At 40.2% G+C, this 72,089-nt stretch overlaps 2 protein-coding genes across 6 annotated transcripts in view; one reads left to right on the top strand and one right to left on the bottom strand.

The window, feature by feature from the left end:
* Positions 1 to 10,387: 10,387 nt before the first annotated feature.
* Positions 10,388 to 37,992, bottom strand: RNF182 (ring finger protein 182). 5 transcript variants are annotated; one of them, XM_079302837.1, is made up of 5 exons: positions 37,858 to 37,992; positions 17,652 to 17,732; positions 13,770 to 13,838; positions 12,597 to 12,691; positions 10,388 to 12,239 (listed from the first exon to the last, which is right to left on the bottom strand). In XM_079302837.1, the coding sequence occupies exon 5, from the start codon at positions 12,029 to 12,031 to the stop codon at positions 11,294 to 11,296; it is 738 nt and encodes a 245-aa protein (XP_079158963.1). In that variant the 5' UTR covers positions 12,032 to 12,239; positions 12,597 to 12,691; positions 13,770 to 13,838; positions 17,652 to 17,732; positions 37,858 to 37,992; the 3' UTR covers positions 10,388 to 11,293. The 5 variants fall into 5 exon arrangements, with proteins under 5 accessions (XP_079158963.1, XP_079158960.1, XP_079158961.1 ...); XM_079302834.1 differs by lacking the exon at positions 37,858 to 37,992 and adding an exon at positions 32,150 to 32,280; XM_079302835.1 differs by lacking the exons at positions 12,597 to 12,691; positions 37,858 to 37,992 and adding an exon at positions 32,150 to 32,280.
* Positions 37,993 to 61,945: 23,953 nt separating this feature from the next.
* The window catches only part of CD83 (CD83 molecule), a 13,484-nt gene continuing 3,340 nt past the window's right edge, over positions 61,946 to 72,089 (top strand). Inside the window, exons 1-4 of the mRNA XM_079301351.1 lie at positions 61,946 to 62,126; positions 62,255 to 62,385; positions 71,638 to 71,854; positions 71,968 to 72,071. Of these exons, the coding sequence (XP_079157477.1) occupies positions 62,084 to 62,126; positions 62,255 to 62,385; positions 71,638 to 71,854; positions 71,968 to 72,071 (495 nt within the window). The 5' untranslated portion in view covers positions 61,946 to 62,083. The remainder of the gene's footprint in view (positions 62,127 to 62,254; positions 62,386 to 71,637; positions 71,855 to 71,967; positions 72,072 to 72,089) is intronic.

The following is a 72,089-nucleotide window of genomic DNA, read 5'->3' on the forward strand; positions in this document are numbered from 1 at the left end:
CTTGTTGAAGTAGTCATCCTATAGAAAGGGCTGGTAGCTCTTGTCCTCCAGAAACTGGTAGGTAAGGGTGGCCTTGGTGTTCCAAATCTCAGTTTTTTTCTAGGTAGGAAAGGCTTGGCTCCTCCCCCTGGGAGGATCTCACAATGGGATGATGTGATTTTATCAGTCATGCAGAGGGACTCGATGGCCCATTAACAGGAGATATCTTCCTGGAGGAAGGGTGGGTCGTGGGAAAGATGAAGAACATTGCCTCATCTGGTTTTTAACAGATGGCCCATTAGCAGAGGATATCTCCACAGAGATAAGAATCATTGCCCTGCCTGGTTTCAGCAGATGGTGATAGAACACATACTTTTGGGTATATCTTTACATTGTAACCTAAGACACTCTCCACTAGTAACCATTCTCATTTCAGATAAATTTGCTCCAATCCTATACAACCTTAAGGACACCCAGCAGCGAGGCAGGGGCAGCAGAGAGCTGGGAGAGGGACAGGCAAGGGGAATTATGGTGCTGGCATCTGGAAGAGGAGGAGCTGTGAGTGCTCAGTGCCAGGTGTGTGCAGGCCATGGGGACTGGATGGGAAGAGGTGCTGGCTTTGCCAATGCCCAGGTACAGCTTTAATGGCTGTGCAGTGTAGAAGAGGATAAAACTGTGCAGGCAATGCAAGTCTCTACTGCAGCACCAGTGCAGGGCACTGCAGCAGGGCAGGTGCTTCATGCAACACAAGCCATTAGTGCCAGGTAATCACACACAATGCTGGGAATGAAATGCACCATCTTTCTTTTTGTTAAAGGGCTGCTTCCCTTGCTGCTGTGTAAAGATACCAACAAGGCTCTTCCTCCCAGTTCTCCCTTTGAAGCCAACTCAGTTTGCTCTGCAGGATTTCCTGGAGGTGTGTGGCACCACATAGTTCAGCTGTATCTCCTTGGGGAAGGAGACAGCCATGGTTCACGTTTCAGACAAGTAGGCACAGCTGGCAGGTAACATCCTTCAAGAAGCATCTTGAAATGCCGTCATTGTTCAAGGTCTGGGAGTCACAGTCTTCCCAGCCCTCCCCACCCCTTGTTACCATAGGGATAGACAACCAGGTGATGCTGAGGTGCAGTCCCTTGCTCCTGCCAGAGGCTTAGTCCCAGGTCAAAACACCAATGCCTCCAGTAACCATCAGATGATTTGTCTTTCACACAATGTGTCAATGGCAAGAGGAACAGGTTTGCATCCTTTTGCGATGCACAGGCAGCTACTGATATTTTCTGTGTTTGAGGAGGGAGAGAGCTGACTTTTAGCCTTAACGTATCAATAATATTGGTCTAAACTTCATTTACTTTCCTCTTTGGAGCAATGATGACTAAGTGCTAAAAATTAAGTCTGGATATTTAACAATGCTGCCTATTTTCCCTTTTTTTTTTTTTTTTTAATGCTACTTTTATGAGTACTGTTCAACCAAGTAACAAAGAACTTGCAAGTGAAGATCACATTCTCACTCATTTGTTTATGTACTGTACTGGATTTTCTAAACCAATGCATAAAGTTTTGTCAAGAAAAACCAGGAGAAATATATGAAATTCTGGGATGGTAAAAATGAAGTTGAAAAGAAATTTCATGTTTGAATTTACCATGGACCAAAGCAAATGCCTACATTTTAATCTGAGCTTTTATTTCTACACTAGAAATAGGGATAGACTGCACACCTCCACCTTTTTCCAAGGATGGGTTACTTTCAGCTCAGAGTGTGTTTGGCCTACAATTCAGGGTTCAAATATCTGCAAGCTTAGAGGCTCATGAGATCTGGATATCAGAATGCTGATCAGTTCTGGGCCATCCCTTAGCTTAACAGAGATAAAGGAAGGAAAGCATGGCAGGGAAGGTTTTGCAATTTAAAAAATAAAGCATCACTGCATGAGTTTTATATCTAGCCATCACTAAACCAAAGTCTCATCCGTTCAAAATGCAAATTACACCAGAGGCCACATACTGGCTAATGTGAATAAATCTTCCTATTCTACCCACTTCTACAAGATCACATACTGCACCCCTGTGAGTTGCACTCCTTTACGGTCTAGCTGCACCTGAAACCAGCAGAGTTACACGACACAATTACTCCTTGCAGTCCTGCTAAAAGAAGGAATAATTCATGCCAGGGAGTGTGTGTGCAGCAGCTCCATTTTCCTGTGCACGTGTGTGCAAATCACATCTGTGTCCCCTGCAGCCATGCTCCACTGACACCTCTCTGACAACACAAGGGGAAACCTGCAGCTGGCAGCTCCAAAAGCAACAACACTGGTGGACTCAGGCTTTAGAGGTGCCTGGATAAAGGTTTCCAGGCAGGAACATCCTTCTCCAAATGAGGAATCAGCCCTGTGTTTTTAATCACAGTCAGTTGGCAAGGGCAGAAAATGTAGGACTCCAATGCAAAATACATGCTGCAAATTACTTTCTGGATGCTAGCTGGAATGCTCCCTCATACATGCTGTCATCTTATTTTAAAAATACATGGTTGAGTGATCATCCAGAAATTTGTCTAGCTTTCATTTAGTTTTTTTGCAGTCTTCCTTTGCACAAAACATTTTACATACTTGTGCAGTAAACAAAAATATTTTGTCTATTTGGTTAAAACACTGTGAAATACTATCACATACTCACCTCCAGTCTATTTTTTAAACTGTTCCAATGAATAACAGGAATAAAATCTGAAAGACCTTCAAACCCCGACATTAAGAAATATGCTTATCATGACAAATCTTTACTGAAAAATTAAAGTTTTATTGAGTGAAACAATTGCTTTTACATGAGTACTTCATTATTTCAGATAGGAAGGGTTATATTTTTGCCATTTGCTACCATGACACAATTTCCTTGTCTGCAAGATGATGGTAGATTTCATTGTTCCACTCATGAAACAAACACAAACAAAAAGAAGTTCCCAGACCATGACTTTTCCTCATCTAAAATAGACAGTTATAAAAAGGGAAAGCTATAGCAGCCAAACCCCTCTCATAAAACTCATTACATTTGGTAAACCTCAATTTAATCTGGAAATTAAAACCTACGGATTCTTGGTGAAAAAGTAAAAAGTAAAGCAATATATGATTAAAACCTCCTTTTTTTCATGTTTGTTGGATTGAGAATTTCACTCTACAATGTGCCCATAATTCACAGGAGCATACACACACATTCTTCACATTCTACCTGTCTTTGTGCGTTATTTCTGCAATCTCCTGTAGAAGATGTACAGCTGTTTGCCCTCTCCACCAAGCCCTATTGCATGATCCAGCCTTTTTCTCAGTTTACTTATTCTTTAAAAAGTCCCACCTCCCCCCCTACATTTTCAGCACCTACTTGTGAAAATTCATTAACTATCTGCATGATTCATGCAGCTTCTCTGATCTGGTTTTATTATTGTGTTTAATTACTAAAGCAAACAAGAAAGTCATCAGAGATTTGCAGCTGACCCTGGAAGTGCCCTAAAAAGTTTCAGCCTCAGAATTTAATTCTTTGCTTAGAGAAAATAAGTTCTATCTAGTTTTAATGCAATAATAATGTTTCCTTAGAGTCACTCAGTTTTCCTAACTAGGAGATGGGACACTGACATAAAGAGCATCAGCATGAAGACCTCCAGGGGCTGCAAAGAGCCTTCTGTGAGGCCCAGGACAGCAAGATCCTGAGGTCCCTGCTTATATCTGGTAGGACATCTGAAGGAAAAGATCCCAAACTTTTGGCCTACTAGGCAATATGAAGAACCCAATGTAATGGGCTTACTGTCTAAACAGCATAATTATTAATAATTTTATCTGAGAGCACCTTATTTTCTTGGAATGAAGAAAGAAGGACATGAAAAAGGTCTTAAGGAAGTAAAAGATTCAGTAAAAGGTGTTTAAAAGAAAAATGTATTTTTGCAATTTAAAAAGCTCTTGGCTGTAGTTTGGGATGGAAGCAGCAAGTGGGTGAGGTAGGTGCCACCACTGTGGCAGAGGAAGATGATAAGTGGCTGCTCAGTCCAGCAATGTCAGGCCACGTGCTTAATAGAGCTAAATTCCATACAGTCTATGCCAAGTTTAAACTAAATGTTCTCTGAAATCTACTGTCTCCTGCACCCATGTGCACCAGACAATTTAAAGAGATATTAGAATGCATAGGATAAATACCTGTTAGTGAGTTTATCAGTGCACATCCATGTAATATATAAACTAACAATAATCAAGTGTAACACCTCAGATGTGCTGTCAGGACCAATAAAAATGACAAAGTGATTTACATGGCTGTAGGAGTACAGTCTTATATGGTCACATGGCTTATCAACAAATGGCACTAATCAGAATCTATTTCTAAATGCTCATCTAAATCCCATCTCAAAGTAAAAAAGAAGAAGTAGAAATGGTGGCTGGCAGTGAGCATGGAAAGCCTGCTGCCTAAGGAGGGATCAAATAGACTAGGATGTTCAGCTTGGACAAAAGGCAGCTGAGGAGAGGAATGAGGGGCAAAACCATGACATTAACATCTCCAAGAATAGATGAAGTTTTGAGTGTGCCATCATACCTCAGAACTGCTTTCCTTATTGGAATAAGTAGGGCAGATGTAACAAGAATCTCGGGGGTTTTTAAGACAAGCAGACCTTTTCCATCAAGTATAGAATTAAATTGTGGTACTCTATGCTGTGGGAATTTATAGGTCCCAAGACTACAAGTGGGTTAAACATTTAAAGGAATTCAAAGGAATCCAAAGAAGTCTGTAGGAAAGGATCAAACCCACAGACACAACCTCCATCTCAAGACATCTCCAAACTGCATATTGCCATGCATCAGGAGGTATATGAGGAGCTCTACATCCATGTGGGCTGTTCATATACCTTTTTTCTGTGAATCTGCTACAGCTCTGAGGTTAGAGAGACCCAGCAAACCTCCCACCTGGCCCAGGGTTAGCATAAAGCATAGCCCCGCTTTTTTAAAGTAGCTTTTGAATTCAAAACCACATAAAATCTAGCTGTCCACCTAGGATTTCCTGAGTCACACTGCTCCTTCTTGTCCTTTGACTGAGGCAGAGGATTATCTAATATGTTGTAATTAAATCAGAAATGCAGTTGCTGTTGTCAAGACATGAGTCATTTTTTCATGCACAGATCTGATTCCAGTGACACAGTTGCAAAGGCATCTTTTCAAACTCTGTAACGCTGGATTAATTTTTTCTTCTGAGCTAAGCTGTCAGCAAAAACTGCTTAGCAGTGAGTGGCAATCAATCCAGCCTTGTCTCTCAACAAGTTAAAGAGTTTTGACATAGTGTGGTTCTCATCTAGAGGTTTGCTTATGAAAAGAAAATTCAAATGCTTTTTGAAAGCGTACTTTTAATAAAATCATCCACTTTTAGAAAGAAAAGCTCTATCCAAAGAAGTAGGCTCTTTGCCTAAGCACCTCTTGAAATTTCAGTAATATTGCCATGCATGCACTTGGGAAGATGCATTTCTTCAATTTCACTCGACATTCTTGACATTTTTCACTCCCTAATGCAGAAAGCAGTGTCAGCCAGGACTTGCCAAGAAATATACTCACTGGTACACTGTACACCATCTCTGTGAACTATTAGCTGTTCAGCTACTGCTTGCTTATCTCTTTTGTTACTTGAACAACAGGATTATGAATTATTCAGCGACAGTATGAAATGGATAAATATTATACATTTCCCAGATTTCATAAAAGTTAAATAGTGAGCATAGAAGAAAGAGACTACATTATGTAGAAGAAAAAAAAATGGGATCAGTATGGGGCAAGTATTTCCTAACAAAGAAGCCTATTAAATGGCTGAAAAGTCCCTTGTGGGAAGAGGTGGAGGCCTCATCACTTTAGATATTTAAAACCAAACTAGACAAAGCATTCATCTCTACAGCAGCAGAGGAAATGGATAAAATTACTTATTAGGCTTCTTCCTATCAATCTCTGATTTCTACAATTTAATACATTTTTAAAAATGCAAACCACTTTTGTATAGCAAAAGGCAAAAACCCAAAAAAATTAGTTTTCTAGTTGTAGTGTTGCCTAGCACAATGAAATTTGATTTAAAATTAAATTTATGCTAGCAATCCAGACTGCAAGATGACTTCTCTTTGTTTAAGGTCTAACACTGAAAGCTTTGCTACTGTCACACAGGTCTCTAAAAAGATGATTTACTGTCCCCAGACTGGGGATTTATTCTTTGTGCCAGAACTCCATGTGAACTGTGATGGTTCAACTTTGACAGAGGTGGCAGGTACAAAAGGAAGAATGGTGCTTTACAGAAAAGTAGTGGAGTACAGGGTCTGTGCCTAAGGGACACTTATCAACTCCCTTAGGAACATCTAGCACTAAATATTTACTGATGCCACTCAAAGGATGACATCTAGTCTGCTAGTATGACAGTAAAAAGACTCTCAGACTCTTTCTATCACTTTGAATATCTTAAAATTATTTCAAAATTCTCAGTTCTTCTTCCCCACATTTTTTCTTTTTCTATTTTTTTTTTTAATCCTTGAAGGCGCTACTCTATTTAAAATAAACTGAACTGTCTTGCTTTGTAGAAATAAACATGAAGAAATGGAAAAAGTCCCAAACCTGAGAAACCTCAGGACTGTCAAAATGTTTAAGAGTGTAACACTGTGGATCTTTCACTCCACTCATCATCCATGCAGGAAGATGAAATCATGATGTAGAGCCCCTGTACAAGAAATCAGGATGCACAGATGAAGTGAACTGTCCCAGAGGTAATGCAGGAGTGGGTGTTGAACCATGGTGGCCCTCAGGCTTGGGACATCCTCTCTAATTTTGAACTAGTCACTGCAAGGCAGGATATAGCCACATGTTTTCCTTGCTTTGACATCAAAACTGTTTTAACAACATGCTGCTGTTTACCCCCTGTTCACTCTTGCATCCTGGTTGCAATTTGCCTTATTTTCAGTATTAGCCTTGCTGTGCTGGACTAGGCTGCAAACTCAGTGTAGTAGAAGAGATAGCTTCATTTCAAAACACTCTTTATCCATAGTTTCATGTAGACTTATTTCATAAGAGTGGGCAGAAAAGTAAGAGGAATAGTGACTTTAATCTACCACTAGAACTGGTTAAAATTAAGAAAAACAATGGCCCTGTATCCAATAACAAAGAACTCCCTCAAAAACATCATCCACCTTCCTGTGAACCTCTTCAGTTCCACTTCCTCAGGTTGAAGTGTGGCCACTTAGGTGGAAAGCTGTGTTTTCCTGTTCTGTGCTTGTCTATCTGGCTGTGTGCTGCATTGCTCCACAGAACCAGAGAATTCTCTGAGTTAGAAGGGACCCTTCAGGATCATCAAGTCCAACTTTTAAGTGAATGGTCCATGCAGGGATTGAAACCATGACCTTGGCATTATCAGCACTATGTGCTGACCACTTATCTGTATATCTTCAGGTCATCCAGTCTGTTTGGAAGAGTCTGTTTTGGGGTACACTGTAAAATACTGGCAACCCTGAAGTTTGCCAATAATGTTATCAGGACAAGGGTTTGCCTATTTTAAATTTTATATTAGCATAAATAGTTTTGTGGGCCTATAATCAATATAACAGGACCTACCAAAGCTCACAATGCAGCTAAATCAAAGACATCAGCCTTTCCTTTGACCAGTCCTGTAGATTTAAATAGTTAATATAACAATGGGAGTGTGCCAAATCTAAGCATCTGTTTAAATTAGAATGACATTCAATACTTTGCCTTTTGGAAAGTAAATGTACTCAACTGTAATAACAGTAATATAACAGTAGTGAATTAATTTAATTACCAAATGAATTTTAAACCCCAGAAGGGTCAGTATGAAAACATTAAGCTGTTTGCAGCAGTTCTACTCCGAAACATTTATTGAAAACACAGCCCCTTTGCCCCAGCATAGACAAAACCCACTCTCTGCTTTGCTCAGCTTCCCAGTCAGCCCAGCCCCAGCCCCATGTCCTATGTAAGTCCCCAGAGTCTCTGTTAACTCTCCCAGAGTTAACCCACACTCTTAATTGCCCTTTGGGCTCTGGGCTCAAGCCACACCTACAGAGCTTCATCCCTCACCAAGTCCTGCTCACAGGATGGTCCAGCTCAGCACATCCTTCCCAAGCTGTGCCCAGCAGCTGCTCCTGAATCATCCTGCCCCAGCCCTCAGGGGATACCATGATACCATAGTGTAAAGGAGCAGCTGGTGGGGATACTGCATCCATAGGATAAGCAGGAATTAAAAACAAAACAAAAAAAATCTCATTTGGCCTCAATTAATCCTGTAGTAATGAATTTCTAGCACTTTGTATTTGGTTGAGTCACGTCTGGGCATAGCAGGAATAAATCCCACTAAAAGAGAATTGCCTTGGTGTGCAGGCATCATTTTACAACCCCAGGAGCCATTATTTTCCAAGGAGAGAAAAACAGTCAGAGAAAAGGAAGGAAAAGCAGACAGAGAAGTATGCAAGTCCTGATTTTAGCCCCATTTACATCGATTTCAGCACAGTTATTCCACTGCAGAGAACACAAGAGTTTTCAGTTCAAAGTCCAAAGGATGGTAGAGAATAAATATAAGGAAAGAGAAAGATCTGAAGTTCTTCTAGTCTCAGTCACACAGCAAAAATTCTTCTCCACAAATAATTGAGATTTATCTCCCAGCAATTCTCAATGGCCATATTGTAAGTCATATAGGTATTTTATGACCCCAAAGCTGCAATAGCATGCTCTGGCTGAGTGGCAGCATGGCTGTAACAATCAATATGCTTTTGCACGCTTGCATCTTTGAGTGGGTTTGTATTGCAGCCCAGCCTGAAATAAAAACATAAATCTAATGCGCTGGCAGCCTGCAGAGAAATATAACAACAGGTGCATTAATTTGTGCTGTGATGTCTAACTGATAGCACTGTAATTTTGCTACAGTGATTTTGGTACAGTGCTACAGTGTAATTAGGCTCTGTTTTAAAACAAAGTATAAAATACCTGGTGCTGGAGCTAAGATAATCAGCTGAAAATCAAAAGGAAAAGACAACAGGTAGCAGAACATGTTGTGCAGAAGTAATTAATATATATCACACATTTGCAAAACCTATATACTCTGTTAGTCAGCCCTTTATTAGAGACACTATATTCAGACAAATTGAACAAATCCTAAAACATATAAACCCCTAACACTACAAACACATCTTTCCAAAAGTTATGAAGTTCTATAAAACCACATAGGTTTCTGTTTGTCTTTCTTTTTGACATGATTGTTGCTGGATACTTAAAATTTTTGAGTTCATAGATGAGTCAAACCTTGACTGGAGATGATTCCTCTTCTAACTACATGTGCTTTACCACAAACATTAAAAACAATTACTTAGAAGTAGTATTTTCTAGGAATTCTGAAAATATTTTAGGTATAATTATTGTCATTACAGAAAAGTCTGAAACATTTCCTTTAATCATTCAACACATAGCTCCATAACTCCATACACTTGAAAACTATAATTTCGCTGTAAGTTTTCTTCTTACATATGTGTCTATATGTACATACACACACATATATATGCACTATTAAAAAAATGAGTGTCAAGAAAAGCAGGACCTTTACATTTCCACATTTTGTCAGTTTGCAATAGGAGTAAAACTTCAGACACCACCTGTGCCATCTACAAAAATTGAACCAGCTTAACTTCAAATCCTCTTGACAGGCTCTGCTTTTCCCAATGTCATTTTTTCATTCTTACTAAAGTCAGTTTGCTCTAAGAGTATATTGTTAGCCCATACACTCAATTTTCATGCAACAAACCCTTCTCCCTTTTACACTGCCCTGAAATGACTAAATCTTGTGCCAGACCCAAAAACCAGGCTTGCACTGCTCAACTCCACCCTGCTGTGCACAAGAAAACCAGTTTGCAGTTGTGGTGTTGCTAGACCTAGTTATAGACGTGAACATTAAATATTACTTATCTTTGTGTTCTTCCAGTAGCTCAAAAAGCAGTCTAAACCATGCAACATACAAGCAAGCCTTACAGGGCCTGGTTCTATTTATGGAATGGTAAAGTATCAGTAATTCCTCTGAGCTCCACTAATGGAGACATGCTAATTGCCACATCTAGATTGCCATCAACTCACAGTGGTGACAGGGGGAGTTCAGAGTATTAAACATTTTGAAGGACTATGCCTTAAACAGAAACCTTCCCAAAGTCACAGTATCTCCTTACAATGCTCATTCTGTGAACTCAGAACAAAAACAAACATACAAACAAACAAACAAAACTCCAAACCCAAAAAAAGCCAAATAAACAAAACCCCAGTTAATGATTTCAGATCTTTTTTCTTAAATTTGCATTAGTGATTGAAGATCTGTTTCCTAATGGTTGGAAATAAAAGTCTGTCTTGAGAGCTAAAGCCACATAAGCCAAATTCTCCAGCACAGCTACCACAGGGTACATGTGCATGAGGTTGGTCATCCATTAGGAAGGACTGTGGCTTGGAAATGTCACTAGTTGTGGTGGGAGGGAGGGTAAGCATAACAGAACATAGCTAGAGAAATCTGCAGACTCTGAACCCTCAAAGGGAAGCCTAAGGTGTGTACACTGAAATAAGTGCACCTTGAGAACAGCAAACACGTGGCTGGGTCCCCAGAAGTACTCATTAGCAGGAAAATTTCACAGTGAGCTGCAACTGTATGACAAGAAAAAAATGGGCTTCTCTTTGGGGAAAGTGTTCTGGAGACAAGTTTTCAACATTCAAAAAATATGTTGGCCTCCCACGAGCATTTTTTAGCCTAACAAGAACTAAAAAAATTGGTAGTTTGTTTTATTCTTCTTATAATATTAACTAATAGAGTGATTTAATTTACTATAAATGATGATGGATTATAAATAACAGATATTTCAGAGCATGAGATGCTTTGGGTGAAGAGATGCAGTACTTGCATCTGGAAGGTATCTGCTACAATAATTTCTTCTTGGGTGAATCCTGCAGCTTGAACTGACTTGATCAAGCCTATACAAAGCAAATTCCTACTCATTTGAGCAGTGGCAGCAGCAGCAGTGGCAGGCACCCAGTTTGGTGATTTTGCTTTATCCTTTTCTAAAATTCAGCCCTTCAAAATAAAAATGTAATTTTTAGTTTCAATTCTTAGTTCAAAAAAAGCTCAGGGTGAGGGGGGTCAAATTCAGTTGGAAAAAAAGGGACCATGTAACTAGGGCCACTGCTTCCATTTAGGGGGATGGACAATAAGAATAAATAAGAATACAAAGAATACAAAACCAGGATAAATCAACTATGCTACACGTCTGGTAATACACCTTATTTTACTGTATTTGTTATCAAGATGACATGCAGTCTAGAACTTCATGGCAAACACACTGGCAAAAGCCATAAATCATGAGAATAACAAGGCTCGAAGGAACAAGGCTTACAAAGACAACCCCAAGGGTGACTTTCTTGGATACCAGTAAATAAATCCCTAAAGGCAAGGAGCTAAAGTACAGCAACCCTAGCAACCACACTAGCACCCGGATCGAGGTCTGGAAGAGCAAAGATGTGCAGTTCCACACTGTCCAGTTGTGGGACACAGTTGCAACAGAGTCAAAACTTGTAGGCCTGTAAAATTCCACCACGGGGGTAGAGTTCAGAGTCTGGGGATTCTCTCTTTGTACTTCCATGATGGTTATAACCAGGCAATTGGAAGAGGTGTGAGAGGGGCTAACCAGGGACGCCAGCCTTTTGGGAGTCAGCAGCAGTTCTGTTGGGTTGTCTGGTAGGCACTTCTTTCCCTTTCCCCCACAAGCTAAATTCAGAAGGATGTTGTTGTCATCAGGAAGACTACTAACCTCATCGTCTGGCAGGCACGTCTCAAACCTGCAGAAGGGGCACACTATGACTCCCTGAGGGGAGTCACCAAAGTCTATGATCTTGCACAGGCATTTGGCACACACTCGGTGGCAGCACTCCAGCACCTTGGGTTTTCTCTGTCGCAGGTTGTAGCGGTTGTAGCAGATCTTGCACTCCAGCTCATCTGAGCTCTGGGTCTCCACGGACTCCTCTGGGAGCTGAGTGGTCATTTCTTCAGGTGGTTCTTAGACTTGTGGAAGAGAGAAGTCAAGGGATGAAGAGGTCACTCAGTCTTATTTTAGAACATTTTCCTATCACACATCTCAAACAGAAAAAGAGGAGATGACATCATCGAAAAGCATCAGTAGACATCATCCATTTTCATCTTCTGCTGGGGATTGTGCACGGCATGTCCTTTACTCTGAGCCAGGCATCCATCTGGAAAAGCCAAAATGGAATTTTTGTTGAAAGCAAAGGCAAAAACAGGAAAGAAAAGGGAAAGGGAGAGAGGAAAATGGAGAGGGAAAACTTTAGCAAATTAAATACACAAGTTCTACTTTTTATAAGCTCAGCTTCGTTTGCTATAACTACCTCTAAGGTAGCTTTTTTCTGTGGTATACCAGGCCTATATAACAGTCATGTGATGAAACTTAGCATCACACTGCATGTATTTATTTTAGAGTTGAAACTCTTAGTGGCTTAGCCCACGAAGTTCTCAGCAGAAGCTGCAGTCTAATCACTGATCTATGACCATTTCTTTAAACTCTGGTATTCCAAGGAAATGAGACTTGACACCTGGAGCTTTTGGTCTTTCATGATAACTTGTGAATCTGCTGTCCAGTTTCAAACAAATTAGTAGAGGGGCCACAGTACTGAAGATAATTGAGTTGCTAAAAAGAAATGAACACTGGTTATTGAGTAGAGGAGAGATATTTATAATAACTACCATTTATCCTGGGTGGTCAGCACACCCCAACCTCTGCTCTGAATTGGCAGCATGCTGCCTGCTCAGCCAGAGAGGAGGGCAACCCAGGGGGAAGCTGGTGATACTCCAGGGAAATAAAAAAAATTGGAGGAGTGCAATGGGTATGAAAGAGGTCCAGGGTTATTGCAAAGAGTTATGCGGGTACTTAGGTAAAATCTGGATTAGGCTTTGTTAATTTTTCTATTTGTGGAGTAGCACATTTCATCTTCTCCACCCAGCTGCTGGACCTACCACTACAAAAATAAGTGTTCTTTAGCTTGCAGCAAATGTCTCCTTCAGTATGTGGCTGCTGGGGTGAAGGCTAATGTGTCTTCCAAGGGCATTCACCAGATACTCTGGTTTTTGAGGGTGTCACGGCTGTGGCAGCTGTTTCACACCTCAGCTAAGGAGAGGGCTGTGGCACACTTGCCCTGCTGCACTGTCACTCTGTGCAGTGGTTTGCCACCAGACACATCTGCCTCACTTAAACAAATGTCTTGTCATATTTTGTAACATGACTTGAGGAAACTGTGCATGTACTATAAACAAAGCATTAACTACGAGTATGTGCTCTGGGGATCAATATTCACCAGCTTTTACAAACCAGCTCTTATCTGCCAGAAGGTAAAAAACTTCTTCCAGATTTAGGCACCTGCTTGCTCTTAGAAATGAGGGCAGAACTGCATTTTGCAGGTTTTCAAATTCATGCCTTCACTGCTGGAGTAGCAAGGAATTGGCCACAGTCAAATGATGGGCAAAGTCAGCACTTCTGTCCAGCTGCCTCTTGCATTATCAATAAGTATCAGGCACACTGATTATGAAAAAGTGGCCTATTTCAAGAAACTTATTTCTTGACTATTTGTTTTAGTAAATACGTGACTTCCTTCCCTTTCCATTTGGAAGTTATTTCTCACTCCTAGCATTCAGATTTCTGTTCTTGTTTTTTGAGGACAAGGCAGGGAGCAACTGTTAAGCAATGTGCTCCTTCTGTCAATACATTTTACCTGCCAACCATCAGTGAAGTCTCTTTCATGGGCTTCTTGTTGTTACTGTGCATTAAGTATTTTCCATTCCTGCATATCCAGCAGAAGATGGAGAAGTATGAGAGAGGAAGATATATAACTTCTACAAGCAACAAGCAATATAGTTTATAAAACTCACCTCCAGAATTTTAAAACAAAGATGAAACATCAGACAATGTGGTAATGAAAAAAACATGACAACATAGTGAAAAATCCCACACATATTTCTCTAAGAATTGTCACAGATGTGGCTTCCTTCCCATTCAATTGCTTCAGTGACTCCTTTCCTGTCTCTTCCAATTTATGCCTTTAGTGCTCTAAAGGTTTTCATCTCTGTTTTACTGTTGTTTTTATTATTTGTACTGTGGATATATTTGTGGCATGTTGCATCAGGCAAAGCAAACTTAAGACCATCCACAATTTTCAAAGTGTACAAGCTATACATCTTCCAAGACACAAAAAGGACATCTTTTACAGAACTTACAATTTATTCTTTATCCTTCTTTACACTGTGTGCTTCCTTATTAATTTCTACTCTTTCATTCCAAATACCATCTTCTAGATGCCTTTAAGGTTGATATAAATGTCACGAGATGCTAACTTTCCAAAGGATGAACAAACCACAAAATGGACCCAAAAATGTGAAATGCCAGCCTACAGAAAGGTAAAGAATTGCTGTAAAATTAAGAAGCCAAACAAAAAATGACAGTTTTGGACTTTCACATCTTGGCCATCATTCACCTTCTGTACCTGAGGTGAACTAGGATCACTAACAATGTTCTGTTAGTAATCTGCTGGTAAATGTTGTCCTACAACATAAAACTAGATTCCTGATTAATCAAAAATCTTCTAAAATATGTGCCTACTTCTCATGGAAAATTATTAATAATTACTAATAATTAAAAATAATCATGACCTTTCTCTGGAAATGTCCAACTCAGAAAACCTTGGTATTTTAGTGTTTATCCTTCTAATTAATATTCCCAGGCTTTTTACAAAATCCAGCCCACTTTCCAACCAATTCTATTCAGATATGGATTACCTCTCCCTGAACCAGTTTTCAAACTGAATGTGTTTTTCTGATATTACCACCTTTGAATGCCAAAATCTCACATTAATACAAGGAATAACGAGTCTTTGGGACTAGCAACGTCCCAGTTGCTAAACTGGGATTATTAGCTCAATTTCCAGAGCACAATGATCCTCCTATTGTAGTTTGTGTAATGAGCTATTCCACAATTTTTTTCCAAACTCTTTTAAAAATATAATGTACTGTACAAGAAACAGCGACTGTCATTGTCTTTCTCACTTCACAGTCTCTAAAAAAAAGTCCATCTGTAATAAAACATTATTGACTGTTTTTCCTTTGGCTAACTTTAGATGTTGGATTTCTCCTTACGTGTTTTAGTGTGAATATTGCTTATTACTATTTGTTATTTATACATCTTTTCCTTTGAAAATTAAAATTTAATCACTAGCTCCTATTAATGCCTTTCATGCATTTTTTACACTCCCAGCTCTATGGTGGTTTTAGATGTTCCCTCTCTCTTTTTTGATTTGTTATGGATTTTTTTTCCTTCTCAATATCTACTTTCCTGCTCTTATTTTTTCTCTTATGGGAACAGCCCCCTTTTTGGGTTTAATTAATGGTGCTCTGCTATTATATACATCACATACACTACAAAGTTCTCTGATCGGGGTCTTATTAAAAATACATGGAAACTGAGGCTTTTAAAGAAATTTGGCTTCAAATTGAAGAATTTCTTGAGAAATATGGCCAGCTACTCCTTCAAGCAAATTCTGCTCTATATCAAAGATTTCTAGCTGGTCTTTTGCATGCTTCCCAGATGAGTATTTACTGGAATCAGGCAGGATAATGAATTATAGAAAGGAAGAGGTTAACTACTGCCCCTCTGAATCCTGCTCCCTCATCAAAAATGTCACAATTCACATACTTTGACTTGTTGAGTGTTAAAAGCAATATTATGTGGGAGAAAAGAAGAGATCTTGTCTATATATTCATGTTTTATTTTCCTCTTTGAGACACTTTTTCAAATGATGCCACAAGAAGGCATATCCCTATTATGTGCTCCATTAATATTTGGACTATTTTAAATATTGAGCTGCAACCTGCATGTTCTTTCTGACCTTGAAATCCAGGGCTCGTCATGATGAATCTAACATCTTTCCCAAGTACAAAATTTGTAGTGACTGGAAGATCAAAGTAAAATCCCATGTCTAATTTTAAAGCACTGTATTTTTATTATTTCTGCTATTTGTCATGATTTTAAACTGCTATTGATGTTCATTTTTTCACCTAAACCTTGACTTGTCTCACGTGCTTGTTTGATACCAAGAGACACAAATTATAACTAGGGAAATTTTGATTACAGATTAGGAAAAAAAAAAAAAAAGTACACAAGTATTCAAACACTGAACACGTGTCAAGACAAATGTAAATGAAATCTGCAACCTTACAGATATCCTTGACTGGATCCAGCTCTGTTCAGGCCACTCTACCTTGGAACTGAGCCCTGCTTTGAGCAAAGAGAACTGGGTTTTCCTGGAGATTCTTTCTAAAACAAATTATTCTGTGATTCAATGTTTTGCTATCTTGAACTCATTCTACGTGATCTGTTTGAAAAGCTTTATCTCTTACTGAATAAAGAATCAGGCTGACAATTGTTTATGTAGATAAACAGCTCTCGTAGATAATAATTCTTTCATTTAACATATGAATTAATTTTTACAGAATTTAGAGTCCTGCTATCCTGCCTTCCACAGAATCTATCTGATGGGATCAACACAATGCATTTGCATTACATTTAATTCCCGTGAGTATTATGTAGCACACAGCAGTTTTCTGAACAAAATATAAACTACTAGACACATCCAATGATGACAGTATCCACTGCAATTTATTCAAGAACAAGAACATCTGTTATCCTATGACAAGCACTTGCCTTTTGTAAGAGTCCTGACTAAGCACTGCAGGAGTGAATCCATCATTTCTGTTGCTGCTCAAGCTCTGAATCCCTCTCTTTCCATCCCAGTGCCACCTGTCCTGTACCTTATGAACTTCTTGACTTGAAACTTTTATTAAAAAGGTACAAAGAAGCTGAAGACAGAGAGGCATCTTCTGGATGGTAGAAGACACAAGCAGTGCTCCATGTGACTGCTGGAGGGCAGGATCAGGGGGGAAAACCTCCCTTGAGGGCTAGAGGAGGTGACCCACAGGACCAGACTGAATCAATAAAAGCAAGATCTTGTGTATGACTGACTACACACATGGCCAGACAGAATGCAGTGGATGATCAGCCCAAACACAACTCTGGCCATTGACTGGTTTTGTACTAATCACTGCTCTGGAGGTGCAGACTTTCTTCTCAGGTATGGTAAGAAAGGTGAATGGGCTATGCAACAGGTTATGGCCCTTCTTTGCACTCATCTATCAAACACTGTGTAGATAAAGTGTCCTTTTGAGAGGCCTGAAGCAATTACTTGTAGATGAAACTCTCAATATTGGAGTTCAGTCATGCTGACAGGGCAAAGTAGATGGGAAACTTGTGCCTCTCTTCCTTAATGGAAGATCATCTTTGCCCAGTTCATCAAAGTAACATTTTATCATTCATCTCTCACACTTTTTTTTTTTTTTTTCTGTGAAGGGAATTTGCCATTATTTCATATATGACCTAAAATGAGTATATGAGCTCAGCAACTTCCATAAGATATCATCTGTGGATTTACTCAACATGTAATATTTGCAAAGATTTTAAAAGTTTCCCTTAAATACAAGCCGAGTATATTTAGAAAAGAAGAGAAGGAAAAAAAAATAGATAAATAGATAAATACTGAGGAACTTACTTTCCATGAAAAAGAACTTCTTGCAAAGCTTCACTTGCAGAGAACACAAGAATTGCCTTTTCTTCTCCACATGGGCAAAAACTGGTAGAAAGGAGGGAAACAAAATTAGTAGAGCAGGAATACAGCTGGGAGACTTTTCAGTCTATTTTCTCTGAAAGAGAGGAAGGAGTCCAACTTCTCTAGTTCAGATAGAAATAGCCATATGTTGAGATTTCTGTTTAGAGAAATATATTGGGTAAATCTCATTTACTAAAATTATTTCTGTAACATAATCCAGTTATCTTTACATATCTGTTGTTGATTTTAAGCCTCTTTCAATATTATGTGCTAAACATTCTGAAGTGCTATCTCTTCTAGCAACTACATATTCACGAATGTTAGCAATTCACTAAAAAAACCCAACCTAAAGGCAGAGCATCAGGAGAGATGAACTGTGCTCTTCAAGAAGAATTGTAAAAACATATTGAAATACTTCCCTTCACAAATGTCACAGAAGCTCTTTGATCATTTCTACTTTTCCAAACAGTGCAGTCTCTTCTCCAGCACAGACCAGAAAGCAACCATCTCCTGTGGGCCACTGCATTCGTGTTGGAGGAGCTTTGCTGCATTCTGACTCAGCAGGAAATGACCATCGCACCAGATTTTTCCAGCTTGTCCTAAGCACAATGCAAAACACCCCACCCCAAACTGCTTTACTAATCTGACATTTGAATAGACAACGTTCAAAGTGCCTGCAGCTATCACATATTCAACCTGTTTCATGCCACATTTCTGCTAGCAGTGGATGGGTTTTAACAATGGGCATTTCCCCGTCAACTCCAATCAATGCGAGACTTTGCACAGGAGTTACAGAATGTGATGTACTGATCCATGCTTGGCTTATGGTCAGCTGTGTAAACTGCTATGAAAAATGCCTCCATTCTTTTCACAAAAACTTAGTTTTCAATGGCATAGGTAATGAGGTTATTCCTCCATAACTACGCATGAAAGAGAAACTCCACAACATACACAGAAAAAACTTGTGTATTATTGACTGCTGAGACTAATATAAAAGAGAAACATTCCTATCAGAAGTTACTGTTACAATATTTAGTCTTTGCTTGATCTCTCTCAATCCTCTACAATAATGTCACAAAAATGCAAAACACAGAAAATTACTGGTTTTTGTATTTGAAGTCTAATTCATGGGTGTCTAATTATTTAGTATGAGACATCATGTAATATTAATGTGCCATCTCATACTAAAAAAACCCCAAATAGTCTTTTTTATTATTATTATTATTCCTCCTCCCCATCCTATTAAGCAAGTAGGGAGACTTCAATGTAACAGGGTTCACTTAATTCAGTGCTCAACACAAGCTCTTAGGGTACTTTTTATATCCTTTGCCTGTACATATTCAATATCATCAGACTCCACTTCCTATTTATAATATAACTTGCAATACTTTTTTGTTATTCCAGTAACTCACATTATGTGTCAGGTAGTAGTGGAAAATGGTATGAATACACAGTAAATCCCTTACTGAAGCCCTACTATTCTCAATTACTGACTTTCTAGCTACAGGCTTCTACAGCATTGATATGAATCCAGCAACAGTGGTATAGGAAAAAACATTTTATTATTTAGACTTGCAGGCAAAAACAAAACCTCTTCCAATATTTCTTAAGAAGAATTTTTCCCTCGTATAGAATTCATGAGCTATTTATATAGCAATATGCCAAGTGACTACTCAATGTGGCATACGGTTGTGGGTTGCTTTGTAGCTGTTTAAGAATAAAATTAATAAAGGACAAAGGATTGGAGCTTTTATTAGCAGTCTTGATTTAAACTGGCTTAATTAGATTAAATTGATAAGTAAAAAGAGAGAGCTTGAAATTCATATCTAAAATGGTAACATTTAATTTTGGAAATATGCTAGTTAAACAGAATTAATTCCTTTAAAATTATTTTTAATTCTTTCACAACCTGCTTACTTGGGCTGTTGAGGCATTTTCTCTTGCAGTTTTCTCACTGACAATGGCTTTTCCTTTATGTCTCTGAAACCAGTAAGTGACCTAGTCCAGTTGATATATATTTCACAACAGGACTCATGACCTTACTTCTATTTCAGGGAAAGGTTAGACATTCTACTCTTTGGTAATAGGACTGGTTTTGGGTAGCTTTATCAAATAAGATAGAGTTCTGCTCCTCTGCTTTAATGCCTGTGCCCTTTAGGAGCTCTTCTGAGAGTAGAATAGACTGTAGGACATTGGTTCTAGAATATGACTTGAAAAGATACAAAATTATAAATAAATAAAAAGCTTCCCAGTATTTCTTAATATAGGCATAAATATTTAATCATATGGCCTACAGATATGTCTAGCATTTATCTTTATATTAGACACTATTAAAAGCCAATATGATTTTGTATTAGGTTTCAGAACACATGCTGAGAGCACCACAGAATTTTACATCCTTGCTCTGCTTGCTACTGCATGCTTGAATGTAAGTAATTAAAATAAGTCCAGAAATACAAGAAAATAACTTCTGCTTTTTACATAAAAATTACTTCTAACAGAAGATACTAAGTGACACACTCAAAATGTAACATGCCCAAAATATAACAGAATTCTCTCTCTTTGGACATATTTTCTATGTAATATAATTTGGGAGAGACCAGGTGAGACAAAATGACAGAAAATTTATCTTGATTACATCATTCAGTGAGAAATTCCTCTCCACACAGGGGAATAGTTTTAATGCATTACAATAAGTTCCAATTAACCTTCAAAATAAGATTTAATAGAAAAAAAGTGTGGCATTAACTTTGTCCTAATGAAGCTGAAAACAATCCCAGAACAGGGTAGAAAAGAAGTTGCATTTCTTGCTTTTTCCACTGGCATTAAGAAAAATCCACCGAATACAGATATGTTTATCTTAGTGTATTCTGTTTCAGACATTTTTGAGGATATGGATATATACAAAGATTTCACTATATTGCCTAATTTATGTCCACAGATATATATATATATATATATAAATTTATATTTTTATATACAGGTCAGTAATGATAGTGAATTTTATGTACTCTTTACATAAATCTGGTAACAAGATTTTCTGCTTTAACTACTGCTCAGAATCTGCAGAAAGGAAATGGCAAAAAACAACTGCAGTTACTTCAGTCACAAGAATATTTGAAAATTCAACATCAAAATAATCCAAATCCAATACAGATTTCCACTTATAAACAACATTTTCAGACCTGTTTTTCTATCATCATGTCCTTTTTGAAACACTGGCAACTAAATTCTGATCCAGCTGATGCTGCAAATAGTCCCAATAGCTTGAAAAGTGAGGGGTCTGAGCAAACAGCACTCTAACCTGGATTCAGTAAAGTGTAATTTTAGTATTTCATTTAGTTCCCCTAAAGCACAAACTAAAAATAATTATTTCTGGGATAAAGATTGTTCTTATTTTGGTAAAGCTGGCATATGACCCTTCCTCAATTGACATTATTATTATTATTATTATTATTATTATTATTATTATTATTATTATTATTATCATTATTACATAAGTATAATCACTAGAATTTCAATATAATTAAGAATTTTTTTAAAAAAATTCATAGATGCATTTAAAAAAGAGCAAACACAAAACCCCCAGATGCTATAAAAAATAAGGTATTAGTAGATGTGGTTAGACATGCAGCAAAATTGTACATCTCCAACTGCATTCATGGGAAATGAGCAATCCTAACAGACAAGTGCCAGTGAGGAGATACTGACTTTGACAGCAACATGTACTGCCCTCTCATAAAAGGTTTGTAGAAGAATTCCTTTTGGCCTGATTTATACACAATATACAAAGAACAGTTACTGCAAACACCCCCACCATTCTTGATGGAGGTAATTTGAAATAAAATTGCAGGCATTGAAAAAACAAATGGAAGGAGTGAAATTAATTTGTATCATATGATATGCAGAGCTTTTATTCTATTCCTTTAAAGAATACAGGAATCATGTGAAACAAGTGCAGCTCTAAGTATTAGTCTGGAAGTATCTTTGTAGCTACTGGGATGATCTGGGACTGCCAGAGATCCATAAATTGCTACACCACCAATGTCAGAATCAGTGAGTGTTCTGCTAGTGAGACTTGATTAACTCAGATTAATGCTTGTAAAGCAATTAAACTTCAGGGGGACTGATATGAATTGCTCAGCTTTAGAAGGCTATTTAGCAGTGAAATGTGGTAATTTTTTTTACCCATTCTGAACTGTCAGTGAAGGAATTGAAGTGCTACTAGATGGAATATTTCAAGCAAAGGGCAGAATCCTTATGGGCTGAGAGTCTATATACAGTGCCCTTTGAACTCAATAAGAGGAGCAGAAAGAAGCTGCAATTTATTCATAGGATGTATCAGAATCCAGTTAAGAATGCAAGGTATCTCCCTCCCGTGTGTTTCTGATAGAAATGTACTGCCACAGCAGCAGATAATCCAATCAGGTCTAAATCAAATCAATATGAACCTGCAAAAAATCGGAAAATTTGCACTTAGGAAATGTGTTTCAGCAAGAGCTGCAAAATTCTATTTTGGGACAAGGGCAGCCTAGACTTTACAAATTTTCCATCATTTAAAAGGGTTACACTGGTTAAGTCTCACAAACTCAATGAAGGGTATGAAACTGTCTTTTCTTTGAGTAGAGCTACAGCATTTTGATGTCATTTGCAACCACAATGGTTGAAAGGTTAGACAAAATGAGCATGTTTGAAGTTTGCCAGTTGAGCATATTCAAAATACAAAATGCATGAGAGGAAAGCATTGCTTCAGACATTTTGGAAGCAATTAAGGTATATTCAGAAATACAGCTTGTATATTTAACTAATTAGTAAAGAAACCCCCAACCAACACACAAAACAGATGGAAAGTACATAAAATTGAATTCTAAAGGTTTAAAAAGCAACATAGTCCATACAGAGCCATTACACTTCCCTAGTAACCTATAAATTTAGTTTAGTGTAAATTAATAACTGAGACCAGGTACTGGCATTTTCTTAACTGGTAATAATCAATGGGGATGTTAGTTTTAAGTGCTTTGCAACATGTAAAACAAGGCTAGAAAAAAGAACACTAACAGGTTATGAATGTCACTTGTTGCAATAAAAATCCCAACATCAGCACAGCAGCTCTTCACCAAGTATTCCCAAGGATATCAGGTTTTCTATACAATATCACAAATGAGTAGCTTTGCTAAGGCTTGTAGACTAAAGCAGGAAATTAAAAACATTTCTTGCCTTTCCACAGAGCAAGAAAAGATTTTTTTGATAGAACCAAAACATAACTGGGAACATTTTAGAATACCAGATGTTTTAAATGACAGCTTTCTTTAAACTATTTTAAATAACGAATCTCCTCTGCTCTGCTTTCACTTAAGCAAGTGAATACAAGGCTTCTGAATGTTCTGCTGTGTAAGTCTCTTTGCCAAAAAGTGATACTAGAAAGATGTGCTAGGAAGTGAACTAATTAACTAGGCTTTAGGGGATAACACTGTTTTTAATTTCTAGTGTTCTGAATACATATAATCTGCAAAGACCTAGGAAAAAAAATCCTATATAGATGTATTCTCTATTCAAAAGGTTAGAAGTATTAGCCTTTATTTATGCTATTTCTTTATCATGGAAAGCTCCATGTTTGAAGCACCAGGATAGCATACTGCTGTTTGTTACCCTACTAAACCAAACTTTATGAAAGTTATCAACTATTTCACTTATGATTGGTGCAAAAAGCAGCATTCACTGTGAATGTGACTTTTTCACATCTCTGCAAACACCAACTACATAATTTGCAAGAAGTTAAAAAATACCTTTTCCCTTGGGCTTGGTTTCTTGACAGAAAGAACTCTCCGTGAAATTGATTAAAATCCAATTCTGCTCCAGAGTCAAATGATTGCAATATTATTTGAGAGCTTCTGAGCTCATATTTGTCCTTCTCTTCTTCTGGAGGACTCTTTCAGAAAGTGCACCCAAAGAAAGTGCACCCTGAGGGGCATTTCTCAGTAGTGGATATATTTTGCAACAGTGAGTACATCTATACTTAAAACTGCAGTGCAGTGTTGATATAATTGAGCTGGATTTGTACTGGAATCAACCTAGCTATAATAACATGAAACTCTGGATGAGCTAAGTTAATCTGGCTTGTAGGAGAATCAGCCAACCTTATGCACCATTTCCCACCCCATCATCCTGTGCTAACATGCTGAGCTTTGTATTCAACCTGTGCCAACATATCTTGCCTATCTGTAAGCCATCACTGCAGAGTGTTGAGCTACAGCAATTTTGCACTTGGAAATGTGATAGAAGACACCCTAAAAGACAGCAAAAGTTGTACCTTTCATTCTCAGATATGTCTGTTTGAACTGGATATCTGAGGATTAGTAACCATGGAAAAAGGAGACTTTCATCTCCACTTACTAAAAAATTTTATGCAAATGTTGCTATTCACACAATGTCTGTCAGTGTTCCCCCATACAGATGCCTTCCCAAGTCTTTTCTTGCCCATAAACACCTTGTGTATTTGAGGTGACAAGACTTGCAGTAGAAGGCTTGAGAAACTTGAATTTTCATTATCTTTTTCCTGAGACACTCCTGTTTCTGAGTGGGCTTCACAGGACAGATAACAAGACAGAGGTGGACTGAGGGAGAAGCAGCTGCTTCAATAGTGAATTTTATGTTAAGTAGATTCACTAGACAGCCCTAGTACCCATTTTGTCTTACTAATAAAGCATTCCCTGTCCACAGCAAAGGTGATAGTATATCACACTGTCTGTGCCCAAATCTCTAGCTTTCAACGATCCCACTGAATTGCAAAAAATCAAAAGCTCTGCACAGAGATGCATTTTTGGGATCATACAGCAATAAAAGAATCCTCTCTTTTTTGGTCAGAGTGGTCACAAGTCTTTTGATAGGAAAAATGGCAACATGGATAATTCATTAGACCAAGATCCTCTTGTGTAAATCAAGAGTGATTCAACCAAACAAGACACAACACTTACAAATATGTCAACAAATCACATTGGCTTGTCTTAAAAATCCCTTTCTTTGAGAAAAAAGTTGTTTTTCTCTTGCTTTCCTTATGGTAGCCTGTAGCTCTAAAGATGTGTTAAGAAAAACTTGAGGGACTTGTTTGTCAAAACTCGTCACTGAGTTTAGCTTGTAAAATGACAGCAAGAATTAAATCTTGGATTCTTAGGATGCACATGCAGGCCTTTCTCAGGCAAAATGCTTATTTATTTGGGTAACAGGGAAGAAGCTGGTAAAATTAAACTACTACTGTGCATTTTTCTTGATTGCTATTTCATAGGATACCTTTTTGACATTTCTAACATTTGTTACTGCCTCATTTATTCAGTTCCTAAATCTGTAATTCCTGCTAAGGCAAAAGTCATACTGAATTGACTAGAAAACTGACACAAACAACCATTAATTTCTCCTTGGCTCTGCTACTGAAAAAGAAAATAAATTGAATTGTCACATTATTAAATCTTGGAAACAACTGTGCTTCATAATATATAACTCCAACCAGGGAACATCATCAGTAAACAACTATGATGGCATCTAGTCATTCATAAAAACTGCAGGATACTGTTCCCTTCCCCAAAAAGATAAAGTTCTTTTAATACACTGGGCTGTGCAGAAAGGAGCAGACAAGATCTCAAGGACACTGTTTATGAATACACGAATTGTGGCAGCCCCATTGGCAGGATATCAAGTCTGAAGGACTCACTGATCGAACATTATGTGAATGAAGTACTTGATGCACTCACACAGGCTCAGTGTCACGTCCAAATGAGACACTGCAGCCTCAGATGTGTCTCATATTCTGTGGACACACCAGGTGAAACCACTGGCTTATTACACCAGTGGTTATGAAAGACCTTGAGATCCCTCTCACCATCCATAGCAATCCTTAACCATTTCCCACGGTAAGATTTTAACTCAGCTACTCAAGGGAAACAAACTAAAGCACTACACATTATAATTGTCTTTAAAGCCTATAAGGCATCTTACAGCAACACCTTAATAACCACATCATTAAGCACAAGATCTAAATGGAACAAAAAAGGACCTTCAAAGTAAATGCTCACCATCTTTTCTCTCTTGCTTATGCTTGTGCAAAGCCACTGGGCTCAATTCCTTTGTGTTACTGATACTGCCTGAGTGCAACTGATCACAGCACACAATTTATAAGATTGTTACCTAAGAGTATTTACTGAGGAGAGTTGTGAATCAGAGAAAAGAGAGTAGCAGTATGATGAATTGGAAAGACTTTGCTGTAGGAAGTGGACAGAGAGGGCTAAGTGCAAGTGAAGAAAATTTAGGAAAAAGCTTTCTAAATTAGCATGCTAAGGAAACACAGCAGGAAGCATGTACAGGGGGAGAAAGGGCTGAGTGGAATAAAAGCAAGTTTGATACACAAGGTGAATTAGTGGGGGATTTCAAAGAAGCAAGATTATACACTTTAGGAAGACGGCCAAAAAAATTACAAGGGGGTTAGGAAAGAGGAAGAGATGGAAGTATCAAGTCAGCTGGGAAAGTGTAGGTTACAAGGCACCTGTTACAAGTGACAGGAATCAAATTTGGAAAGTATTGAGGCACAGACAGAGGTAGGAGGTAAGGAAAATATGTGCTATACAAGAATAGATGATATGGAAATTTGGTAGTAATCTGAATATGAAAAGAAATGGAATAATGAAATATACCTTCTGTTGCCCATCACACTGATGAGAATGAATCGAATAAATAGTAATAGAATGATAGAACACAGAAGTATATGGGATCAAAATGTAGCACTCATTTTGATACTGAAAATACCAGTAAAATAGCTACAGTGAAATAAAGTTCAGGAGAAAGCTGTTTCATTTAGTTGTACATTTACTCCTTGAATTGTCAGACCACCACCATGACAAATGGCTCAGTTCATTAAAGAGAAAATTCTACTAAGGTTAAAGGCTGGTGGGGCTCACAGCAGATCCTTCAGCGTTTTTAAAGGAATTGTATTTTGTCAGACAAGTAACAAACCAAAAGCACAACTTCTGCCCTGTGCTAGAGTTGACAGATGTGCATGATTTTGAGCAACATGCCTTCATTCTGTATGTCCAGCAACATTGCAGCAGAGCTGAATGAGAGAGATTACTTGTGGCTCCAGCCTCATACAATCAGCTTAGCACCATAAAGAATGCGACAAGATGAGGTCTGCAAATTGGACAGTTCAGTCTGGGCAATGTTTTTCTTTTTTTAAAGTGGATACATAATCCTCATTGTTTGTGATTGATCCTGTCTCAGCCAACAATTGACATGACATTTCAATCCCACGTCCCTGAAGTTGGAAGGGTTACAGCCTTCTGATCAGAAAGATACACTAAATGAATTTTTTTCAAGTGCAAGTTTATTTAAAACTAACTTTTATGCTCAGAAATACCCTTTTTTTTTTTTTTTTTTTTGTACCGAGGTAACTTAAAATAATTTTTAAAAAACAAAACATGAGTAGTTCAAACAAAGGAAGATAAAAACATAAGATTTAAGAAATTACCATAAACCTATACTATACTATATACTTATCACCTGTGCAGTGAAGTTCATGGAACATACTCCTGCTTTCAAGTGACAGAATTGCAAAACAATTTACATTGAAAGGAACCTCTGGAAATCATCTGGTTTAAACCTCATATTCTGAAAAGTCTAGAAGACAATATTGCAGCACTGTCTACCAAGACCTTAGAGAGCTTAAGGTGAGATTTTACAGAATGGGAGGGCACTCCAATCCATGCACTCACAGCCACAGAGATACAGGAACCAAAAGTCTGTCCAGCATTGATGATGGAGGTACAATCCTTACAGTGACATGTGAATGGGACATGCCCTCATCCATTTCTTTTTAGGCTGGCAAACACGTGCTGCTGCTGGATGTGCACTTCTGTTGTCTTCAGGCAAGAGCAAACAATCTATTCTTGCCACCCACTTGTGTGAGTCATCAGGCTTTACTCACTGACCTGTCTCCTCAAGTGGGTGTCCTGGGAAGGTCAGGTGGATGTGTGCTGCTATCTTGATGACCTCCTCTGAGTGCCATCCTCAGGGTCCTTCTTGCATGGCTACTTTGGTGCTTCTACACCCATTCAATCCCATTCTCACCAAGGTGCCCAGTGAACAACAGTCAACAAAAGTAGAGACAGGTCTGAAGGGTCTTGTCCATTTGAGCATTTATGAACCCACCTGATGCTAGAGGGTTCACAAAGCCTCTGGGCAGTGATTCACAGTGAGAAATGTACTTTTATTTCAACTGCACTATCAAATAAAGATTAAATGTATTTATTTAAACAGGAATATTCACATTTCCAGGTACTTTTCTTTATTACATATTACATCTTTGACTATTCTGATTTTCAAAAGCGTTGCTTTGTGCACACAGTGTATTTTCCAGCAAGTATTACAAAGGAGGGAGTGTACTTCCATACTTATAAATCCATTACTGTATATTCAGGAAAATGCATAGATAAAAGCTGAAATTGCAATTTTCACATTGATAATGAGCACTAGTATCGCTTCATAAAAGAAACTACATCACATAGAATATTGTTCCTAGTGACTGTTGCTCAACTGGAATAAAACATTGCATTTCTGAAAATGCAGAAAAAAAGGGGTGGAAATTCAAGGCCAGGTTGGATGGAGCTTTAACAACTTGGTCTAGTGGACAGTGTCCATGACCTTGGCAGCAGGGTTGGAACTAGATGACCTCTGAAGTCCCCTCCAATCCAAACCATTCTATGATCCCATGAAAAGTAGCTCAATATATTTCTTTAAACATTACTTAACGAGAATAATGCTTTAATCTACATATATACAATACATTGTACATACACAATATGTATGTGTATAATAATGCTTATCTGGATAACTTTATCTGATATTTGAAGAAAATAATTCAGTCATGGCTGTGCTCTGCAATGAGTACTTGGAAGGGAGTGACACACACATACAAACACAGACATTCCTTGCCTTTAAGCCCACTTCACCAGAGGATACAAGATGTCTCTATTGAAAAGTTGATTCAAGACTGAAGAAAAGAAAGATTTAACAGAATTATCAGGGAGTTACTTAAATAAAAGAGAAGCTTCTTTTAAACAATTTAAAGCTGGGACACAATGGCATTACCACAATGCTGAGTATTAATTATTATGTTTGCTCTTTCCGGCCTGTCACAATGATGAACAATAATGATTGCACAATGTGAGATATTCATCATTTAGCTAATTCACTCAGTCTAGGCAGGGGATCAAAGATGTTTCTATACTGTCTATTCCTTAACAACAGGCCTTTTTGGTTCCAGTGCAACTGAAAGAAACCCAATAATTGGTGTGACCTGTGCATATACTTCCTATCATATCCAGAGTCTAAAAGCCAGCTGCAGGAACACAACAATTTCACTTCAGTCTTTCCAGGGCAGCTGGCATTCTGGAGAGGCAGGGCACAGATCTACGACTTGCAGCAGACAGAAAAATCAGAGAAAAAAAGCTCCCTAAGTTTCATGGACATCTGGAGTTGTATGCAAGATGCGAGCTTTGTCAAGTGTCCTCCCTGGAACCAGTGGGTTGAGCTGAACAGACCCCCAATATTTACCCATTTCCTATCAACACAATTCCCTGTGGTTTCCCCATTATCACTCTGCTCATCAGTGAATGTATGATGCTTGCTGTTTGCTGCCTAGCACACTGCATTTCTTTCTGCAGATGGGTGAATAACCATTCATATCTCTGACTAGAGTCTTTCTTTTGCTAGAGATATGCAACTGGATTCGTGGGAGCAGCTGCTCAGTATTTGTGTGCCAGTCTGAGTGGTCCAGTATGTCATGGTGGACAGATGACGTCAGTTCTGGAGCTGGCAGCACAGGAACTGGGCCACTGCTTAGTGCTATGAATGTTGATGGAATTGCTTTCCCAAGATTTGTTTCTTCTCTCAGAACAATATGATCTTGCAATATATGGGTTCAGTTTGATTTTTTTTTTCTAAACGTCTTTCAGGCTTTGCCCATTGTCTGAGCACTCTGTGCTCCTTCAGTGTATTCTCTAGAAAATTTGATACAGGCATTGCAGTGTGTTTGGTAGTGCAAAATCAGGTATTTCAACAGGCATACTGCCAGGGCAGAAACTTCTTCTCATTCACATGCCAGTGCAGAAATCCCACCCATAATTAATATTTCTTCCTAAAAGACCCTTACCATCCATCTTCCCCACCATAAAAAAGCACAAGCCAACACAAACAAACACCCCTGCAATACACAGCAAGCCACTCCAATCCATTGTAACTCAAAACTGATGCCAAATACTATTACCACCTTCTCTGGAATTTCTGACATACCCTACTAGTTGCGCTTCCATGTGTTTAAATATTCTATTTTGCACAGCAAAATCTGTGTTACTGTGTCTTGTCCATGAAAGTTATTGCTAATGTTTTAACAGCAAATAATGAATCTAATCCATCAGCTATGTGCATTACTACAACACACACATAAACACATTTGAATTTTAAATTTTATGAATATACAAACATAAAAGCAAGTGTTGATTGAAGTCAACCCGTATCAACCCTCCAAACATTCCCAGACAAATGCAACTCTTCAAACAGGATCAAAGGAGCTCTGGGCCAGCAGTAATGGAGCGATATGAGCCTTACTTTTCAATACAGACATGTATTATGTATTCATACAACCATGTGCTGATCGTTGTATATTTTTTATTTCCCAGTATTTACAATTTCTCATAGCATTATTTCATGCCTCTTTTTGCTCTTTCTGTGCATCAGTTGATGTTGCTAATGTGTGAGCAGCAAAATAAAACATAAAGGGTAACTCTGAAAACTTCAAAAAAATCTCTGTTCCAATGAGGATGGCTTTCTTGCATGCAGACAGATGAGATTGTAAGTGAAACAAAAGAGGGAAAAAGCTAAGCATAAAGATGTAACACTGCTAATGAAAGAAGTGCAGACTGATAGAGTGAAAAGGAGGAGGCATCAAATATGCAGCAGGATTGTTTATTACAAGTTACTATTTTACAGTCAGTGGATAGATAATTCTGGTTTGGACACCTGCACAGAATTATGTCCACAGCTGCACTTTACTGATCATACTGTGTGAAATTGTTTCTCTTCCTTGAGCAAAAGGCAAACAAAAGGTTAGAGGGATGAACGTGTTTGTAAAATAATCTGTATCACCGAATGCAGAAGATTTCCACACCTGTATCTATGATGTCAATTTATACCCTTGATCTGTCTGGCAAATATAAATATACATGTCCATATATATGCATAATTTAAAATACTCTAGTGTCTTGAGAAGGTACCATGTATAAGTAAGTGTGTGTGCATGCACGTGTGTGTATTCCAGAATTAGAAAAAAGCTGTTACCCTCTCAAGATACCTACAGAATTTCAAATGCACACACGTGCACTATATGAGCTACATGTGTAAGTAACAAACAGTGAGTAAAGCATCCTGTCAATGTTATAAAAACTGAAAATTAATTATAAGACTGGCACAACTGACATTTCCCTTCATGAATAATTTTACTTTACTGAAACAGAAAATAGGCAGGCCACTTAATTTTTAAAAGGGCATAAAGTTCAGAAGGCTGTTCAATCTATTCATAGCCATATCTGAATATCAAAACTGCACTTCAAAGAGCCACCCCAGAAAGTTTCTTTCTATGTGCCTTTTGCCATTCCTCCCTCCTCTCAGTCCCAAAGTCAATGAGAATTCATATTTTAATAAATCTGTGTCAATATGCAAGCCTGAAGCCTTACATTTACACTGATGAACACAAAGAACTATCCTTAGAGTCTAAAAACCACACCAGCATGAAGCAGATGTTTTGGCCACGTTACAATAAATTCATAAAAGAATCTTCTTAAAGCAAATGCTGCCATTAGCACAGCACACTACTTTGGAACAAGCTGTCTTGGGAGGTTTACCAGGGGAAGGGAGAGATCCACCTCACTCAGTGCTTCTCCATTCCAGGCTTATAAAATGCTTTTAACTTGCCTGTCAGGTGGCATAGTTGGGCAAAGCAGTCATGTAAGAAAGTTTCATTAATCCTTAAGAAAAAAATGACACAAAATTTACTGGAAACTTAGTTCACTTGGGAATTTTGTGGGATTTATCAATATGTAATATTATTACTTCATCTTTATATCACCTGCACACCATTCGCTTTCAATTCTGACTTGCTCTTTCTAAGTCTTGTTAGAATTATTTCTCTATTTCCCCATCCAGAATAGCATCCTTCTTCAGATCCCTACCTCTGTACAATCTCTATATGCTTAAATTCCACTGAAAGTAGATGTATGGTTAAGTATGATCCTATTGTCTTAAGAGGATACTTTATATTCTAGGATATAATTTGGCTAAATAGAACAAGTCAAACAGAAGTGTGGTGCTTGAGAAGGCATTTTGGTGAGCTTCCAGGGACTTACCTGCCAGCTGCCAAGCTGGCTTTCAGCTCTAGCCTCAATGTATTCACCCATCCATCACCAAAGGGTCTGAATAACTGATAACAAAAACAGATGATTCATCGTTGGTATGCTTTCTGTTCCCTCTTTGTCCTATGGAAGACATGGCATTTTAAGATACAGGTTGATATTTCAGGCTAAGAAAAACTTACAGTATAATGAGGGCAGTTTTTATATTACTGGATAGATACTCTTTCCTAATTTTTAGTAGATAGAGAGAGCCAGAAATTAAATTTACTTTTTTTAATTAAATTGATCTTTAAATGAGCAGGTGCCCCTGCCTATCATCTCAAGTGTAAATACTGTCAGAAGATGCTCTCCCTTTTTTGGTCTTTTTAGATAGATCAGACTAAGTAAGATAATATTTCATTTCCATTTACTTAACAAGGTGTTGACCTTGAATTTAATAACACAAACATCAGGACTTATCTCAGAGGCCTATTAGAAGGAAAAGATAACTTTAAGTCTGCCATGGTAATGGCAGAGAAGAAAAGTGAAATACATCGGAATCCTGAAAAGCACAGGGAGCACTTCCACCTAATAACTTTGCTCAAGTGATACAAATAAAATGAGGAATTAAAAAAAAAAAAATATCTTCTCTTTAACATTTAAGTACTTGCTAGCTGCAACTGGTAGTATATCAGATTACTGCAAAAAAAGCTATGACTATTCAGGTAAGCTGGATACTTAATTCACATTGTGAATACAGAATCATAGATTGGAACAATTTTGGTTGGAATTTAAAGGTCATCTAGTCCAACCCCCTTCTAATGAGCAGAGACACAGAGAAGTTACAGAGACAAATGGTCTGAGTGTGAGATCTTTGCAACACAAATTCAACAATATGGGATAGGTGAGGAGGGAAACACAACTGAGATACCATTACCTTTTGGGCTGTGGTGACAGTCAAACTAAGAGATTTTGCACAGTCCCAATGCTCACAATCTATATAAGATTTTGAACAGTTTGGACAGTTTCTCACAGGAACAGTGAGATAGTCACAAAAAAGATATTCAGGAGCTGAATAAATCTCCTTCAAAGGAAAGATTAAAAGAGTTCAATCTGTTTAGTTTGTCAGAGAATGAGAAGCAACTTGATTACAGGAATAAGCATCATCTACAAAAGTGGTCTTTGATTCAGTGGACACAGTAAAATGCCTGTAATATACTGAAAGCAAATCCAAGTACTAGAGCATTACAAAACATCAGCATTCCACTGAATATGTGTATTACAATACAGTTTTAGTCATACAATAACTCATCATTTTCTTCCACAGGAAGCTTCACTGAATTCACAGTATAGTCAGCAGTTATTTCGTGATTTTTTTTTGTTTATTCTCATTGCATAATTTGTGGCCCTGCAATTCACTCATTGTACCATTTGAACCTAGCACTAAACACAGCACCGTTTATTTTTTTGACTTTCATTTAGCTGTCACTTTAACAGCACAGAAATGTAATTCAGTGAACTGAAAGATACAGGAAGATAAAAGCCCTCATTACACACACGTTACACAGCACTCGACCTGGTGATTCAAACACTACTTAAAATCTTTGCTTAAGATGTTTATAAAATTCTAGCTAAATAAACTAAATATTTTCAATATTGGTAGAAGCACTGGTAAGCCTTTTAGACCTCTTTTTGGGAGTTACTTGTAGGGATTGTTTAAAGAGTGGAAAGCCATTACCGGCTTGAGTTTTGAGCATGTTGGTTTCTAACAGAGAATACTTCTGTGGAAATACTCCAGGTCCCCCATCATGTATTGGGAGGCAAATGGCACCTGCAGGTTCTTGGTAAACACCTGCAGTGTAGCTCCTCAGCACTCAGCTATACTTTCACACAAAGCTATTCCACAGCAGAAGCTTCAAGGTCAGATGCTTCTTCAAGCAGACTCTGATCAGGTCACTGCTTGTGAGTCACCAAGGGGGGAATATTTTCTTTCCGTTCACAGGAGAACATCTCCTGCCTGAGTACAGACTGGCTATCCATCTGAAATGGGAGTTTTCTTTCTTTGCCATGCACTGCCTGCCAAGATCAGTTCCCCTGCCTGGAACAACACCTGCGCTGAAACTATTATGGAATGATTTGGCTTTCCTGACCAACACCTTCTGCCGTGGATATTGCCAATACAGCCTTGAAGGCTTGCAAAAGGGGGTCTGAAAGGAGCTTTCAGCCCTGACCTGGGCCATCCACTGGGAGGAACTGATGCACACAGGCTCATATCAGATTTTCCTGGCTGGGTCTCCACCAGCCTGTCCCAGTCTGAGTCTCGTCTCAACCTGACTTCTCACACCAGTCCTAGATAACTCTCCCACCATGCCCAGGGCTATGTCTGCACGATGGGCTGCACATCAGCCCCCACCTTCTTTCTCACCCATCCACTGTCAGGTTTCCTTACTGTTATTTTCAAAACCAGATTGTCACACCCCCTTTTTCTACAAGGCTGCCTTTCTGCAAATAACTTGGGCAATTCCAAGTTGAAGTAGGAAAGCTGAGAGACAAGACAGTCTGTCTCTATTCCTTTCTCCAATTTCTCAACTAGCACTGGTGGTAGCAGTCTTTATAGATGTTACTTTCAAAATGCAATATATATCTACAAAACACTTGTGAACCAGAGTCTTTCAGAGAACTACAGCTTTGTAACACTTTGGCTAAATTTCTTGGAAATGGCAAGAGAGATCAGACAGAACCTAAATGGATTTGTAGTCCCTGCTCAATGCTCTAGAGATGCTAGAACATCTCAGGTTTTCATGCTATCTGGACTAAACTTAAAGTGCTGCTGAGTTATTTTAACTTCTACTGAATGTTTGTGTCCACTCATTGATGGTGGAAAAGATAAAATGGGAAAAGGAAAGGTATGTTGAATTATGGCATTTATTATGCCTCAAATGCTGTGCTGCATCATCTCTGCAGGAAAAAAAAAAATCTGAATTAAATGCACAGGACTGGATTTTAAAAAGTGTAGATAGTAGGTTAAAAGCTGCAAATCTTACACTTCTTGATTTGTCTTTGCAAATGCATTTGAAACCTAAGGTACATTTTGAAGAGGCCTGAGCTCTTTGCAGCCTATCACAGCACTTTCACACTTGCAGATGTTTTGTTTTTACTAGAAAGTCACAATTGCCTAGTGTTACAGTGTGATACATAAGGTACTCATCTGACCATATTATATTACTGTCAGAACAGTAGTTTATATTGGACAGGCAGTGCTTCAGCACACAACGTGTGCAAAGGCCACAGGAGAATTTCCTGAGCTTTGCTCTCCAAGGATCCCTAGTACTCCTTAGCAACCTTGCTGGGAGGACTGAAATCACAGCCTCCAGGTAGCAGGTGATAAGTGTCCCTGTATACTTGAAGGAGTTGCTGGCTACAGCAAGCACATGTACATCTCTAGAAAAAAAAATTTAATGGCATCAAACTAGGATATAGATAAAAATGTTAAGCCTGGACACAGTAAAAGGAATAGTGGCAAGCAGACTCCTGTAGTAGCCTTATATCAATACACAGAGTCCTCAGCTTTAGAAGATGCTTTCAAGAAAATTTGACAACAAGCTTCCTACAAACCTAGTCTGGACTGAGGAGCACCAGAAAGGTGTGAAATGACAGTCTGAGAGACTGTGATCTAATTTCTAGAACTGTGGACCACTACAAGTCTTTATGCATGTCAGGCTATATTATGGGGTGTATTCTCTATAGTGAACTACTGAGTTCTTTCCAGGTACTGCCTCAACCAGTACATTTTTTCCACTGATAAACTTTGTCTAGTAGAGTGTACCATTGTTCCACAAGGAACAATTTTGAGACTGAAATGCCACAAGGCAGCATAGCCATAAATATTTTGCCTATCCATTTCACTTATAAGGCAAGATGTTGAATGAATGATGCTTCTCATTCTCTGCCATGCAGTTAAGGGGATAGAAGTGTCCAGGCCCTTATTATGCACAGCTGACCTTTTATTTCCTGCAAGAGCACTCAATTTCAGATAGTCCACAATGTGGTCTTGAAATGCTATTTTCCACCATGCTAAACTCATCTGAGGTCTACATTTTTACACTTTTTACAAACTCTTGACTTTGCTTTCCAGTGTTGCATGAAAAGCAGAGGTCATTCAGAAGGTTATAAGTCTTTCAACAAAACAACTGTTGTGACACTTCTGAAAGAAGAGAAGGACAAGCACTTATAAACACTGGGCAAACCACTGCAGTCAACATATCTAAAGAATTCCACTTTTTTTTGTTTGTTTGTTTGTTTGTTTTTTTTTGTGACTGCTGTTTCTAAAACATCTATAATTCCACTCCACATATTGTTATCATATTACTGATTTAAATGTTATATTGAGGAAAGTTCAAACTTGATCAACATTCATTTAAAGCTTCATTTCATTTATACACTCTTGCAAGAGAAACCTGTCTCCATTTTCTTTGCTACTTGTATTCATGACTGCTGAAGAGCTGTATCTTCTCTTTCCACCGTTTTCACATCATTTACTTAATTGTATTTGTAGCTCCACTTTTCACTCAGCATTTCATGTATATACTTCTCAAACTTCTCCCAGTCAATGCTTAGGCTTTGAGCTCTGATACCCTGATATTACATCATGTACAGTGTTTTCAATCTCTGGTATGTAGATTACATATTACTTAAAATGTCAGTTCTTGTTCACCTACTCACTAACTGTGTCCTCAGTCACAGTGTCCTCATCTCACGTACTACTTCCCTTGTTCACAGCCGGGAAGATTCCCATCTTGAGCGTGCTGCTGGCTGCATACATGCCTCAGCACAATTTTCCTTTGGCTCGGGATCTCGTTTATTTCCTAAATCACTCGGCAATGAACCACAACGACTGCTCCCTAGGACCTCATCATGCGGGGTCAGCCTTCTCTCATCATCAGGAAGTTCCTTTCAATTTTAAACTTCTGCAGAAATCCACGTCTATTCACAGAGCCACTACCATTTGGATGTTACTGATTACAGCCACCACAAGCATTGCTCAGGCTAATGACCTGCTAATGACCTTCCCATCCACTCTCTGACATTAGCATCTCAGGAGGTGAACACGGCTTATTCTTGCCTAACCTTGGCTGCCCGAGATAAGCAAACATTTATCACCTCTACCATCTTAGCTCCTGACTCGGAAAGCTACAGACTCATTTTACCTAAAACCTTTCGGTACACTTACTCCTAAAAACAAGCAGTAATTGTCTTGTTTACTCCAAAGCACCAATCCTTTCGATTTTCTCTTAAAACCAAACAGCGCATTTTAAGGCTATTACCCCATCCATCATTACTTTACAAAGCTGAAGAAACGGAACTCTGCAACCCCAAAATTTCCAGGGGGTCACATTTTTCTTATAACAACAACCACAGCAGCGAAATTATCAGTGTTACTACGAAGGGGTAGCCGCAAGGGACGAGGCAGGGCAGGGGCGAGCCGAGCCCACCACCGGTTGCCAGCCGGGGCTCGGAGCCCCGCCGTGCCCTCGCCTCCCGCCGCCGCCGGGGGTACCCGGGGACAAGCCGGGAAGGGGCACCCGGGGCGCGCCTCCCGCAGCCCTCCCCGCTGCCCATCCAGCGCACGGACGGACGGACGGACGGACGCCTCCCCTTTCCCCGTGGGAGCCGCTGTCCCTCCCGCAGCCGCGGCGTGCCCCGGGCGTGCCCCGGCTCCGTACCTGTCGGGTGTCCTGGGCAGGGCAGGCGCTCCGCAGCCCGGCTTTGTTACTACTCGCAGGAGCCGCGGCTCAGCGCCGTCGCTATAGAAACTGGCTGCGCCTCGAACCGGCACCGGCGAGCGGCGGGAGGGAGGCGGGAGCCGGGCGGAGGTGCGGGGTGAGCAGCTAGCCGCTCATTCAGGAATATCCTGGCCTTTTCCTCCTCCTCCTCCGCCCGCTGCCAGTCCCCGGCACCGCCCAGCCCGGCCGCAGGTTGGGAGGGCGCCCCGCCGCCCTCACCTCCACTGCATCCTGAGTGTCTCCGCTCAGAGCATCCCCGTCCCAGCCCGGCCGCCTCCTCAGGGAGACTTGTCCCCAAAACACACAGAGGCAACTCACACCCGGGGAAGCGATCCCAGGGCAGCAGAGATCCAGGGAGTACTCATAACATGAAATAACCATGGGAGCTGACCTGCACTCTCGCTCCTGCCCTCTTGCCTTTGAAGCTTTTTTGGTCCCAGAGCATCACCACAGATACCCCACGAAGCCGGGACCAAATTTTTTAGCAACAGTTTTTCGTTTTGTGAAAGTGGTTTAGGTCCACATCCTCAGGTGATGAACTGCTTTGGTGTGGGAACTTGCTGCTGGAGCCCTCCGGATGGTGGCTCACGGTCCAAGGGTGCAGTGGGGTTTTTCTGCAGAGCGTTCAGTATGATGCATCAGGCCCTAAGGATTGAGGAGCTGAAGGACCTCTCCTGTGTGCTGTAAAAAGGAAGGGAAGCATGGGTGATTGGGAGGAAGAGGAGGGAAAGGCTGAGAATGGATTAGGGTAAAGCAGCCAGGTGTGTGGGAGATATTGTGTCCTGACGTGTTTGCGATTTATGGTTATCCTGAGTCTGGGGAGTGGTATGTTTTCCTAAAGCAACAGCCTATGGTATGTCAGGGATGCCCATCTTCATATCCTTCTCCCTGCTTGACATGACTGACAAAAGCTGAGGCAGTTCCTCCATTCTTCTTCCTTTCCTCCTCCTCCACTGAAGGCTCGGCGCTATTGGCTTGTTGGATCTGTCCTCGTCTAATTTCTCTGCTCAAAACACTCTTATTCTCTCCATAGTAGTATAGTTGACAAAACATCCTTTGAAGTGCAAGATGGATCTCCTCTTTTCACTTTCCCTGGTTTATATTGATTAAATTGGACTTCCCAAGTTTGCCACGCAGAAGAAACCTAACATGCAAGGAGCAACTTGGAGCTGCATTATCCATCTCAGCTACTGCCAAGCTACAGGGGATGACTATTAAGTATCCACACTGCAAGTCACTGTGAGCTGATGAATCTGTGCCAAGAGCTGCTGGCACACTGCAGAAAATGCTCTTTAGGAAGAGTTTGCCAAAGCCAAGAAAGACCCCCACAGGAGCTCTTGACAAAGCAGCCCAGCTTACAGTAGAGCTGCTGGCAGGCCATCACACAGCCAAGTGACAATGGCGGCTCAAATGAGCGAGTGAGAAGGTCGGGTAAGAAAGATGGGCTCTCCACATACTTATCTACCTAACTTGTGTGCTAAATGCCAATTTAAGAGTCATAAAATTAAGGAAAAATGTAATATAAATCCAGTCAGAGCATAGCAGAACTTATTTTTTTGTTTGTTCTACCTCATAGTGAATTTGCTGCTTTGAGGTGGAAAGAGTAGCATTAGAAAAGTGAAAGATCTGCAACATCCTGGATCTCATAGCATAGGAGAAATTCTGCCTATTTTACCTGATATAAAAGAATACTCCTTTTAATCAAATGGAGTATCAATATTCATAATAGCAATAATTTAAAAAAAAAACCTCAAAAGCCAAAAACCCTCTAAAAGCTGGAAAGCATTTAATATGCTAAAATCTTTTAGAAGAGTAAGAATGCTTTTTAACTTAAGATGCATTTAGAAAAGAAAGCTGAGCAACAAAAACATTGTTCAAATAAATGGTCATTATTTTGACAGCAAGAAAGCAATGCTGTTGCTATAATGCCTATTCATCTTTCTTACAAAATAAATTCATAGCACTTTCTCCCAGGTGGAAACACAGAAAGGGACAGAAAAATGATAGGAAAGACATGCTTGCTATCTAGTCTTCACTAATACAAAGCACCCGAGTACTGATATAATTTCATGTGCTCCTGGGGATTTTAATCTTCAATGCAGTTTTACACACAGGCTTCTAAACACTTCCCTCTCCAGGCTGAAGGTAAAGAATAGCATTTCCAGAAGGGCAGTTAAGACAATTGGGTGATATTTTAAAAGACTTGCAGGAAAACTCAATTGTACAGATATCCATGCCTTGCAGATTACTTTTCTTATCCAGGTTACAATGACAATTTACTCACAGAGATGAGCCATTTTTGTAGATGGGTAGCACCTGTATCTTTAGGACAGAACTTTAGCCAGTTCACTAGTGCTTGCAAAGTGTTTCACTGTATGGTTTTTTCTTTTTTTCTTTTTTTCTTTTTTAATTTTTTTTTCCCTAAACTCTGCTTGAAATTTTAACTGGCTTAATGTCATTTGGAACTGAACTTTTGCAATAGCATTTACAGAGTAGGGCACTAACTGCAACCATGCCAAGTTGTTGCTTGGCAGTCACAATAATTCTGTACTTACAGAGAGGGGAATGAAACATACAAATATTAAACCCTTGCATTGCAGTAATAAATCAGCAATAAATCAGCAATTGCAGCTTGTAACATTTTAACACTAAGCTATCCTGCCTTCGTCTTTTGACGTTTTTTCCCTCTATCTCCCAGTTCGGCTTAAGGACAAAATGTTTAAAATTTACATCTGGAATGCATTCTGGCAATAATTTTAACAAGCATCTACTTTTTTGGGGTAGGGTAACAAACTTCCCCAAAAAACCCCCAAACCTGTGCTTATATGACCATGGCCATCTTCTGACTCAGCAGTGATGTGTGAGCCTTTCTCAGTGTAGATTTTTTCCAGTAACTCAGTGTACTGAAGGAATTCATCGTGGGACATTGAACAAGTGTTAACATTCATTTGGAGTGGAACAGCTTTTGATGGTGTCCCCTCTCTTTCACCATTTGTCCTCACTCCGAACACCACCAAACACTTATTCTATTGGCCTATTTGTTCTCTGGAACCAGAGCAAAGTGTCCTTAACCAGCACCAAGGCCTTGAATAAAGTATTCTTCAGCTGAAGGAATGAAACACATTCTTATCACATCATATGAAAACAAAAAATAGGAGTAAGCTGTGATAAAACTGAAGTAACAACACTTAATACTAATATTATCATTATTATTATTATTATTAGGATTGTGGTGCAGCCTCTAGGCTGTACCAGCACCAGGCACTGTTTTCCCACAGAACAAAAATGTGGGTAATTTCTGCCCTGAGGAGTTTACCTTAGAATTAAATGTTTTTCCTGAGGGCCTGAAATGCCATTAGTTACACATTTGGGTAGTGGCAAGTGCAGTGGGACCTAATTTAATTGCAGCCTTTTAGATATGTGTAATATAAATTTTAAATAATGTAATAATTGTAATAATAATTCTGACAGGAGACAGTGAAAAACCATTTTTCTGTGTCTATAGGCTAGCAGTCCTTTTGGAAATTAGAGACTTTGTAACATGGAAAATGAGATGGAGTGATAATTGTAGGAAGCAATAAAACATGAATATGCTAAAATAGGGGATGAACTCTTAGGCTCTGTCTTTTATAAAAGGAAAATATGCTTTCTCCAGAGCATTTTTTTTTTTTTTTTTACCTTAGGAAGAAATTCATAATTAAAACCATTGCTTGATATTTCTGGATGTTCTGAGGAGACAAGGCTACAGCAGTACAGAAGGACTGGAGTGCCCAAAGGACTCAGGCCATTCCCAGCTCTGCCAGCTGCTTCTCAGAGGCAGCTCTGGATGGGCAGAACCACTGTTCTATATCTTTTGCTTTTAACCACATTGTGAAGATGTTGATGTAAGGAAAATCAAGCATGTATACATATATCCAGACCTGCAGCTGACCGTTTAACAAAATAATTATCAGACATTTATTAAGGTTTCTACAGAAATTTGTGGTGGGAGAGACAGTACTGCTGAGCATCCAAAACTGTCAGAAAGCAAACATGACCACAGTGGGGTTGACTTCCAGCATGGCCAGGCTCATGCCCACCCTTCACCATGCACTGCTGTGCTGAGAGACCACAGCCACTGAAACCAGCAGTGATGAGCCTGCTGAGAAACAGCCAATACATGGGCTGTACATTGCAGACATGCCTGACTGTGTTCTCACTGTGGGGCAGGGTAGGTGCACCCCAAATCTGAACTCCTAGTGGCCATCTCAAGGAAACAGCTGAGTTAAAAGGGCTCTTTAAGAATATTATTGATCTGAAAAGGGGTAAAATGGTGTGGCACCATACAGAATGCACACTGTTATTTAATTTTGTTTACTGTTGAAGAGCCTCAGAGACTGTAAAGGGAAGCCTAACCTAAGGAATGGAATAAACACCCCAGCAGACAAAGGGATTAATGCTGGGTTACCTTAACACTGGATGGCATATTTTGGGTTGCTCACACAACCTGCTGTACAACTGCTCAGAAAAAAAACAAACCTGGCACTACTGTGGAAAGCTCAGTGGACAGCAGTGTTAAACAAAATGGTAGTGGTAAATTAAAAATCAGTCTGGAAATATTGTAATTCCCAAAGGTTGGTTATTTGATACTGCATGAGTACTTTGTTCAGTTCTGGGAACTCAGCTGCAAAATAGATACAGAAGACACAAAGACAGGCAATGCACATGATTGGAGGCTGAGAGAGAAAAATTTGTATCTGTGTGGCATTAAGAAAGGACATGATGGAGCTTTATAGAAAATAATGAATGGCACAAAGAAGATAAATCCTGCATTTCTGGGCACCTTTTTTCATAATTTAAGAACAAGAGTTCATCCAGTGGAATTAAAAAGATATAAATTTGAAAGTGATGAAAGGAAATACTAGCTATTAAAGTGAAAGCATTCACTGTTACATGAGATTAAATTTGGAGAAAGGACTAGATTGTGTAAAACTTGTAAAGGGATAAAAAGTTAATATTTCAATGCATAAGCCTGTCATAAAGCAGAGAGACAGGGAAAGAATCATTAAGAGAATCTCATCTTTAGGCAAATTATTAAATTTCTTGCAGCTTCTTCTGAAGCATTTACTGCTGATGATTAAAGGGAGAAGCTCTGACAACAAATGATACTCATTCTCATTTGAGATGCAGATTCATTTTTTTATCCAGGAAGGACTAATGTCCCACAGCCACAGTCACCCATTTGTGCCTGAGTGAATATCCTCTCCAGCTTCACACTTGGGTGTTTGTTTTTCCACAGTTTGCCAAGGACATAATTGCTGGGAAAACACAAAACAGTCTTTTAAAACTCATTTATATTAAACTGATTCCCTTCAAGGACTCAGATATTGTAAGGCACATCCATGTAACTAGTGTAGATCTGTATTTGTATGATCCATGATCTAAGTAATCCTGCACAGCAACCACTCATTCCAGTTTGAAAAACCTCTAATTTACTGGTGTTAGTAACTTGCTGTGTGGTTGATACTCAACCCAGCTCAGGGGTAGATTGAGTATGTGACCCATTAGATGCAAACTTACAAGGTGAAAACCAACAGAAGCTAAGTTCTTCAGAGGCAGAATGTTTCCATTTTTTAAAATATGTTACAGTCAGTTCCCAGTCAACAAAATCTTCACTTCAAGCCTTGCAGGCATAAGTAACAAAAAACTCCCAACTGGAGACATTAAGAGAGTTTTATTTTTCCTCTATAATAATATAGAGTCACCCATTTTAGATATATGTTTTTCATATTCAGTACAACAACATGCTAAATGTGCCTGGCAAAAAGAGTAGGAACTTCATATATCTTAGGAAAGATGACAATGTGACAAGAACACTCATATCCCAAGATGTTCAGCCAACAGAAAATTACTTCTACCTCACAGAGATTTACTTATATATAAACCTGAATTATGGTAAAATTTGATAGTGAATTATGATGCACTACAGAGCTCTACTACACCTGTGACATTATGTCCTAGCTTCAGCCAGGGCAGGGTTAATTTTTTTTTCAGTAGCCTGGAGGGGGGCATGGCCATGGCCAGACCCTAATATTATTTGTTACCACCTCACATCACTGCAAGGGACTGGGGAAAGGGAATCTTTCCCCAGGAGAAGGGTGTCCTTTTCCAGTTGGGTGAGAACCACGGTCGGGAAGAGCCGCTCACAATTTATTGTGATTTTCCATGTAAAGAGTTTCTTTGTCTTATAAATTTTATGATTAATATTGTTGCTGTTACTGTTTGTTTTCTTATTTCATTGCTGTTTCCAGTAAATTGTTCTTACCTCAACCCATGGTCTTTGCCTTCTGTGGTTTTTTTTGGAGGCAGGGGAAGGGGGAGTGAGCGGCTGTGCAGTTTTAGTGGGAACACTAAATTGGAGAATACATTCCTAAACCACAACACTTTCTCATTCTTTTATAAGCTATGTCATCCCAACAAATCCTCAAGCTAAAACTCTCTGTTTATTATGTGGGAATCACAGTTTTTTCAATGCTTATTTTTGTGTTAGACCAGTCGAATTGTTCAAGCAGATTCACCAAACTATACTACACTTCAACAGATTCAAAACGTGCCCATCTTTTCTTGCATAAAAAACCCCAATTGCTGATTCACAGATGGAGCAATTTGGTACCAGCAATGGCTGTTCCCTTTCACATTTCCCATCTATGTCACAAAATATGATGGCACAGCTAAAGCAGAAACTGCACAAAACTGTAACAATTGTATTTCAATTATCCATGTAAGGTTTTGTTCTTTTTTGTTGTTGTTGTTGTGTTTTAGAGTCAGGATGAGTTTTCATAAAATGCTGATGAGCCCCACCACTGCCCCAAGCAACAGTAAGGAAGAAAGCAGCAATCTGACAGTAGCTCAGCTTTCTCTGGGGTATGATTCTGTGTCTATCAGTAGCACGACAGTGATAGCATTCACACTATGTTAGGTCACAGGTTGCATGATCTCAAAGCTCTTTTCCAACCTTGCAGATTCTGTGATTCTGTAAAGTTTGAAAAAATCAAACCAAGAAAACCAAACACTGCAGCTTCTAGGTTTAAAGCTCCCAAAAAGGAGAAAACAAAGGAATACACTATAGCTTTTCCTTTCAACTTCCTCTTTTCTTTGAATATATTATTTTCTTGTTTGCTGGTTAACTGCACACAAAGGAATTAATGATGCATAAAGCAAGAGGGCCACTGCAGGCAGAATAGGTTGAAATAATTAATATTCCTGCATCACTAAGATCTGCAAGCCTCAATAATCTGAATCAATGATTTACCATTAATTAATGATTACTGTCCTAAAACCAATTTTGCATATAATAAACATAAATCTTACATGAAAGGTTGCTTTCATTGTAGAAAAACTCAAAACCCAAACCTTAAATTATCTTACAGTAAAAGTCAATTGTTGAGCCAAAGTGAAAATGAAAACAGAATAAAATTTCTTGAAGAGAAAGTAACTCCAGGATTTGAAGGGAACTTGAGTAAAAGGGAAGAAATTCAGAAAAATAGGCTTTCATTGGGGAAAAAAATGTTTTCAAATATTATTTACCACTGAAAGAAGTCAACTGGTACAATCTACATTTAATTTGGAGTTTTGCTTCAATCCAATTTACCTGATAAGCACAAAATGTAAAATCTATTTTTATTTGTATAATTCATAAAAGTCTAAGACTGGTTTAGATCTTCACTTTTCTACGGCTTGTGGTGAGTGTTTAGTATAGATCAGTCATAGAGAGGTCTTACTTTTCAACTCATCTTCAGTAACTGAAGCTGTATTTAGGATTGTAAATCACAGTGGAGACTTGTAATGTGGAAGGAAGAAGACAGTAGCTGTTTGAAATAGAACCACATGCAAACAGCCAAATACCTCCTAGAACTTGTTCCATTGTCACTGACAGCTATTTTATTCCATGCTGGTGGTACTCTATTAAATAAAATTTGGGTAAATCTGGTAGAAGGCAAAACTCCTGCAAAGGTGATAACTCTTTTGCCAAACTTATTTTGAAATGGACACACCTGTTGAGAATAAATGGAGAATGGAGCAGCTTCCTTTAGGTGGATCAAAAATAAGGAATATACACTTATGGGACATGAGGATATTTGATTTTGTTTTGAATCTTGTAATTTTTCTTCTGTGAATTCTCTGGAATTGCTGTTAGAGAATGACATTCCATATTGCACCCAAACTGTTGCACTGTAAATGTGAAACAGTTTTCAGTTGGAAAATAGAATGTTTTAATCTATACAAAGTAATATCTGACCCTATTTGAGAAAAAACCCCAACAAACTACAACAAATAACAGAAAGTTTTGAAAACTATTTATTATAGGATGCCTTATCTTAAAACATAATTTGGCATCTGACATGACACTTAGAGGTTTGATGTTTCACTGGCTGGTTGGAGAGACAAGGCTATTTTTTACAATTTCATCATGGCACTTTTAGCTTAGGTGTATGATAAGCTTTGAGTACTGCACAGGCTCACAAGTTTCACAGAACATTTCAACCATCAGTGGGAAAGTTTCACTGATGTGGGTGACAACCAAGGTGAAGGGATGCCCATAGGGTAAAGGAATGGTGAAACTGAGTCCTGCACAATTTTACACTGAAGAGTTAGAGAACACATGATTTAATAGCTATCAGCTCCCACACTTGAATCTCACTGCTGTAGCCACATTGATTTTGCCTGTATCAATACTGGGTAAGACTGTGGTGTATGTTATGTCCTACCAGCTGGAAACCCACTGGGCTCTCAGCAAGCAACCCATTCTCCCATCTTTGCTGGAGGGATAGTTGACATTGACAATACACTTCCTAAGTTTCCAAACTGCTGGCAGAAAAACCTGTTAGTCCCAATACATAACTATTTTTATTTTCGCCTTATATTCCAGGTGTGTTCAAAATGCTGATGTCTTGAAAGAGAAAGAAGCAAGAAACAGGAGAAGGGACAATACATGGTAGACATAACCAATTTTTTAAATTTAATTTCCACCATTTTTGCTGCTTAATTGAAAGGAAGAAAAGAAATAAAAACAGGAATTACACAAAGTACCTTGACATAAAGTACCTAAAAGGTATTTTTCCTTTCTAGGGCATTCTTTTCCTAGACAGGGTAGGATATATATATATATCCCTAGTAAGAATAAATCCTGATTAATTTATAAATATATATTTTAAAAAATCAGCCTACAGGGTTAATAGACTATTGTAAGATATTGATGTAGAATAGTATGCATCCAGAAACCTGATTCAGTATCATTTAAAGAGAAATTTGATAAGAAAGGAAGAAATTATTTTCAGGAGATGCATTTTAACATTTTAAAGAACAACTCCTATCTTTGAAAGAAGCTTAGAGGATTGAAATACTGGAGGTAGCTCCAGAGGAGATTAATTGACAACATGCAGGTGAATGGGTCAATTACACAAACAATCTGATTTAATCACAGGGGTTTACAGCTTTGTCACTTTGACAGAGTAATAAAGAAGTTTATCATATCCTGTAGGTGCTATCAGACACTTTGGCCTGCTACAAGGATGTTGTAATCACACTTGAAAGATTTTCTATGGTCATTATTAGTATATAGAGTGGTTACAATGACAGTTTTTTTTTTTCAAGGTATAATCAAAGCTATTATATTTTTCTCTGTTTTCTCCCTTTTGCCTGTGAACACATCAGTAACAGGTTTAAATATTTCAAGGTCAGTAGAGTTAAGCTGACTTTGGAGAAAAATGTGATAATGCTGCAGGCCATCATACTTGTAAGAATTTTTATATAGTTCAAGTGTTTGCTTAGCTACACCTAAGCCCAGGAGGTTGGATATGTAGTGAAGATGGAATGACATAGGGCATTACAAATCTCTTGGCAGATAACAGTGTTTTAAGCAGAATATGTGTCAAGCATTTCATAGGTATCTGTGTGCTGTTTTCTTGATGAGGTGATGAAGTGGCATTTCAGGAACATCCGTAGTAAATGCTACAGAACTGCAGTTGTACATATCCATCTGTGCACTTTTTACAGACATCATTACAAATCAGGATGATACACATGCTTCCTGAGATTGCCCATCCAAGCAAGATAACCAAAAGGGAACAATTTGCTAATTTTTCTCTGCACACCTGCAGTATTATGGCTACAAAATGAAACATGCAGCATCTTATTCAAAATACATGTTGAAAACCAAGTCCTCTATTACAATGAAAACTGTCAGAATCTGGAAATGTTTCTAGCAGTGAGCAGCTGGTGTGATCAGCTGTAAAATTTTCTAGAAGCAGTACTGAAAATGCTGTAATTTTTTTTCCTCTGTAAGCAGCATTAATCTTTGCCTGACTAGCCTCTAGTAAGGCTACACAGGGTGTTGTTGCCATCTAGAGTCAGTTCATCAAAAGAGAAGTTGTCTCTTTCCCTGTCTGCTTAAAGCAGAAGGAACCCTCCAACACACCCAGACACCTCCCATCACCCTGTCACTTTGCCCTGGTTTTCTTCCAGTACAGAAAAAAACCCACCAGAAAAACCCCAAATTCAAAATCTAAAATCCATAGAGGTGTGTTTCAAAAAGTTGCCTGCCTCTCTGTGGATTTGTGGGGAATGCAAGGCAGCCTGTAGCTTTTCTTTCATCAGGGTCTGCAGAGAGACCACTTGCACCTGTCAGTGATCTTGACCTCTAAAGTTGTAGCACAGCTTTGGCCTCTTCAAATAACCAGGACTAAAACTAAACCAACTCAGGAGTGACAAGTGATGGGATGCTGTGCCAAGGCTAAATGTGGAACTGCTGGGCTGCACTGCTGGTGGATATTTAGGAGCCAGGACCCCCATCCCATCCCATCCCATCCCATCCCATCCCATCCCATCCCATCCCATCCCATCCCATCCCATCCCATCCCATCCCATCCCATCCCATCCCATCCCATCCCATCCCATCCCATCCCATCCCATCCCATGCCATGCCATGCCATGCCATGCCATGCCATGCCATGCCATGCCATGCCATGCCATGCCATGCCATGCCATGCCATGCCATCCCATCCCATCCCAGTCCCACTTTTTTTGCAAACCAAACAGCTCACATACCATTGCTTTTGGTTGCACAGAGACACAGGGTCAGGATGGAAATGAAATGTGGAGATGAAAACTGGTGGAAAATAATGTCCCAGTGAAGGTTCAACACCAGATGCATATTCACAACTCTTCTTTTATGTATGTAGAGTATCCACTTCTACAAGGGACAATAAAACTGCTACTTCTGAAACAAAATCAGTTTATTCACTTCTTTATTTTATTCCGTTTATTCCCAGACTAATTGGAAAACAGAAACTGAACAGAATTTTGACGGAGATTCCAGTATTATTCTCACTCCTTTCTCTTGTGTCAATTTTTAATAATCTTTGCTAGAAAAAGAGCTCCAAACATGAGCTTTTGCAATCTTTAAATGCTTGATCAGACATTTCACAATGATAACTTCTTGACTCAAAACTTTAGAAAGGTAAAATATTCAGGACAGAAAAGGAATGTGGTGGAAAAAGTTAGGAAGTCATCTGAGGAGAAATTGACATTTTCCAAATGCATACAGATCTGTATTGAGAAACTGTAGATAAAAGTACAAAACCAAGGGCTTATGAAAAATATTAGTTCCATCAATTTCTTCAGGCTGAATATGCTTTTCAGAGCAGATTTAGAATTCTGCCAGCTGGGATCACTTTTTATTGACATTTATCACTCAGAAACATCAAGAATAATTTATAATATAAATATTCTGCTTTCACCACCAGCAAAAAATGTCTCAGTCATGGCATATGTAGCACATATAGTGCTACAAGAAATGTCTCAGTCGTGGCATATGTAGTACATACACTGAAATATTTGTGATACTTTAAAATTAGTGTAATTCTTCTTTTATTGCTGAGGGAAGTTGACATTTTCACCGACCACTGTAGACAAATACTCTGTTCTCTTCTGGAAATACAACCAGGCTTCCTGTGACTTGTAATTCCCCATGTTAATTTAAGAAAACCACTCACACTGACTAGCTAACTATTGCTCAATCTTTAGATGAATAGCAATAAAACTCTTCCTGGAAAAAAAAAAAAATTATTTAGCTTTCTTTCTCCCTTCATCCCTCCCCCAAGCTGCCCATTCCCTTTCTGAAAATAAACAAACACAAATTTTTAGTTTAGGGTACAAGTTACAGAATAATCTGTAAGGAGACATCATCACTGTTTGTTAGGGTGGCTTTGCCATTTTAAACGTTTGTAAGACATTGGTTTCTCTTCTGCATTTGAAATACACAGAGTAAACTGTGTGAAACACCCAGACCAATTCAGAAGGTGAGGAGGGAACACAAGGAACTTTCCAGTAATTCCTCCTGGCCATACACAGTGACAGATCACAGCTTTTACTTCACCAATCTGTTTTTACTACTCTGCTCGGGCCAGCATGGAGATTATAAGGGGAGGATTTTTTACTGACATAATTGGCACAACTCCCTGAGGTAACCAAGCCTCTCAAGGAAGAAAGAAAGTTCTTGTCCTTGTCATGAACACCATAATTTTAAAGCCAATAGCAATGAGATTAGCTAAATGAGGTGTTTTACAATAAGAGTACAGTGACCCACAGATATGGCAAAGCCACTTCAGGCTTTAATTGAAAAGAATCCTAAGTCTTGTGAGAAATGTACTTCTTAGAAGGGCAGAACTGTAGGCATGGATGGTAGTAAAAAACATCCAACTTGTAATTCTGCATTGAAAGCTGCCAGACCAACTTTTTGGAAGCCTTGGAATTTTGCAAATTATACAGTACTGTATGTAGAAAATCAGCTGCTGTATTCCAGAGGCCACCAAAGCAAAAATTTTTCAAAACTTGTATTTCAGTAGTTTGTAAAATTTACATAAAAATAAATATAATTACTCTTCATTATCAGAATTGAGAACTCATGGAGCAGTTTGTTTGGCTGGTTTGTTGAGGAATATTGACCTTTGGCTCAGGTGTGCTCTCTAGAGTGTGTTTAATATGCCTCAAAGGAAACACTCAAGAAGCATCTGTTCTTTGTCAAAAATGTTTGAACAAGTAAATCAAAACTCAAATCAATATAAAATGTAGATCTCATTCATTTTAAATAGTCCTAAGGAGAAATTACTCACTAATGTTTATATCTAAACTTCGAACTTGCTTGAGAAACAAATATTTTCATCAATCAAGAAGGCTTTTTTGCTACTGAGATGCCCAACATGAATAAGAGTAGCAACCTCTGCACATTCAGGTCTCAAAGTAAAAGAAGGAAAAAAGGGACAGATTGATAGGGGATTTAATTTACAAAATGTTGGAGAAGAGAAAGATGATAATTGCAGCTTTGAAACATATGGAATTGGATGTGCAAAGCAAAACCCTTAGTCTCTAAAGAGCATGCAAGTCCTCCTGCCAAATCCTGACCCTTCCATCATTCCTTCCCAGAGAAGAGTATCAAGGCATGAATTCTAAGAAATGGCTACTTCCTTCTGAGCTCCTTTACTTTCTCAGGCTGTTAGTGAGGCAGACTTGTGCAGAAATGAGTCATAATCCTTATAACAGTACCCATTTCCCTGATTTTAATGGGATTTTAAAATCTGTGTTTTTATAAACACAATTGCTTTTCTTAATAGGATAATGCTTTTTGTTTGTCAACATTCCTACAGCCAACAAGCTATTCCTAATAACTTCTTGAATCCATTGGGAAATTTCAACTAAGATGAACAGAGGAAGAGTAGTTACAAAAACATCAGGTTTCACCAGTTTTGTAGAAATAAGTGGCTAAGGAGGGGAAAAGAATGCATTACTTCTCCCCATAGAAGTGCAGAGGTAGAAGCTCACCCTTTATTAAATGGTTGATTATCTCACTGAGCAGCAGCCATTAGTGGTAATTCTCATGGGACTACTTGCCATTTATTAGCTGCTCCCCCTAGCACATCCAGGGATTGCTGTAGCCAGAAGAAAAGCAAATTTCCAGAAGCAGTCCAAAGCTGGCACCAGGTCTAAGGCTGACATCTTTTTATGCTCTGCAGTGGTCATTTGCTCTGTGGATATTCAGAGAACCATGACCATGGTAACAACGAGGAATTTGATTACAGGGAATTAAGCTTAGTTTTGCAACTCATTGCTGGAGGTTTTTCTTCAGTTCCTTAATATGAGCAGAGATGATCAAAAGTGTCAGACTTGGCCAATGACATTGTTAGGATTCCAAGGGCAGCACTAGCCCTGCTTGTGCTCCAACTGCCCTGGGGCTCCCCCAACTCTGACCAGGGACCAGAACCCCATTTCAACTCCTCCAGGGCTCTACCCCACCATGGCCAGGGACCAGGACCCTGAACTGAGAATCTCTGCCCCAGAAATGTCACAGCAGGACCAGTCTCCAGCTCCTCACAGCTCTGCCCTGCCTGGCTACAGGCCCATTTCCATCCCATTTCCAGATGTTGGATGCCTGGGGGCATGGCTGGTGCTGCCTGGGGCTGGGACTGCCTCTCCTCAGGCTACCCTGCTGATGCCACCCTGGGATTTCTCCTCATCCACCCAGGCACTCTATAAAACTACCAGTGCTCTTCTCTGAACCATGTCATGGGATCACTTCCCACCTGTACCACTCAGTCTGGAATTCAGCTCCTTAGAGGAAAGGAGACACCAGAAGAACAAGCTTGCAGGGCTTCTGAAAACCTTCTCCAGTTCCTTGTGCAAGCTAGGGGGGGATAAAGGAGTTAGTGAAAAGCAGAGAGAAGGAGGTCTAAAGACAAGAAAATTGGATAGATTGGTATCAAGGCTTTCCTGGTGATCTTCTGACTACTTTTGGTGCTTGTCTGGTTAGGCTGTTGTGTCTCAGGAGGCTTCTGATCTCAGCTGGTCACCTACTCAACTAAACCTGATAGGGATCAAGAGGAATGCCTTGGCCACCATAGCCCACCTCCTAATAAACTGAATTAGCCACAGATACCTCAGTTATGTCAACATATCTGTCTGGTGCCTATGGCATGGGCACATCACTACTGACAAGTCAGTGACAGGGCAACCACCTGTGGTAATGAGTGAGCAACTTGGACCAGGAGCTTCTTAAATCACCTCAGCATGAACCCCCAGAGCCTGAGAGGCAGGGCTCCCAGGACATGGGCCACTTTAGTATCTTCACATATTTGTCACTCCTTCCTCTTCTAGAAGGCCGTCAAGTCGTCTTTACCAACTCTGCCGCCTAGTTCTATTAGAAGAGTTATATTTGTCCCAGCTCTAGAGAAAACTTTCCATTTTTCATTTCTCCATTTCTCACTGTTCATCCTCCCACGGCACGTCGTCACCCGTTTCCTCAGCCTCCCCCTCAAGAAGCAGTGGTTCCCCTTTCCATCCCTTGTGCATCAGCAGGGCTGCAATAGCTGCTGATGACAGCTTGTGAGCAGAGCCCTAGGCTGAAGGAATGAGGGAGCCTGTAGGAGCTGAGTGTTTGGGAGAGTGAAAAAAGTGGTTCCCAGAGGCTTTATGGGAACTCTCATGAGGGTGCTCCCTTATCTAGATGTCCTTGTCCCTCACCTCCAGGCAAGCTAGGCTCCATTCTAGGCTACCTCCCATGAAGCTGCTGTTCCAGTGGCAACTGCACACACAGTACTTCACAGTCTTTGTTGGGTGTTGCTGCTCTCCATTTTGCTGGGTCTTGTTTTCTTCCATGAGTGTGCAGCTCTCCGGTAGTAATCTTTCTTTGAAAGCTAAAATAGAACAAAGGAGCAACTGTCAGTATATAGAAGAAATGCAATCAAAAGGAATGAACATACTTCAACCCCAGTAGTGTTTATAAAGTATAAGGTCCCTTGTTTCCAAGTCACCATTTCTGACTCCTGTGGATGCTTCTGCTCAGGGCAGTTGAATGAAAATGTTTGTAAGAATGTCCTTCTAAGCCAAAAAATGAAGACCCAAAATGTACCAGAGGGCAAAGCGATGCAGCAGTATATTCAAGCATCCCTTGCAATTGTTCCTTTCTGGATGTCAGTGACAAGGAATAAGAGAGAAACCAAAGACTTGCCATGAGATGAGTCAGAGAAACCAAGGACTCATAGCAAGTCCAGAGCAGTGGTGCTGGGTGACGTAAAAGGAGATCTGCCAGAGGTGGAGTTTTGCCTGTATCCTTGTTTGGGCATTTGAATGGCTCCTCCCTCAGGGATCTGTGGCTGGAGCTGGGTACTGAGCCCATCAGACCCCTTCTAATATAAATCAGCAGTGGCTGTTTACAGAAGAGTGGGCAAGGAGTTCTCAGTGTGCTCCACTGACCACTGTGAACAGTTTCTGTGCTCAGGTAACCCCCAGGGCAGTTAGCCCAACATCCCAGTGCTTTAGGCCATGACACCTGAACAAAAAGGTTTCAGGGCAACACACAGATGCACTGACAATCTCTTTAGGATCATCACTCAACAGACCTATCTCCAGGCTGGCCCCAAGCTGCTAAGGTGGGGCAAGGCTCTGTGAGTGGCAGTCTTATCTGGGGGAGGGAAAGAAATTATCTCGTATCTTGAGGCCACATTCCCTTTTGCAGTGACTTCTTAGAAAGATACAGTAGTGGAGGACCCCTGATGCTCTATCAGGCATACATGCATGTGGTTTTGTGATACCTAAAAGAACTGCATGATGATTAAACTGCTGGATGCAATACCTGCTGCCTGGATGATGTGGAAAATCTGGGCAGGCTTTTGGAGGAGGCTTGAGAGAGTCTCCAGACAGTGTATGGAGTAAAAACCTTGAGAAGGCAGGAGACAGTTTTGGGGGCAAAATGGGTGCAGTCAGGTGGTTATTTGGAGACCAGGAGTTCCATAGTAGCTTCATCTGAAATGCCTCCAAAACCATGGGAGAAGTAGAGACAAGCTGTCAATGGCTAGGAACTAGCTGAAGACAAAGGATTTGAACTTGTTAGAAAAAGGGAAAGCTTTCATTATGCATGAGTCAGATTCAGGTAAATTAAAATAAAACCAGTGGTAGCACCTAAAAAGATATTAGGAGATTTTTTTTTTTAGATTGAAGGAAAGGAGAATCTGACAAGTGCTAAAACATGATTCAGGATGGCACATACTCAGAGCAGGAAGTCAGGAAAACTTTATCCTCCGCTGAATAACAATAATTTGGTGAAACTTTAAAAGGGAGTATGAAGAATAATCAAACAAGAAGGATCTCATAGTATAACAAAAGAAAAAGAAAACATGCATTTTTTATGAAAGGTGGAGGTTTAACAAACAAGATGACTTAAACAGAAACTTGATGGGAAGAAGGCAATTGATCAGATGCTTTAGAATTGGGGTACAAAACATTAAAAAAGTGATAGAGGAGGCAGAAGCAGTAGATAAGTGGTAACATATATTAGAGAAACCTTTGTGCCAAATCAATGTAGCATGCTAATTTTGTTTACAAGCAGCTCAAAACCTATATAGCCTGATATTCCTGGCCTAAGTCAGAAATGTGTCATATCATATCAGTATTAAATCAAACGTCTGAATCTATTACATGCTGAGGGAGATCGGAGTTGCTGACAGAGCAAGAAATGCAACAATAGCAGCAGGTATCAATTTCCTACTTGTATATTGGATAAATGTCACACAGGGGATTGATGCTGCATAAAATGAAAATACTGTTTCTGCATGAAAGAGCATACAAAAGAAGAAGGAACTTTTATATTAGCCTGCAGCAACATGCAGAACCTGGTTCAAAATACCCCTGCTCAACATACTTAGGGAACACAACCAAAAAAAAAAAAAAAAAGCCCAAACTGCAATAGAATTACATAAGAACAAGGAACATTGTTAAAAATAAGCTAAAATGGATGCCTGAGGGCTAAAAAGTTTCCCTGGTGGCTATTTAAACATGGCACGTAATGTATGTAGGAGTACATTTTCTCTGTCCTCTGTGTATGGACAAAGACTTTGGAAAAGAAAACCTGACACAGTTCATAGCTGGATAAAAGAATGTATTAGAAGCAGAAGACTTTCTTCACAAAATAGAAGTGGTGTCCAAGAATGGAAAATAGAAAGGATCATAAACTCTGGCAAGTTAAATGAAAACCACAACAAGGTCATCTGTATAGAAACCCATCAAAAATTTCTGGAGATATTAAGGTCCATCAGTAAGGAGTCTGAAAGAAATTAAGGCACCATGGGACAATAGAAAAAGCCTTCATGTGAATAACCTATTAAAAAAGGAGGGTAAATGGCCCTCGTCCACATTTGAGGGAGGTCTCTAGTGATGCTTGAGGGGGTTTTGTTCTTGGGCTCCTGCTGTTTAACCTATTTAAAAATGAACTGGAAAAGAAGGCATATGGTGAGAAAACAATCTGGTGAAGGCACCAAGTTATTACACATAGTAAGGGCGAGTTGCATTAACTCTTTTCAGGCTTGACAAGTATTCTGTTGAGGTGTCAGTGCATGCCTGCACTGATCTCATGATCTACAAAAGGCCTGGTGAAAGCCAAATGATCATGAGAGACAGCAGAAGAGAGAAGAAAGGAAGATCAATTTCAAAAGGTCAGGAATGTACAGATAGGGAACCAGAGGAGGATGCACCCCACCCTGAAGGCATTTGAGGAGCCAGTGGGCAGCTGTCACTGATGCTGTGCTGGAGACTTCAGAGGAAAAGGGAATGGATATAGGCACTGTGGTCACCAGGACTCTTCACCAGGCTTCCTCTTTCTTCTGCTGTCGATGGCAGGGGAAGTTGATCAGGAAATCCCATGACTCAGTGGGACCACAGAAAGGGAAGGTATTAGAAAAAAAACCCAAACAAGTTGTCTGGAAGGCACCAGGAGAGGGGCCACAGCTTGGCAGAGTTGTGTGTGTACATGGCTGGGTCCCTGGATGGCATGCAATGGTCAGGGCATCCTTTAAGGCTTGCTGTCAGCACAGGCTGCTCCCAGGAGGAGCTCCTGACTTGCATTCCCTGTGGGCCATGGGAATGCCCACTCCAGTAAAACAATGCTGGGTGTAGCAAGGAGATGCAAGACCCAAGAAGGACAGAGGGACTAGATGGGGATTACTGTTGCAGAACTGAGTAGAAATGTCAGGAGCAATATGTCTGCTCTATGTCTTCTGGAGAAGGCATGACCCCACATGTAGGGCAGGTGATGTAAAGTACACTGAAATCTTCAAAGATTTCTGTCCAAGATGTCCCCAGGCCTGGTGAGGCAAGCACCATCTACCAAATTGATGAAAAAAGAGGATCCAGGGCCCTGTTAAAAATGAGATTTCAATGTGTATCTCCAGTGAATACAGCACCTTGGGCTGCTTGGCTACTGGACAGTTCACTGCCTGCTGCTGCAGACAAGATGCTGGACTAGGTGCAGCTTCAGTACAGCCTTATCCTAATTCTTATTGTTATGTTTATAGACTTGAGATCATCTCTTGTACCCTTCTTGCTTGAAGGTAATTCCTAAACTCCCGGGCCAACAGTATCTAAAGAGATTTCTCATTTTGGATGCCTCTATTTTGGATCTGTTCTTTGGGTCACACTTCAATTTCTACATGAGTATGTGTCCTTGTTTGAAAGACAGGTGTCTGCTAAGAAAGGCAGGAACCTCTCTTTGAAATGGAGAATATAAACCCCTTCCCTCCAAATTATTATAATTTTGAAATTAAGGGGCTCTCAGGCAAAGATATAGGAAGTAGGAAAATTAAAATAGAACCACAGTATTACAAAGAACAATCCCAAAACACTGACAGAGTCAGAATACAACCTGACACCCTGTCAGTCAGGGTCTTGGTAGCAGTCCCATTAATTGGTGGCTGCATCATCCTGCAGTGGCAGATGTGGTTCACCTGGAGCAGTGCTCCTGTAGAAGGGTGCAGGTTTCCTCTGAAGGTCGAGGGATGATGTGGAAAGGCCTGGCTTCTCCTCTGGAATCCAGTGGAAAAGGTTGCTTTGGTGTTCCAAATCTCAGTTTTTATCTAGGTAGGAAATGTTTGGTTCCTCCCCCTGGCTGGAGCATCTCCCAATGGGATGATGTAATTTTATCAGTCACAAAGTGGGACTCAATGGCCCATTAACAGATGATATCTTCCTGGAGGGAGGATGGGTTGTGAAAAGATAAAGATCACTGCTCTGCCTGGTTTCAACAGATGGTGATAGAATACATACTTTTGGTCACATCCTGTATTGCAACCTAAGACAGTATGCTTAATTCCTACTTTGAGAAACAGGGCTGGCACATCTCAAAAGGCTCACTCCAAAGTCCAGGCATTTCAGAGGACTGGCTGTTTGTGTCTAATTAATTGGGTGTTATTTATTGAGCTGGCAGCAGCAGATAGTCTGTAGTACAAAGCTCTGTGCTCCCTGCCAGGTCACAGTTCCAGTGTTTTGGTTTCTCAGTGTTGCTGGGTCGTCACTGTTTAAATAGCAAAGGCAGTCCCTGACCCAATATCTGCCATAAAGGGGCAGAGAAGGGAACTTGTCCTTAAACTTTCCTCACTCCAGTTTGTGAGTAATTTACATACCTCTCATTAGCTGCAGCCTGGACAGTCTCAGTTGCTTTTACTTGCTGGTGTGGGCAGCGTCAAGATTAAGGCATGACAGGAAAATAAACACTGTGGCTGCAGCTCTGCTGGCCCCTAAAAATACATGACTGCTCTGCTTTTGTGGCTGTGGATTCTTCTGTCACTGTTCCTTCAGTTGACATTGCAATGTTACACACAGCATATTATTTTAAAAACAGTTGTCTGCTTAAATATGCAGCAAAAGGCTTCTAGTTTTGCTAGCTGAACTGAAGCAGATAATTTTTATTGCTGCACAGGAAATTAATAATAATAAACAAACAACTCCTTCACCAGAGGCTTCACAACAGACATGAAGCACATTGATGGACCTTATTCACAACAGGAGCTTAAATACAGTAGAACAAATTATATTTAATAATCATATCCCAAATACAGAAAAATCTGTGCCTTGACAAAAATGCTAAATGCTGTTTTGACACCTTTGTCTTAACCTTTCAGCCTTCATTGTGGAGAGCTCTGTATTCCTCATGGAGACCTAAGGTTTTGTTTTTTTCTTAAATGCTGTGCTTCCTGATGAATGCTCATACCCGGGGGAAAACACATGAAATAAGCATTCTTATATATTTTGCAGCCACACACTGGAGTGAGAAATCAGGAAAACTCTGCTACACAAGTGTCTGAGCGACATTGTACCTACCTGGTTCAAGGAAACAGGATATGATCCCATGAACAGGATTTCCAAAGCTCTATCAACACTGAAAAAAATCTACAGTCTTGACTTTTTGACCTTATCCTATGAATCCATCCCACATCCTTGTGCTTCTAGCCTCATTTCCCACAGAGAATGAAATTTCTGTGATCATGCCATCTGGCTGTCTATCAGCCAGTATGTTCTGAACCTGCTTTCTATCAAACTGACAGAGGGATCGAGGCTCAAAGAGAATTAAGTGCCTATGAAATTCACAAAAATCAGCAGCTGGGTCAAAGATGAAGATCCAAATGGGTGCCCTTGCTAAGGGAAAGGTAGGCAGAACACAGCAGTTTTACACACTGCTTGCTAATGTCAGTCAGCACGTGTGCAGTTCTGGACTCAGCAGGACAGATGCTGCTTCTTCCTCTGTGAGACCAAGGGCTCACAGTTGTAGTGAGTGGTGCAGGCAATAGGACACACTGCACAAAAGCAGGTCTCATTAAATCCACAGAACAACACATTTAGTGATGAACTTACACTTACTCACCTACCTGTGCAGCTCCTGGGCCCTCAAAGATGAGGATCTGTTTCTCCTGGAGAAGGCTGAGAGGCAACCACTGCCTCTTCATTCCCACACCTGGAACAGTGTCACAGACCCCCCATTGCTCCCACTGCTCAGTGAAACTCCAAGCAGGTTCCAGGGCTCTGGAGACAATAGACTTCATCTTTGAAACCATAGATTGATATTAAAAGCTAGGATGGAAAGTACAGCCCAGTTCAAAATTTCTCTAAAGAAAAAAATCCCTACCAGGGAAAATTTAGAAACCAAATTATTTCTCCTTCCCGTGCAAAGGGAATTCCAGCTTTTGGTAATTTTTTGTGTCTTGCTCTCCTGCTTCACGCAGTGTGCTGTGGAATGGCAGCTGAGTTTGCAAATACTTCTGGAGGAAAAGGGCTGTTTTTCTTGAAGTTATGCCTGTCCTGGAGGGAAAACCTGTGTGTTTTTAAGAGCCCTATATTTTAACCAACTGAGGAAGAAAGAATGTTGTTTAACACCACCTTGGCAAGTGTGTGTGGCATGGACATTTCCCAGTGCTGAAGCCTGGCCCTTTACTCTTACCTTTGGTGCACTTCTGTGGTGGCAAACTTGTGACCCCAAACTTGTGGCCCTGGCTGCTGCTGACCAGGCCACCAGGGGAAGGACTGTTGTGGGCTGAGCTTGCTGTGGTTTGCCCCTGGGGGTTTCCTCATGATGAAAAGGGAGATAGAGAAAGATTGTGACTCTTGGTGGGTTTCTGAAGGGCAAACACGTAGCTCTGCAGGACTCAGAGAAAGAGTCCCTTGGGTGAAAGCTGAGTGCCTTTCTTGGAGAGGGGCTTGATGTGTGACTGACACATGGGGGCAGAAAAATCATAATTTTAGTGAAGAACAGATGTGAAATGTATTAACTGGAGCCCTCTCCTCTCTAAGATTTCCTCCAGCAGCACCCTCCCCCCCCTCCCATCCCACTTTTATCTTCTCAAGGACTCTATTATTTCACACAGGAGAAAGAAGTGATTTTCTCTCACTCTCAGGAGATACACAGGGTTTTATATTTCACTTGTACTTTCTAAGTAATAGACTGAGGTCCTGGTCCTTGAAACCAGAAAACATAAAGAGAAAAACAAAGCTTAGAGCCTGTTGCATTTACCATTATGGTCAATGAAGATAGAAGCAAAAAGCTTTAAAAATAAGTGGGCTATTTAAACAGTGAGGCCCCCAGTGAAACTGCTATCTGACTTTCTTCACAGAACGAACTGGTTTCCAAAAGTGCTACCCACCCACAGCATTTATCCATCTGAGTAAGACTTTTGCATGGTGAAGACTTGTCAAACTGACTTCTCACAAAGTTTTCTAGAGGTGATTTGGATTTAGGGGGTCCAGACTGGAGTGGCTTGCAGAACCCTGGTTTTCAAAAGGGGCTGACCACCCATCAAATCTTAACCCCCTGCCCCTCGCTAAAGCTTTTCTCCATCATGATCTCAGTAGCCAAAAGACAGCAGCCACGAGGGTTTGCCAAAAATAACCTCAGCAACTTTCAGTTTCAGGATTTGTAAATGCTTCTGCGATCGACCTTGGACTTCCTCAAAAATTCTCCAGGGGTAAACAGCTCTCACAGATCACAGGGAAAGGATTTCCCCTCACCCCTCCAGATATATCTAGAGGGGATGTCCAAACGGTTCCTCTTCTGGGAGCTGCCTAGACTTTTTTCCACTATGAAATATTCCAGCATATAATTTGTAAAGTTATGCCACTCCAGATGCTTTTGTTTGTCCTGAAAATGACAAAATATGTTAAGAAGAGATAATGAGAAGAGATAATGTTCCACCTCATCTGTGCCTACTTGTAGAGTTAAATGTTTAACTCTACTGAAATGCAGTTTGTTTTGCTCAGCTATGCTGATAATTTCTGTTTAGCCCTTAGCCCCAAGTCAAAGTGTTTCCGTGGTGCTGTGACCTGAGATCTTAAATGTGGTTTTAGGAAAGTCACATCTTAAGGCCAATCTTTACACAGGCACTGTGCTCTTAGAGCTGCAGAGAGAAGGTTGAGGGGGGATTTGGAGCTGACAAGCTCTTTCCCCTGACATTTTGTCCCTCGAGACATTTGCTCAGTGCTGATTTTGATGGCCTTCACACCAACCCACAGTGCCCCTTTGCCAACCTTAACTCTGTGCAGATTAGTACAGAGGGGGAGAGAAAAGAGCAAGGGAGGTGAGGTGCTATCAGTGTAGGTGCTTGCAGAAATGGGAGTGACCTCACAGATTGAAGGGGAGGAGCCTTGGTTCCTACATGTAGGGATTTTCCCTATGACGAAAAACCTCAAGTTAAGTCTGGGGGATTCCCCAGTCTGCCTTCAGAAATATCACTCTAAAAGCAGTCTCAGCTTCACTCTGCTCTCTCAGTCCATCCTGCAGAGAGGCACTGCTGCTGCTCTGTGATCTGAAGCAGTAAAAGCCATGTCCTTGGGAATCTACGCTCTGTTCATCATCCTGTGCAATGGTAAGTGGGCAGCTCTGCAGTTTTCCTCCTGGTCTTTCTTGTGTGTTCTGTGGGGATACATTTTGGGAGGGCAGGAAGGATTGTGTAAGCAATCTCTTTTAAAAGTGATGTGTACCTGTGCCTTGCAGTTTGGTGCTTGATCCGTGGGAGCTCTGTGATGATCCCAGATGTTGCTGTGAGGTGTGCTGAGGAAGCGGTACTGCCCTGTAAAGCTCTTCAGGACTCCTCAATCTCCTACCAGACAGCATCTTGGTATAAAGTAAGAAAAAAACCCAAGTTACTTGAGTAGTCTGCTTTGCTTCCCTACCTGATACTGGCTTATCTTGTATGAAATGGGTAATTTTCTGCAGAAGAATCCTCCCATTAGTGCAGCAGAGGGAAGGCAGCACTGCAAACCTTTGAGCTGACCATGGGGAACAGACCTTTTCCATTTCCAGGCTATCTGAGCATGATTCCCTGAATTACTCTCGGCTTGCCTTTCTATCTAATTATTGCTGGCTTCTGTGTATCAAAATTTAGGTGATGCCCTATGTACAACCTGCCAAATACTACTCCAAAGAGAACTCTTTCAAGATTTTCTTCAGAGCAAAAAACAAATGGTATTTAAGCCTTGCAACGTCAATGATATTGCTCTTGCTTAATCCCCTCCAAATAGGAGATGACTATTTTTTTTTTTAATAGAAGAACTAAAAAAGTACTCGCTGTTCTTTAGGAAGATTTGGCTTAGTGGTGTGGGCATAAGGGCTGGGTGTGAACAGAAGCTAGATGGTGAACTCCTCCATTCCCCACTCCCAGCCATACACTCCTGCTGCTTATAATGGACCACTCCTGGTGGTCCTCTTGTTACCTGTTAAGTCAATTCTCTGTTGCTTGTTAAAGTAGTGGGAAATCAATCTGTGAATAAAGATTTTGTGGCTGACAGAGCTGAATTACTTTCCCATGTGATGGTAGAGCAATGCAAGGGAAGAGGAAAAAACCATAGTTTTGGGTGTTGAAAACCGTTAATTTATCTCCGCCAGAACCTAAAGCCACAGCCTTGGCTTCTCAGCAGCTGGGTCAGATACAGCTTTAAACTAATTTCCTACAGTAAACCAACAGACAGTGTTTGTTATTAGATACAGTTTCTGAGGTTGAAACTTGTAATGCATCTGAGTTTCATTGCTGGTACAACAGTGAGCATCTGCCTACAGACCAGATGACAACTGCACCTCAAAAGACCTGTTTTTAATATCTGACTGCCAACCCACCAAGTGCAGCATCTTTTTCCAAACTGTTGAACTAAGTACAGGTGGTAGACAGAGAGGAGAGAATAATGCTTTTAGTTGAACTTTACTATGGGATATGGAATATGAGTCAGCTTATTATTTTTTTGTTTTCTGCCTCAAAAGCTGGATAAGGATCTATATTTCCCATCCAGATATGTGCTAATACTGAAGGCTCCCTTTATCCCACAGTGTCCAGGAAGGGCAGGAAGCTCATGGAAGCCAAACCATGCTGTCTTGTTTACCTAAAGGAGTTGAGCAGAAGTGGTAGGGGTGGGGGAGGAATAAACAGAGAGGCTGACTAGATGCCAGAAAAGTCTCCCCCATAGCATGTTGACCTGTTGGAAGTCAACAACAACAAAAACTGGCTGAAGTGTGAGGATCTTCCAGAAGCATGTGCTTCCCCCAGTTCAGTGGGAGCTGGGAGGGCCAAGCAGCAAAGAGCAGCCAAAAGCCATTCCCTGATGAAGAAGTATAAGCCTATAAACCCAGTTCTGTGTTGCCTTGTAGCTCTTTGCTCTTTGTTCTACCTGGGCACAGAATGATTGCACACACACAGGAGGGTGATATTTGATGATGCCTTCTGTGGAGGCCCTCTCTGGTGCTGCTTCCCCTTGCAGCAGGCATGCTGTGACAGTCTAGACTGTCACTTCATGTCCCCTGCCCTGCCCCAGAATCCCTGCTCCCTCCACAGTCTCCTTGCTCTTCCTGCTTCAACTGCTTTGCTCAGGAAAAAATTGGTTTGGTCAAGCATGACAGAACCTCGCACTTATTTTCTCTGCTGGCACAAGAAGTAACAAAATTCTTGCTATTGTCAGCTGTTGCCACAGTCCTCAGGGACTGATGGCACCAACCATGGTACTGCAGCCTCCTGTTTTCTTGTCCCATGAGAGAGGTGGGAAGTGGGGGCAGGCAGGAGGTGACGCCAGCCCAAGCCACAGCTGCAGCCATATTAGGAAAATCAGAGTACCAAATCTAAAAAACCTGGCTGTCCATGGGGAAAAGCAATCTAGGCTCAGTGTTTACTGCTGAACAACCAATACTTCCATTTGTGGGGCTAGCTAAATAAGCAACAGCTTGAAGATCTTTCTCCTCCCCTCCCTACACTGTGACTCTATGCTGCTGTCCCCACTCACTGCAAAGGAGGGCGAGGGAATGGTGGGGTGTGCTACCATTCCCTCACCCAACACAGGTAATTACTCTGTTATTTAAAAACAACTACTGAAGGATTAATCAATAAACACCACATATAACCCCAAAGGACCAATTAAAAGGCAATTGCAACAAATTGTATGAAATTTCAGGCTGTAAAGTTCAAGCAGCTGTTAGGCAAAATCTTTTGTATGAGGTCACTTTGAACTGTGAAGTAAATGCAAGCAATTAACCTTTGCTTCTGTTGCTTAAAAAAAAAAAAAAATGATGGTGGCAATGTTACCGTGCTGCTGGTGCAGCTGTTTGCACAGGGTGAATGTTCTGTGAGCAAACCCCTCCTTCCCACTGGCACCTCTGTGTGCTCAGGCCAATTAAGGCCAGTTTGTTACAATCTGCTAAAAAAAAAAAAAAAAAAGGTTGTTATTCAAAAGTATTTGCTTTATAGAGAAGTAATTGTCTAAGGGAGTTAATATTCTGATGTCAAAATCCAACTAGTGTAATAAAGGTTAGCATTCAATTCCTTTGCTTTTGCTAATGTCTCATACTGCAAAAAAAAAGCATGGATGTGTTTGACCTGCTGTGCATCCAGGATCATTGGAGCTGATTATTCTCATGCAGGAAATCACCTGTGTAAGTAGCTCTGTGCAGAATCAGGACCACAGTCAGTCAGACAAAATGATTTTTACTTAAAAATATATGAAGTAAGCTGCCTGAACACTGGGGAGAAGGTAGAGCACCAAATCCTCTTCCAGATTGGTGCAGCTCTCATTCCATTCATTATGAGGCCATGGAAAAGAATTCATAATGATGGTAGTCTAAAAGTGTGGTATGTTTTTAGGACTGCTGGGCAGCCTGCATGCCATAAACCCATATATGAGCAAGGTGGAGGTTTGCCAGCTGAGAACTGAAAAGTAGGTCTTTTTTTGCCTAAGCACCCAGGCACTGGGAATTGTCTGTGAAAATGCTGGTTTGAATCTCTACAGCCCACCTAGGAGACAGGAATCTGGGTAATGAAACTTTACTTATCTTTCTGCCTCGTAGGGCTGTTGAAAACTGAAGAGTTTCTCTTTGTGCAGTACATTGAAAATGAGAATCACTTCATAAACCCCCATAATTATCACTTTATATCCAGTTTGAAAATCAAGTTTAAACACACATAAATGAAGTCCCAGTGGATATTACACTATTTTCTTTATGTGATAGCCAGAAGAGTCTTAATCTAAAACAAATCTTGAGGAAAAGGGAAGAAGGCTGTGCTTCAGTGGAGGGAAATCTGTTAACTTTATAGCACTTCCTTGAAAAATATAAAATTGTGGCAGAATAAGAGGGCGAAGTCATATTAAAAAATAAGAATAAACATTTTAGACATGTAATATTGACTACACCTTCCTTCAAAGGAAACTACTTTTGCTAAAAGTGCATAGCTTTAATATATTTTCATAAGTAAATATTTGCTAAATTACTTCAGATGAATTTCTAACCAATGCAAAGAAATGCAGTCCAATGCTCCTCAGACATCTACTCATCCCCAGGTAACTGCATCACATTGATGATTTAGACAGGAAAGGAGCAGTGGAAATGATTTCATGACCAAAACAATTCTTTTGCCTGACATGAGCTAGGGCTGGATGCCCTTAGCTAAAAAAAATCAAACCAAGCCAAACCAACCAAACAATAAAGACTCTGTGTGAGTCAGGGGACTTTTCCAGCTGGCTCATGTGTCACACGTAGTTCCTTCACTGTTGTTTTGGGGTTGGGTTTTGGGTTTTCTTTCCTCATCTCTCCCTACCCCACACCTCCTCCCCCTTTTTGCACCACACTCCAAGTTCACTCACATGTGCCCACAATTTATGTCTGTTATTTTCAAATTTAAGTTTGGTATCTCTACATGACACTGTATAGGAACCATATGGATGCACCTTTAGTACTAATCGAATGTGGAAGCGTTTTTGTGCTGAAAAATGCACCTATTAAGCAGTTTCAGCTCAGTTGTGTTTCATTATATGTTGGCTATTGGGCATTGCCAAAATGCTATATATTTTGCTTCAGGAAATAAATTCCTTCTGGCTGTATGTAGGTTTTTAGCTCTCTATAACAGTCAGAAATTTCAACTTGGCCATTGTACCTGGTATTATTTTAAACAAAACCATTTTTACAATTATCTCACCCTCACCAGAAAATAATCTGATGTTAATATGTTCCACCTTTAAACTGACATGAGTTTTGGACCTCAACCATTTTTGCTGAAATAAAAATTTTCTTTTATGGGAAAACTGGTTTATATTGGCATTTTGATTTACCTGAAAGACAGTGTACCACCTTAGTGTGGGAAAATTTTGATGAGAAAAGGTATTTAATGAGAGCATGAGTTAATGTGAGAACTGCTCACTCTCACCTGTTCATGATAAAATTAAATATTAATTGATTAATTGGGTGTGAGCACTACAGCATGGGTGAATTACCTTTAAATTTACTACCATGTAATGTTATAGCAGCTTTCAAAACCACAGGTAAAATTTAGCCAGCTAGAACTGAGCAAAGTGTTCCTCCTCCTTCTTCCACCTTGTTTTTAGTTCTCTGAAAAAGAAATATTTGCTAAAGAGCACTCAAATTTTGGGGACCTAATGATTCTACCTATGTCTTGTAATTCATCCAGTCAGAGAACAGAAATATATCCGTTCAGTGGTATTTTCAATCAAACATATCCCATTTTAATATCCACTGTATCACCACCAGTGTTCTTATCAAAAAGCTCCAGGCTAGGAGAAACTTCATAGGAATCAGTCAATTGACTAGAGAATATATGTGGGAAAATCACAACCTCTTTAGACCATGTGTTTCCAAGATTTTGGGAACTAGAATAACTTTCAATTAAACACACTAAAAACTGACGACTAGAGCTGGCTCCTCAAGGCTGTGTCCAGTTTAGTCCTGAATATCTCAAAGGATGGAGATTCCACACCCTCTCTGGGCAGGCCATTCCAGTGTTCAACCACCCCTACAGTAAAAAAGGGCTTTTTTCTGCTTTCTTTTGACTGAATTTCAGTCCCTGCCCATTGTCTCCTTTCTTGCCTCTGAAGGCCACTGAGAAGAGTGCAGCTTCAGTTTCTCTATCCCCCTGTTAATCAGGTTGAATCAATACTAATAAGATGATCCTGAGCCTGGTCTCCTCCAGGCTAAGTTGTCTCTTCCACCTTCTGCTCATATCAGGGGCTCCAAGATATTATTCATCTTTGTGGCCCTTCACTGGACTCCCTCCATGTCTGCCTTGCCCTGGGAACCCAGCACTGAAGCCAGGACTCCAGGGTGTGTCTCAGCAGGGACTAAACAGAGGGGAACAATCACCTCACTGCAGCATCTGCTGAAGATGTTCTGCCAGGTGATTTCTGAAAGTCTGCCACAGACATTGCTGAAGGACAATGTATATGTGTCATTAAACATTAACTCACATTTCTTCTGTTTTAAAATTTTCCTAATGGGTAGTTTTATGCAGATAAGCAGAATTATGTTGCCAGCAAGTCCCTGTTCCCCAGCAAAATTCTGGGGGAATTAACTCCCAGCAGACATGGTAAGAAGGCCCTTTCTATGAAAATAGATTTAGTATAATTTTCTACCTGTCCCCACACAAGTCATGATTTGCCTTTTCAATTTTGGTCAAGCCAGTAGCAGCAAACATGGGAGGAGGAACAGACCTCTTTCCTTTTCTCCTCCATTTGGATGTGGGGAGCAGGGGAAGCTGGAATGCTGCAGTTTCCTCAGCAGTGAGGTTGGAAAGGAAACCAAAGTGAAACGTGGGAAGAAAATATTTTTTTCACTGATTAAAGAAGAGGATGATCCCTGCACAAGTGGATTGCTGTCTCTGGCAGCACTTGCTTTGATCCCTCTAAGCTTGTGTGGAATTAATTAGGTAAAACCCTCAGCATTTACCTTGGGCTGTGCTATCACCTGGAGGACACTTGGCATGAATTAGGGCTGGTTTATCACAGAAGCCTGAGCTGCAAAATGATCTGTCCAGTGAGAGAGACTGCCAAGTAATTCACAGGAGGTGGCAAGCAAAGTGGCATTTTTGTAATTCTAATTAGGTTTGGGGTGGGAAAGAGGTTATCTTGAATAGAGCAAGGGGCAGAATGATGACCTTACTGAACATCTCATGGGCTTCCTTTTACACAGCTGGGATATGAGGATGCACTCTGCAGATTTGATCAGATGTCTTCTCTCTAAGTAGAGAATTTAAAAAGGGAGGGGGGTAGTTTGTTTTGTTTTTTTTTGGGTTTTTTTTTTTTTTTTTTTTTTTTTTAATAAGATAACAGGAGATAAGATTGCTGTGGAAAAAGGCTTGATTCAGGCGTCAGAGAAAATGTTTCTGTGACCTCTGAGTAAGGGTGGATGCACTGCCTGCAGAGGCTGGAAAAATGCCACCAGATGTCTCTGCAGCCTAAAAAATGTTGGAATGCTGCTGGGCACACAGCACCCCTGCAGACTGCCTTGCCTGCCCTTGCCCTTCAGCAGTGAGGAGATTTAATGGAGGAAGAAAGGCGTGCAAGCCCCGAATTAAACCCGCACAAATGACCCCCCCCCCTCCTCCTCCCCAAACGGGAGGTTCACAGCCCCCATCCAGGTCACCGGTGGTTTCTCTGCAAGTGAGGGAGCCAGATTAGCCCACAAAGTAACTTTTTCTTCTTGTTTTGGGGAAAAGCATGCTGTTAGAGCAGTTTCATGATGCTGCTTTGTCTTACACAGAGCATGTCTAAGGCAAAATTGTGGCAGTCTTGTCTGCAGGGTGACCATCACCGTTCTTGCAACAGCAACCAAGCACCTTAAAAAGCTTTGGAGGCAATAATCAATCCTATCCCTCACTGCTCCCATGAAATAGGGAAGTTAAATCATTTACCCAAAATCTCACTTGGAATAAGTGCATGGTCAGGCATGGGATGCATGGACTTAATTGAGTTCTCCCTTATAAAAGCAGTGCTGATTGCAGTTGCATACAGAAAGATCAAAGTGTTTTCTCATTCCCAGATCTTAGCCACAAGAATCACACCACCATTTACCACCCAAGACAGCAATTATTTATGCTCCCAGTAAATGAAAGGAAGAAACAAAACCAAAAATTCCTAAACAAATCTAATTTTTTGTCTGTGGCTCAGACCTCCTATCTGCAATTTAGGGCAATGTGAAAGGGCAGCCAGGCTGGTTCCTTTTATTGCCCTGTGGGCAGTTTTAAATTTCACTGAGGAAAGGGGTGGTAAGGGAAGGGAGAGTGGCAAAAATTAGATCTGAGGGAGGTCAACTATATCCACTTAACTGCTATTGACCTACATGTAACCAGAGCTGAGCCTAGCCTGGGTATTGGAATTCCTCTGGCCACATCTCTGACAATGTGCAAGGCCTGAAAATACCTAAGTCCCTGTAGCACAGTGAAGTCCCTACAGCCTGAAACCACCATACATACTCCTTGTCTTGTAGCTGCTTGGAGCTGAGTGTAATAAGAAAGAGAAGCTGGGGTAAATTTACTGGGGGATTAAGGGAAAGATTCTTCCCTCTTTCTGGGTAAAGTGTGGAAAGCCCCAGGAAATAACTGTTGTGTTTCAGTGGATGCACTAAAAAACCCAAAACCTTTCTGAGAAAGAATCTTTACAATTAAGGAAATCTTGTGCTTAGTCTCATTCCTCAGTTCCTGAAAAGTTCCCCAAACTGCAGTTTGTTTTATGCCATTTTAGGCTGCAAAAACAGCAGTGTGTAAGGGAGCATCAGACCCATACTTCTCTCCAGACTGTCGAGTGTGCTTTCCCCCTGCAAACACATGAAAGGGAAACCAGATACTCCCAGTCTCAGCATGGGAAAGTTGTGTTAATTTTAATAACTTACAGTGTAACTGGTATACCCCGGTGCAGTAGCTGTGCTGATAGAAAATAAGCACCAACATATGACCCAAAAATGTGTCTATTAAAATAAAATAATAATAATAAAAAGCCTTGGCTTACATTAGTTATACATTTGGCTGAAATGCTGAGCCTTGGACTTATGAGCTGGCTCTGGCTCTGCTGGTCCACAGAAAGATTGAATTCCTTACTTGGGAAACCTTTATGGAAGTCATGCTGCCTCGAATCCCAGGGTGCAACTTCGATGAATAAGAATGGACACAGGCTAATTCAAACCCTTCTTCCATCTTTCAAATCAACTTAGTGATTTCTCTCTTCTTTGTGCTTCCCAGCCAATTGTCATTTTCAGTGCATCCTATCGCCCCGCAGTACGAGCTGTTCTGGGAATACACTTCACTCCTCCCGCAGCCTCTCAGCAATGCCAAGGAATGTAACTCTTCTGGTTACAATTAAGAAATTCAACATACAAATGCTCCCCAAGTGCACCAGAACCTGCTTGTGACCTTCACGCAACTGAATCTGAACGAGCTCAAACGATTCTTTGGTTCCAGTCATGAGTGGAAGGGAGGGAAGTGGAGTGGGGGGAAACTTCCATTCCTCCAGAGAGGCAGCGTGGTTTCAGGGGTCAGCTACATAGAAACTGGCACAGGAAAGTGCAGTTTCCAGGGCTGCATTCCCACAGGGAACCCTGGGCTGCAGAGTGGCTGGGAGGATGCCAGCCTGTGCTTGGCAGAGCTCTCCTGCACACTTGCTGGGTGAGCAGGTATAATTGTCACCACTGCATGGCAGAATTGCCTCCCTGTCTGCTGCCATGCTCTCCTGGGCACCTCTGGTCCCCAGAGCCACCACTAGGCACCTGGGTAGGGCTGCCCCTTGCTGCCTCTGCTCCATCCCCATGGATTGTCTCTGTCTGAGCTCTTCTGGGGCCTCTGCTACCCCTGCCTTCTGTCATGTTGCTGTCCAGGTGAGGCAGCTTAAGATGTTATCACAGAATACTTCTATAATTTCTATTTATAGATAAAGCCTATTTAAGCAAAGTGCCATATACTTTTAGATTGCAAGTATGAACACATTAAATGGATTTGAGATTGTGCTCCCCCCCACTTCTCTTCAGCCTCTGCATTTTCAGCCACAAGCTGGCTTTAACATTTTCTTTACCCTAAAACTGAGGATGACACTGTTGCCCAAAAAGAGAAATGTATTTGTGTTTTCCAGATGTCTGGAGACAGCGAAGGAATGGCATGGGAAGTCCTTGATGTGGAATTTGATTATCCACGAGAAGCTGGGGGATCCTTGGAGCTCTCCAATGACACCTCCCTTTCCCTGAGGATCAAAAATGCAACCAGCAGAAACAGTGGGACATACAAGTGCACTTTGGGGGGGCAGAACGGAGAACACAATCTGAGCAGCATAGTCACGTTAAAAGTAACAGGTACAGTGGAGAGCTTTGACTGTCCCATGCTCTGCATGGTATGTCAGGAAGGTAACAGTTTTAGAATATTGTACAAACACCACAGCAATGTAACACCTTGCTTTACATTTTAGGCTGCCCTGGAATAGAAGAGGACAAACTAAAAAAATACAAAGGCGAGCTCTTCATGCTGACTTGCCTTGGGATTTTTTACTTGCTGCTCATCTTCTTTACTTGTGTAAGTAATTCCATTTCT

Source organism: Erithacus rubecula (genome assembly GCF_903797595.1).
Source record: "Erithacus rubecula genome assembly, chromosome: 3".
NCBI classification, from domain to species: Eukaryota; Metazoa; Chordata; class Aves; order Passeriformes; family Muscicapidae; genus Erithacus; species Erithacus rubecula.

Excerpts from the sequence above, each read along its gene's own strand:
- RNF182 (XM_079302833.1), bottom strand. The coding sequence starts at position 12,031 with ATGACCACTCAGCTCCCAGAGGAGTCCGTGGAGACCCAGAGCTCAGAT.